At 43.2% G+C, this 72,089-nt stretch overlaps 1 protein-coding gene across 1 annotated transcript; it reads left to right on the top strand.

Annotated features, from left to right (window-relative positions):
• Positions 1-22,774: 22,774 nt before the first annotated feature.
• On the top strand, positions 22,775-43,800 carry mchr1a (melanin-concentrating hormone receptor 1a). The gene is made up of 2 exons (XM_039740353.1): positions 22,775-22,909; positions 41,812-43,800. The coding sequence occupies exons 1-2, from the start codon at positions 22,846-22,848 to the stop codon at positions 42,837-42,839; spliced, it is 1,092 nt and encodes a 363-aa protein (XP_039596287.1). The 5' UTR covers positions 22,775-22,845; the 3' UTR covers positions 42,840-43,800.
• The last annotated feature ends 28,289 nt before the right edge of the window (positions 43,801-72,089 follow it).

Raw genomic sequence — 72,089 nt, forward strand, 5'->3', positions numbered from 1 at the left:
CTCAAGTGAAGCAGAAATATTCTCAAAACACACTCAAATACCGTAAAAAAGAAAAGCATTTCTACTCCATTACTATACAACACCGGCCAGATGGCATGGCGTCTTCATCCTCATAATGTGGTGCATTCACCAGACATGGCCCTCCGCTCTTGAGCTCTGTAGAAACCCCCCTAACTCTTTGACTTTCACTGCTGAATTTACTGCAGGGTTTACTCCCCAGAGTGCAAGTTTTCCAGGTATCCATTATCAAACAGATACTGTTCTCCCTTCATTTTTATTTTAGTTCTCCACCATGCTGGGCACATCTGACCAGTCAGCAACGACTCGATTTCTGTCTCTGTGGGGGGACAATCAGGTGGTTTGACTTTAACGCCTTCTCCCATTACGAGCCACGTTCAGCTGTAATAAGTCACCTGGCATTCTGTACACTCAAATGTTCTCATTTAACTCACATGAATCTTCTACCACCAACTTTAAGAAATTCCTTATTCTCATTAACTGTTTATTGTACTTACCCCAAAACTGTCTGAGCTGGAGAAACAAATTAGATTGTGAAGTAAGATGCTCTTCTAATAATAAAATAATAATTCTTTGCACTTATATAGTGCTTTTCTCACTACTCAAAGCGCTCAGCAATTGCAGGTTAAGGGCCTTGCTCAAGGGCCCAACAGAGCAGAGTCCCTTTTGGCATTTACGGGATTCGAGCCGGCAACTTTCCCATTACCAGTGCAGATCCCTAGCCTCAGAGCCACCACTCCGCCTAAAAGTCTTCATCATACTTCATCATCCTCTGTTCTGCTGTGAGTTCTAGCATACTGCGTATTGATATTTGCATATCAGTAGTGTTCATACTCCCTCTGGGGACATATGAAAGTATTTTATATAAGACCGGTGCTTAGTGTTCTTAGACATCATGCGACAAGTGCCTTGTGCAGTAAGCCTGACCCTGCTGAAGACAACCAGTTGCTTTGCCCTCCTTGGTTTATTGCTTACCAGTCGCAGCAGAGCAGATACAGAGCTGTCATTGTGCCGCTGCCGTTTAACATGGCGAATTGCCTGGTCACAATTCTATACGTATTTTCCCCATATTCATTTTAATTAAATATTTTATGGTCCCATGAGTTTCGTTACACCTGTGTATATAATACTGTAGATTACAAACACATACCGTATATTGTGGTGAACGGCCGGCATTTCAGTCCGGTCAGAACGTCCCTCCATGGAAGAAAACAGCCTTTTCAAGACACTACATCCCCGGAACGCTAGATGGCAGCTCCCCTGGATGGAAATGGCTCCTCGGATTCCCGCAGGGCAGCGTGGGACATGGAGTCCGTATCCTCAGCCCTGTTGGGTGCCGTGGGTGCCGCCAGGGGGAGCTCACCAAGAACCAGGGGGATATTATGAGGACGTCAACCCGGAAGTGCTGCGGGGTCACGAGGAAGGAAGCCCGCAAGTACTTCCGGGACGCTTGATAAAGGAAGCTGTGATGGTGACCCGGAGAAGAAATACTTCCAGGTCACAAAGTATAAAAGGACTATGGGAAACCCCAGCAGACCGAGCCGGAGTTGGGAGGGTGTGTGACGGAGCTGCTGGGAGTGGAGAATTGGAATTATTGTGATTATTTTTGTATTGATTATTATTATTGAGAATTGTGGAAGGTGCGGTGCTTTGGGCACTATTATTGAAGAAAAGAATAATAAAATCTTCTTTGTGCTTTTACAAGTGTGTCTGGGACATCTGTATGACGGGTTCAATGGGGTAACAGCGACCCCTCACGTTCAGAATATAAAACACATTACTGAGGAGTCCAGAACTTCAAGCCTCTTCGTGAGCTGCAGATCACATAAGAAGGCAGGATGCAACTCTGAGTCCCAGAAAACCTGGAAGAATTGATCACAAAAGACAAAGCTAACCTGCTTGAGGGTCACGTGGTGCCAGAACCTCTCCTGACAACACTAAAAAACAAAGCAGGATGGATCCCTGCCTTCATGTTATCGATACCAAATGCTGACCCTACCATCCAAATGTCAGCAGAAATCGAGACTCTTCAGACCAGGCAGCGTTTTTCCAATCTCATGTTGTTCAATTTTAGTGAATTGTCGCCTCATTTGCCTGCATTTATAGATGACACAAGTGGCACCCGGTGTTTTCTCCTGCTGCTGTAGCCCACCTGCCTCAAAGGTTTGACGTGTTGTGTGTTCAGAGATGTTCTTCTGCATACCTCGGTTGTAACGAGTGCTTATTTGAGTTACTGTTGCCTCTCTATCAGCTCAAACCAGTCTGGCCATGCTCCTCTGACCTCAACAAGGCATTTTCACCCAGACAACTTGATATTTTCCCTTTTTCTGATCATATTCTGTAAACCCTAAAGATGGTTGTGCATGAAAATCCCAGTAGATCAGTAATTTGTGAAAAACTCAGAGCAGCCCGTCTGGGCCCAACAATCAGGCCTCATTCAAAGTCTCTTCTTGTACCTTTCATCCCCATTCTGATGCTCGGCTGGAACTTCAGCAGGTCGTCTCGTCGTGAGATACTGCCCTGTGATTGGCTGATGCGATATCTGTGTTAACAAGCAGATGAACAGGTGTATCTAATAAAGCGGCCAGCGAGTGTCTGTTTCACCCTTTAACACGCAATTTAAAAGACATAAAAGCAATTCCTGTTAAACAACTTGGGAGTATTTTGAAACAAGTTGCTATAAAGGGCTTTCTTTTTCCTTTGAGAATTTGTTTTTTTTTTAATACAATTATTACAAGTTTTCTTTCATTTGTATTGTCTATTAGCCGAGTACCCTACATACAGTAAGTCTAGGAAGAATCTGAGGAGGCATCTAAAGAAATCAGTAGACTGTAACTTTTATAGCCAAACATTTTCCGCGCTGGACCAGCAGGTTTGCTGCTCAGAAGCTTTAATTTGGGGGTTAAATTGCTTGTCAAATGCATAAAAGTCAGAGTACAAAACAGACGACGGCTCTATCATATTTGGCGAGGAGATAAGTTTGAAAAATGTTTCATAACTGCTGCTTATCTCCAGAGTTTTTCATCACTGAAGCTCGCTGCTGATAACAGCACAGTCCAAAAAAGAAAAAAAAAAACACGTTCACCCTAATTCATCGCGATAAGAGGATTTGGAAGATGAGAAGCAGTACAGAAAAAATGACTCGACTGTACTTGTGCAACGTACAGCAATAGCACAGCCTGCAATTTCATCCTCTGCGTTGATTGTAAGAGTATTGAAGATACAGAGGCCATTTATTTCTTCGTGGTTTTGTCCTATTTGCAAAATAAAACAGTAACCTACAGCAGAAAATCAACACCTCATAATGTTCCTGTCCAAAAACTAACGTTGGAATACAGTTAATCTGAGATTAGTGAGGACTCTTTTCAGAGGCCCTCAATTTGTGTGCTAAAGAAAAATACATAAAAGGACAAAATGAAGGAATCTGACATGCTGATGGCTGAAGAGACAGTGGACGGCGGAGAAAAACGATGACCTTTACCCCGACAGAACGGGGATTGGCTTCTCAATCTTAGAAGAAATGAGGTAGACTGGAAATGTTTATTAGTGCTTTATCGGGAACATTTCACCAACACACTTTTAATGGCAGAATGATAAAAAGTCAAGCCTAATGGAAAGGCAGTCTACTGCATTTCACGAGTCTGAAAACATACCTGTGATAAAGTGACGTGCGGTGAGGTTCATGGCTGGTGACTCCTTCAGAGTCAGAGTTACAAATATATAAACCCCAAAGAGTAGCTTATTCACTGTTCAGTTGGCACATAAACCAGTACTCTATGTCTCATATCTCATCAGTACTCTTTACACACACATAGGTAAGGCGCATATTTGGCTAAGAAAGAACGTTACATTTATAGCGGCGAGAGCGAATTTGCTCCTCACCCTCCATGTGTTCAGAATTTGCCATTGCAATTCCACAATTCATACTCATTCAATACAAAAGAAAGTATAGAGTGGTGTGCAAAAAAAAAAACAGATTTCAATTTTGACCTAAATTGAAATATTTAGTTGTTTTTAGGGGCGGCACGGTGGCGCAGTGGTAGCGCTGCTGCCTCGCAGTTAGGAGACCTGGGTTCACTTCCCAGGTCCTCCCTGCGTGGAGTTTGCATGTTCTCCCCGTGTCTGCGTGGGTTTCCTCCCACAATCCAAAGACATGTGGGTTAGGTGGATTGGCGATTCTACATTGGCCCTAGTGTGTGCTGGGTGTGTTTGTGTGTGTCCTGCGGTGGGTTGGCACCCTGCCCGGGTTTGGTTCCTGCCTTGTGCCCTGGGATTGGCTCCAGCAGACCCCTGTGACCCTATTTGGATTCAGCAGGTTAGGAAATGGGTGGGTGGGTAGTTGTTTTTAAAAGCTTTTAACTCTGATGCTTTAATCAATTTTAATATAGACTGTTCAACAAAAGGATAACAAGAAAAACAAAACAGTATTGTTTTAAGGTCAAAATTCAGTTTTAAATATTGGATTGTTTTTTTCTTAGTCTGATCCTAAGTTTTTATAAAACTAGGGGGCTTCGCTCGCCCACCCTCGGGTTTGGTTTACGGATATACAATTTAAAGAGATTGTTATTTTCTTGTGAATTGTTACATATGATTTATTTTCACTTTTACTTTAAAACTTTTGCAAAAACAATACTTGTCCTTTATTTCTGGCCCCGGGCGTGGTCACATGTCTTTCACGCAGGACGTTTAACGTGTGAGCGCTGAAGTCGGAAAACAACGGAAGAACTTAAACCCAATTAAAGTAAGAATAATTTCTTTATTCTTAATTTTTGGTGAGTAGAGAGAATGTGAGACTGCCTCTTTCCAACTCAGTCAACTGATTTGGGTTTTAGCAGAATATCTAAAGTAAACTCTTTTATATCCTAGAAAAGAAAAAAAAACCCTAGCAGTTCTTTCTGAGGTTATACATAGCTTAAGGTTAAATCTTAATTTATGACATACTGGAGTGTCCTAAAACATGAAACAAACAGCCATTTGCATTCCTAAGGAATACACCCTTCTAATTATGCACACTTAGAATCAATTTAAACATTCTTATAGTCCATAAAGATCTTACATTCTTCACAGGGTCTTCTGATAATATTAGAGGTCAGCCTTTCCTCATAAATGATAAAAGTTAGTCCCTTAATGCTGTGCACACAGCCCAACTCCTTTTCTGCATAAATCAGGAACAAATCATATAGCTCTCTTGCAGCATGATCCACTCAAAACACAGTCCTTGATATCTGTGAGTTAAATAATGTTTTCTCATCCTCAAACGCTACTCGCATTGTGAAGATGGGGTGGGCATATGAAAGCACGCTAAGGAGATGCCGTCTGATCATCTACTGTCTTTCTGCTGCTGGCGAGCTGCCTGTTCTGCTTGTCGCATGTCGTCGTTTTAAGAGCTGGGAGCACATGATGCGTGTCGGCCAAAAGCAATCCAACAACTGCTAGGTTAGATGTCTGTGGACTTGTTTTAAATGATGGCTCACTGCCTTGTCTTGCGTGACATTGTAAAAACAACACTTGTCCTTTATTTCCGTCCCCTGGTAGTGGTCACGTCTTTCACGCAGGACGTATAACCATGCTCGCGTTGTGAAGATGTGGCGGGCAGCTCAACGCACGCTAAAGAGATGCCGTCTGATCATCTGCTGTCTTTCTGCTGCCTGTTCTGCTTGTCGCATGTCGTTGTTTTAAGGGCTGGGAGCACATGATGCGTGTCTGCCAAAAGCAATCCAACAACTGCTAGGTTAGATGTCCGTGGACTTGTTTTACATGATGGCTCACTGCCTTGTCTTGCGTGACATTGTAAAAACAACACTTGTCCTTTATTTCCAGGCCCAGGCGTGGTTAAATCTCTTTCTCGCAGGACGTATAACACTGCTCGCGTTGTGAAGGGGGGGCAGCTGCTGTTGCGCTGCCCGTCGATCATTTTAAAGCCTGTAGAGCCGCTGTCCTTTTTGCCACTTCATGTCTCTGCTGCTCGCGTTGTGAAGAGTGGGGGTCAGGGTGGCTGAACGCACGCAAGGAGAAGTGGTCGGATTATCTGCTGCGAGCTGCATGTGTGGCTTGTCGCTTAAAATTGTCTTCTGAGAAGATCACGTCTCATCTCCCTAGTCTGCCTCCCCAAGATTTTTTTTTTATAGCAGATAGTTTATAATAGAGAGATATAAATTATATACCCATGTCCATCACATTCATCCATCCATTCTTATGATGTGATGAGTATCCTGGAGAAGTCTCGACCGGCGCTGATTGCCGAACACACGTCTGTCTGTGAAGTAAGCTCAACATGGAGTCCAGCGCAATCATGAAGAAAGAATAAGGGACAAAGGTGTTTAACCCTTCAAGATCAGTCTTTAATCGAGTGTCAGGAAGAGCTGAAAGCAGAGCTAACAGCAGGTCTGTGTAATGCTTACCCCGTCTGTCTTTTCATTTAACGCTTCCTTGAGTCAGATGTCAGTGTGTGACGAAGGACAATCAGACACAGTGGGATTCTCTTCAGAATGTTCTTTGGCCCTCCACTGTATCACTCCGACGACTGCCTCTTCCTTTGTACCCATGTTTCTCTTTTCACATTCTGCAATTATATTTCTCTTTTTTGATTGATGCCTCACTGCACCCAGTTTTGTACTCTGGTGTCTCGAGTTGTGAAGGGGGGAGGCTGAACACATGCTAAGGAGATGCTGTTGGATCATCTGCTGTCGTTCTGCTGCTGCTGGTCAGCTGCGTGTTCTGCTTGTCGTACTGCCCGTCGATCATTTCAAAGCCTGTACAGCAGCTGTCCTTTTGCCACTTCGCATCTCTGCTGCTCGCATTGTGAATTGGGATGCACGCGAAGGAGAAACAGTCGGATCATCTGCTGGCTTGCTGCTGCTGCTGGCAAGCTGCATGTTCTGCTTATTGCTTGTCGTTGTTTTAACAGCTGGGAGCACATGATGTCTGTCTGCTAAAAGCATTCCAACAACTGCTAGGTTAGATGTCCATCAACTTGTTTTAAATATTGTTTCACTGCCTTGTCTTGCGGAATGTTAAAGAGTCTCTCACAGGACATCAAATTGGCTTCCGAGAAGATCACATCTCGTCTCCCTCCCAAGATTTATTTTTATAATAGAGAGATTGAAAACCATTTCTGGTCTTACCTTTATTTGTAAATGAAGTCCACGCGCCTATCCTTCTCCACGGAAATCTCTGTCACTTTCTCGTAAAAGTCCTCCTCAGTTTCCTTTAGTTAATAATCTTTTTTTTAACCTTCATTTTTGGCAGTAAGTTGGAACAAAAAAATAAAAATAAACGGACCGCTGCAGTGCACTTGACTTTCTGATGTCGCTAACTTATCGGCACTTCTGTGTAGAAGAACAGCATCAACGAGCACCTGCTGGGCTCACATGCGCCCCCTTCAGGGCGGCACTGTACTATCTGCCTCACTTTGTGCCTTCTCTCTGCGGTTTTATGTCTGATCAGCAAGACTAAATATGTCACACGCATTCACACGCAAATTAAAGATATCAGCCAGACTGTGGAAAGTCAGGGTGTATAATAAACGTGTCTGCAGACATGATATTGGCGACATGCAGAGAGACAGCAACAGGCATCAACCCCATGTATGAGAAGAGCACAGCCTGTGGTAAGGTGAGGCTCATTGCTGCTGCACCTCATGTTTCTCCCATATTTGAACAGGAAATGCGGCAATTCAGTGATTTTGACTATAAAAATGATCAAAATTATTGGAATCATACAGAAAAGTAATTTATAGCACAGCCCAGTGGTCACATTTATTTTATTATTATTAGTTTGACCGCACGTCCCTGATTTGTCAAATTTCCATTTTGCTTTTCTCCCCCTCTGTGTTCCGATTGGCGCAGGTGTGGATATGAATGACAGATACACGATCTGCCGGCCGGGCCCAACCCTGCAGTAAAGTGCACTTTTGCGCACATCCGTGCCCATTCTGACATGCACGTTCCCCGGGTGCAATTATTTAAAATTTGCCCAAAGCCGAGGACCACTTACTGCCCTGCCACACCTGCCTCCCCTGACAGCTCGTCCCTGCTGTGTTGTTAAGTTGAGGAGCTGTCAGAGGTGGCTGGGATGGCGACCCGGCCGGGACGCCCAGGAGGAGGGCTTGCGCCTTCCCCAGACCATCTGGGGGGTGACCGCCCTGGTTCCTTTAGGGGCCACGGGTACAGAACTTTGAAGCTCCACCCTGTAGAGGCCCGTGGTCACCGCCAGGGGGTGCCCCTATGCCTTTGGAGCCCTGGACCTCAGCACTTCCGCCACACCAGGAAGTGCTGGGGGGAAGAAGAGCAGGGACACCCGGAGTGCTTCCGGGGATGCAGCGGGCACTTCCGCCACACAGGGGCGTGTCGGCGGGTGATTGCACATCTAGGTGATAATAAAAGGGGCCACCTCCCTTCATTCGAGGCGAGAGTCGGGAGTAGAGTGAAGAAGAGAAAGTAAGGCATTGTGTGGCCAGGACTTTGGAGGTTTTGTGGTGCACTTTAAGACTGTAAATATTGTAAATAAATGTGTTTGTGGGTGACATGAATGTGTCTGCCAGTCTCCACAGAGCGTTCGGGGACTTTGCTTCAACTTTTACAACAGTTAGCATTTTTCATTTTGGTTTATTTACTCGGTCACAGACAAAGATATCTCGTGTATGTTTGTTTAATATATTTGTAACATTCACAAAAGTCATTGAGCAGCCATCCTTTTCCCACCAACCTAGTATGTCAGATCTTTCAAGTTTTTGGCAAATTGAGAAAATGATGTCGTCCCTATAATTAACGATCTCCAGATTTAATTTTTCCTGAGCTTCTTGTACACAATATTGTTTTTTTTCATGAATCAACACAACCTGCCATTTAAATCACGTGATTGTAATCTGACATTTTCATTGGTAGGTGGTCTTCCATCATTGGTCAGTGATGTTGCCAGGTTTTTGTCCTGCAGTATGTTAAATACTGAGTACATACTCGCCTCTTCCATCGTGCTGTGACTGGGAATGAAGACATATTTGGCCATCACCACTACCTTATAACATCAGGAAAGACCTAATAACTCAATATGGAATAAAATGGCAGTTACTAGGTCTTTCCATTGCATGCAAGGTCTGCCCTCAAAACAGCCTCCGTTCTTCCTAGCATGGATTCCACAAGCCGTTGGAAACATGTCTTTCAAGATTTTGCTCTATATTGGCTTGATTGAATCAAATAATATCTGCAGATCTGGCAGCTGCACCTTCATGCTGCCCATCTCTTGTTCTATCACAAAGATGTTGAACTGGGGAGGCCATTGTTGAACACTAAACTCATTGTCATGGTCATGAATCCAGTTTGAGGTGACTTCTGCTTGAGACATGGTGCGTTAGCATGCTGGCATTAGTCATTAGAAGATGGATAAGTTGTGGGTGGCTAGGGTTTTTTGTGACCTAGGCCAAGCTCATTAGTGTGCCAACCGACTATTGGTAGCTAAGCTGTGTGGCTGGACCCCCCTTTATGATCTACACCATAGGAGAATGCCTACTTTGCCTTAATGGTGGTGCCAGCCCTGGATGCACCACTTGCAACAATACTCAAGCAGGCCGAGCCATTGATTGGTATTAACAGGCCTCAAGTGTGTGAAGGAAACTGTCCCCACACTACCACCCCACCACCAGCCTGGACTGTTGCCACAAAGCAGGTTGGGTGCATGGATTCATGCTGTTGGACCCTACCATCTGGGTGCCTCAGTAGAAACTAAGATTCATCACACCAGCGTTCAGCTGTCCAGTTTTGGCGAGCTTGTGCTCACTGCAGCCTGACAGACACCGATGGAACCCAACGAGATCTTCTGCTCTCAAAGCCATTCATCCACCTCAAGGTTCGCCATCTTGAGCATTCTGAGATGCTTTTCTGCTCACCACAGTTGGACGGACTGCTTCCCTGAGTTACTGTAGCCTATCAGCTTGGACCAGTCTGGCTAATCTCCTGTCACCCCTCTCGTCAACAAGGTGTTTCCTTTAGCAGAACTGCTGCTCACTGGATTTTTTTTTAGCCCTGTTTGGAGTAAAAACCCCGGAGACTGTTGAGCCTGTAGATCTCTGCAGTTACAGAAATACTCCAACCATCCCTAACAGTCATGCCATGGTTGAAATCACCGAGATCACATTCTCTCCTTATTCAGGTGTTTATCATTAACATTAACAGAAGCTCCTGACCTGCATCTACATGATGCTGTATGTCGTACTGCTGCCACGACTGGCTGATTAGATAGTTGTGTGGATAAACAGATGAGTGTGTATGGCGATAATAAAATATGATTACATGTATTAGGAGAGACCTAAGTTCAAGTCCAGGTTTTAATATAGCACTTGACAATATAATGGAGTCCATTGTGGCGGACAACCGGCAGCTTGTCCCGACTGGGACGCCCCTCGAGATGGAAGGATGGGGGAAGGCAGGTTTTCCAGGACACTGCCTCCCCCAAAACACTAGATGGCAGCTCCCATGGAGTGTAACGGTGCCCCAGATTCCCACAGGGCATTCTGGGACTTGGAGTGCGGTTTCTCAGCCCTGTTGGGTACCATGGGGGCTGCCAGGAGGAACTGTGATCCATAGCCCAGAAGTAAACCTGAGTCACGAGGACGGGAGCCCCAAAGTACTTCCTGGCTGAAGGAAAAGCCAACTCTCCATCTGACCCGATAGAAGCACTTCCGGGTCAAGGACCATTAGAAGGATTGCAGGCGAGCCGGAGTCGGGAGGAGCAGGACAGAGCTTGCTGGGAGGTGTGGAGGAGAGTATTGTTGGTTTAATTGTTTATGGTGGCCATAGTGCTACTTCCTCATGCTTTTACCCTGTGTCTGTGTATCTGTCTGTTGGGTTTAACGGGGAGACAGTGACCCCTAGCGTCTTACACCATTTAGTCTTCTTATGGCTGAAATTGCACTCAAGTGATGCAAAAATTGCATCATTTGAAGTAGCATAGTCAGTCCATGGCTGATTGTAATTCATATTTCATAAACGGACATTAAATTTTAAATCAGCATCTTTCTGAGAATTAAAAACCTTCGCCTTAGCCCTCCTGCATGTGCACAAGTACCTGAAGCCGTGACGCGTTCCCAACTGCATGCATAACTTGCTGGTGTAGCAATATGACTGACCTGGTGGGCTACAGGACGTGTAAAAGAGGAGAATATATAAGAAGATAGGAACTCTCTGCATGTAAATTCAAAAGCGTAAATTAACCCATAATTGGTGCGACACGGCCCGTTTCTGTTATGAGATGGATGATTTCAAAAATTCACCGATGAGGAGCTTTTGATTTATTTGAGCTACCTCAAAGAAAACTGAACTTCACCCACAAATTTCCTTGATGAACACGTTTATCAAACCTCAATAAAACCAGACCACTGGGAGCTGATCTGTTTCAGAAGGACGGGCAGAGACAGACAGACATTACAACGACAACAGGTGCTTCCCAAAATACAGTAATGAAAAATTATTAACATGGTGGGTAATGGCTCAGCCGCAGCACTGCTGCCTTCCGATAAGGACACCAGGGTTCACGTCCCACATTCTCCCCGTGTCTGTGCGAGTTTCTCCTGGTGCTCCGATTTCCTTCCACAGTCCAAAGACAAGCAGGTTAGGTGGCACAGTCATACAAAATTGACCTGTGTGTGTGTTCACCCTGCGATGGACGGGTGCCCAAGCCTTGAGCCTCCAGCTCCCTCCCGACCCTGCTCAGCATAAAGTGGGTTTATAAAATTGTCAGAGGGGGGACATTTTTGTTCACTGTGTCATTCCATTTCTCTCTTAGGAAAAGAAACATGCAAATATTACATTTAAAGCCCAGCAGATAAACAGGCAATAGGCACCCATTGGCAGTGGGGGTGAGAAGTTAAAAGGCTGTCTGCAGATTGTAGGTATTTGCTGGATTGCATAGGAGTCACCATTTTGAAGTTTATGGCTGGTTGAGATTTACAAACAATACCACGCGTACTAACAGAACTGCTGCTTCCTTGGAGGATCCTGGATAATCCAGTTACTGATTGTGTCAGGATTGTTTGTGTAAGTATTTGCTGTCTTGCAAAGGAGTCGCCATTTTGAAATCAGGCCTTGGAGGATGTCTGTATTTACCTGACTTGGAAATATTGGTTTCTAAACAGCAGATCTGTACTCATTAATGGTTGGTAACAATACATTTTGTTAACTTGTGTTTCCATTATTTGTTAAACTCAGGAAATTTAGATGTGCCATCGTTTAATCTGGTTGTTCAGAACTGATAATTGCAGGGACTGAAGGAGATTTAATCTCTGGCCAGGAGAAGGCAGGGGGAACAGTCCACAGAAAACGCTGCCAAGGCACTCGGACAGAGGCTCGCAGGCTGACAAGGGTACGTGGCTGGCAATACTTCCAGGGAGGAAGAGACAGCTCTACAAGGAGACGCCGGTTGTGGGTCCAGCGAGAGAGGGAAGCCGCATGAAAGGACCGAGCAAAGCTGGCAGACAAGAAATAAGGCGTGCCTAGGTCACAGCAATGCCAGGAGCCCAGGGTGGGAAAAAAAGGAACAACGAAGAGACGCCGACAGCGATTCCACGATTCTCTTGGAAACGAGTGTCCGGTGAACAGAGTGCATCCGTGGACAGTTGAACAATTAAGTGTTGGGGTAACACCGAGAACAAACTGGACTTTGCACCACTACAGGTTGTATCATCCAATTCTGTTTTTAATGGACTTTTAGAGTGTGGACTGTGTACTTTCTTTTCTAAAAAAGACATTTTCTTCATGATACTGTTAGATCTGGTTTACGTTCATTTATCTTTTTAATGTACTTATTATTGTCTGGTGTAATAGAAGTTACTGTTGCTTTTCCTGATATTACTGTTGTGTCTTTCATAGTGTGTTTACTCACCGCCCAATTTAAAGAAACCTGTGTGCTATTATTGGTAAATTTCAGGAGTTCCCAGTCTCTTGCTAAAACTGGGTGGCATAGTCAGATATTTAAATGGTGTCTAAGTTAGATTACCTGGAAGTGTGACCAGACACCTGTTACAAAATGGATGGGCAGAGCGCAAAAGAAATGGGTAAGGTTAGGGGTTGAAAAGAACGAGGAGGACAGAGTCTTGGGCAAACCCTAGGCCTGGGTTGGGCAAAGGTGGTTCCGGAGGGCAGTAGTGGCTGCAAGTTTTTGTTGCAACCCGATCGCCAATAACCGTTCCTACTTAACTCTTTGAGGGCTAAATACTTTTTCCAAAAAATGAAAAGGCTTCACACATAAAACATGAAACATCTGTTGCTGTGTGCTGTGGCTGCCAGTTCGCCATCTCTTGTGGCTCAAGCTGATCCCAGGTGGCATGACAGCTCTCAGACGGTCATTGCATGGTGCTTAGTGTTGGGAGAGGTCGCAGTGCAACACAATTGCGCTTGTACCTCCTGTCATAGGTGGCGATTCTCCCAGGTGAACATTGCCGTTGGAGCGTCACCGTACCCAAACACGCTCAGCACCATGATCAGCTGGGGACCTCATCAGCTGACGCCAGTGCCTCACTTTTATTTTCAACCTTGATCTTCAGATTACTTGCATCAAAATCGAAGTCCAAGAAGTCAGCATCAGATTCAACGATAACATGCAAAACGTCATCCACGGAGCCTTGTGCATGCACTTTGATCTCTCGCCAGATGTCGATCCCATTTTTGCCACGGTTTGTTCTTCACTACACAGCGCAGGGGATCTCAGTCTAATCAAAACAAACACAGTCGATCTAAAATGTAATGTCGGGTGTTGTCACCATTTTGCAGCCGATTCCCACCCTCAGGCCCTCCTGTTGACTAAAGTCGACATCTGCCCTGAAAGAGTTAATTCTACGGCTCATTAGTGTTTTAATTCTGCCATGTTAGGTCCTTCTCCTATTGGTGATTTTTACTTTGTAATATGTCATCCAAATGATTTGAAGCTGAAAGCAGATGAATGATTCTTAGTCATTCACATTTATTTCTCTTTCAGATACATTATTTGTTTTAAACCGGATGAATTCACACCAGTGTAAGTGGAAACCGGTAAGATGTCATTTGCATCTCAACAGAATAATATTACCAAAAAAACAATCAACAATGATGAAAAATGAACAAATAAAGACAGCAAACAGAGATTTAATCATAAGTGTCAACTTCACGGGTAGAAACAAACACAAATATGAAGGGTTGACGAGGAAAGTCATCCATGGTGGACATCTCACCGAGGCCCAGGGGCAGACTGGCCATTAGGGCAATGCCTGGTGGGCTGCGGACTCTGGTCTGGTCATGGGCCGGCCATTTCATGAAATAAATTTTATGCATTAGTTACTATTTAAATTTTCTAAACTACTAAACATTATCTGTCCGGTACTTCAATTTATATACAGGTAGTCCTATATAATATGCCGTATTACATCACCTAGGTGTTGTAGTTGTCAGAACACAACGTTGCAGCGAAAAATGTGGTCAAAATTGCCTTTTGCCGATTTCTGTTTCGATACCGCTACACTTCGGTTAACTTATACATTATAGCAATTTATTTTATCTCATATCTAGTATTTAAATTCTTCGGTACTAATAATTAGTTTAGATTATGGATTATGTGTTTTATTGTTCTCTGGTCATTGGCGTGAGTGATAATTAGTGTTTTTCAGCTGCGATTATTAGTATGATGAAATAAAGTTATAAAGCGCAGGATAGGAATTTTTATATTAGGACAGAACATTTATAGTTTATCGTTAAGTTAATGGAACATTTCAATCATGTGAGGTTTTCATTATGATTTATTCCATTGCAAATGAGCAGTTTGATTATCAAGTTGAAAATAATTGTTTCACACCTACTACTGGCACTTGGACATGACATTGACATTTGACATGTCCTCTAATATCGTGTAAGCCATGTACCTAAAGTTTTATTTTTCATAAAATTTTATTTCTAAGCATGTCGTCAAATTTGAAGTTGTGTCTAAACAACAGTGTTTGGCAGCAGTTTAGATAGAGTTCATATCATAGGCTCATAGCAAGTAGCAAGCCGCGTACTCATCACAAATTTTATGAAAATGGCAATGAACAAGGGGCTGAATTGGTTGACCTCGCTCGTTGAAGGTTTTGAGACCCACTCCGCTCCTGCCGAGGCCTTTCAAGTGAGAACTGCAGTAAAGCAAGGCTGCCCACCATCATCTGTTTCTGCTCGGATCGACTTTATGACGAAGTCGTCAATAACTCAGAAATGGAAAGGAATCCAGTGGGCTCCTTGGAAGCAGGTTGATGGTCTTGACTTTGCCGATTACCTGGCTCTTCCTGTCACACACGCATGAGCTGATGCATAATATGACCAGTAACTGGGCAGCCACCCACTTCCAAGTTAACTAAGCAAAGACAAAAGTCATCAAGGCCAACATGACTACTGGAGAGGTGGAAGCCTTCACCTACCTGAGCAGTGTTGTCAACAAGCAGTGCGACACAGATGCCGACGTTACGCCAGAACCAGTAAAGCTAGGGCAGCGTTTGTGCAGCTGACAAACATCTGAAGTTCCATGGGGCTGATGCTGCACACCAAGGTCAGAATATTCAATATCAACGTTAAGCAAGGCCTTTTTTATGGAACTTAGACCTGAAAGATGACAGTTATGACCAGTATGAAAGTTCACACCATCTTCAACACATGTGAACAAAAGATCCCTCAGATACAATGGCTCAACACCATCAGCAATAACGACCTTTGGCACTGAATAAACCAGATGCCTGCAGAACATAAGATTTTAAAGAAGAAATGGGGGCGGATTGGAGATCCCCTCAGAAAGCCTTCCAGCCACAGTCCCTGATGTGGAATCTTCAAGACAAAAGGAGGAGAGGAAGGCCAAGGAACGTGCGACCCCGGAATATGGAGGTAGACACCATCAGGATGGGCCTTACTTGGAGCCAGAAAAGAATTGCCAGGAGGACACTTTGTGTGGGCTGATGCCCCAGGCAATGTAGAAGGCACAAGTAAATAAGTAAGTAAATATAACACATTGATAGGAACAACATTGGGATTAGAGGTTTCTCAGTATAGTTTTGTAAACTTTCTGGTGAGTGGTCCAGCACCACCACCTACTGTTACTGGAGGTATTCATAAAGAGCTGGAACTTTATAAACGGACAAAGAAAGGGATTTGGGACATATGAGAGGGAGACACTGTTCCATCCATCTTCTCATTTTCAAAACTGCTTAATCCATCTTAGAATTATGGGAGCTAAGAGTAAACTGACAGCAATAGGTCAAGGGAAGAATCACCCGAGCAGAAGAAGGGGTTGGTGAGTGAAGTAAGCAGGTGGGCAGATCCCCCTAGTTATTAGAAAAATAATACATGCTGTCACACACGTGTGCATGGGAGGCAGCCAAAGACCTTGAATGAGAGTAATCCTGAGCCAGACCGGGAGGTGGCGGAGTGCATCGACTTTTCTTCTCGCGCTTTTGCAGACCGTTCACAGGAAATTCCGCCTGGCCTTGAAGACGTCAAGTCTGGTTCTGACCCCTTTGATGTCACTTCCGGGTCTGAGCCTATGGATGAAGACCCTTCCGGCTCCGGCCCCTTTGAGGTTACGTCCTATACTGGCCTTTAAAGCTGCCACCTTTGCTCTGACCCCCACCCCCCCAGTTCTGTTTTGGACTCCAATCTGTACACATCAGTACAAATCTTTAACCATATTTCAGCCAGGGAATTATATACATGTGGCTGCCCCAAACCTTTCTGCATGTCTTTTCAATTTTTGTGACAATGTATTTTATAGATTCATATGATCAATATTGTGACGTGTACGGACTGCAGTGAATTTCTTATTAGCATTTGCTAATCAGCACGCAGCATGTTGTTGCTGTCCGGTGCCATAATTAATGAGTATTACTGGCTGACCACAAAAAGTAAGTCTTCCTTATTTGAGATACGCAACCACAGGGAGAATCTAATGGACAGGAACCCCGAGTTACGATGGGTTACTCATGTAATAATGAAGCGATAGGAATGAAATAAATACAGTGCATATCTTGATTGATTTGTAAATGATCCAATCACATTCAATTTTGCAAATGGTCGCCACCTTCTTGCAAACACAGATCGACACAGTGCTCCACATTGACAGCACTGTAGAGGTGATGGCAGCAATTTCCTGTTCAATTGCTCCAGTTGTATGTATGAGGCTTGCTCTTGTACACTTTTCCTTTCAGCGTTCCCCAAAAGAACAAATCTGGAGGTGACAGGTCCAGGGACTGAGGTGACCGTTGTCCTTTTTGAAATGACACAAATGACAAAAAAATAATTCAATTTGTGCCATGCTGCGAGCGGACGTGTGACAGGTTGGCCCATCTTGCTGGAAATAACCTTCACTGCTCTCACGGTCATCCTGTTCATTCACAAATAAGTTTGTACATTTATCAAGGAAAACTGTGATCTTTGTTTCGTTTGGATTGCTTCATTATTCAGACAGTAATGCATCATAACTCAGGGCCCTGCACATTAGGTTCACCCTAAACCTTACCTCTTTACATGCCCTGTCTTTAGCTCTTCAGACAGCACAGTTCAGTGGAGGTCATTCCCAATCCACAGAAGAGACTTCACAGAATTTCCACAGACTCTTATTAATTACAGGTCTAATGTGCTGAAATTAAACAAGAAGAGAGATCTGAACAGAAGATTCAAGTTAATTGTGACAGTGCAGTCTGTCTGTTTTCTTTGGTTTGGCCTTGCAGACTTTTTGGCCTTTTTACAGCACCTATAGAAAATGTTCACCCCTCTGGAGTTTTCGCATTTTGTTGTTATAAACCATTGAATCAAAGTGGTCTTAATTTGGCTTTTTCGACACCGATTAACAGAAAAATACTCTTAAATGTAAAAACAGAGCTCTGCAAAGTGGTCTCAATTAATTACACATTTAAACATAAAATAATTGATCATACAAGTATTTATGACACATCTAAATCATCACTGGGCAGCCAATTGCTACTATATAAGTCACAGAAGTAGTTCAATGGAGATCACCTTTCTGAGGTTACAGTTGATTGTAATATAAATGCACCTAAATGTGGAAGAGCCAACTTGTGGTGAGTCAGTATGGTGGGCTAACTTACACAATAAAGACAAAACAGCACTCAGAGCAACTCCATGAAAAGAGGATTGAGAAAAAAAAAAAAAAAATCAGGGGATGGAGACAAGAAAATGTCAAATCAGTTAAGGAGAAATGGAGAGAAAATGACCCATCTGGAAATCAGCTTGAGCAGGCCATCCATACAAACTGAGTGATCATACAAGAAGATGACTAGTGGTGGAGGCCTCCAAGAGAGGAAAGGAGTTACAAGCTACAGTGACTAAGACATGAGAGATGGTGCAGACAGAAATAACTGCTGCCCAGGTGCTCCACCAGTCGTAGCTTTACAGGAGAGAGGCAAAGAGGGAAAACGCACAGGACACCTTAGCTAACGTTTTACCAGAAGGTACTATTCTTCTGATGAGACCAAAATTGTTTTTTTTGGACAGAACGCCTTGTTTGCCAACTGCACATTGTGACGATGACAATCCCCCACAGACTCCCTCTTCCCACATGTTAGTCTGCTGAACCAACACCGTCAATAGTTATGACCGAGATGAGTGAACAATTTGAGGGCAAATCTCTGATGATGCCAGAGGATGGTGGAAAAAGTGCTCAAGTGCTTTTATTAAAAAAACAGCCAAAACAAAAGTAAAACCAACAATTGTCAATTGCGCAGTATAAAAAAAAAAAAAGAAAAAAAAGAGTACTATACATAAATCCATAAAAATCCAATAAAAAGTGGGAATAAAAATAAATCTGTTAAAATCAGAGGTTAAAATGCAGACCAGCTCCTCCTGATCTCAGCTGCCTCCTTCTCATTCTCCCCGGCTCACCCATTGTTCGCGTAACCGGTGGAGACTCAGCAGCCACGAGCTCCATTTGGCCGACCTCCTTCTTGGCTGCTACCAGGCATCACGGCCAGACCATCTGAGGTCGGCTCTCCTCTCTTCTTCCTTCACGCTCACGTGGTCGCACCTCTGAAGCCTAGGGAGGGCACCTGCCTTGCTTGCCACACTTCACTCAAATGTTGAGAGGGGTGAACTAGCCCCTAGTGCGCCACAGCTAACGCTCTTTCGCAGGGCCCCAGCTCGCACTGCTTCCTTCTTTCAGGTGGTCCTTCTAAGACTGCCTTTCACATCTTTTAACTTCTTTCGATCTTTTTCTCAGATCTTTGATTTCTCTTCCACTTTCCTTGTGCTGACCCATATATATATATATATATATATATATATATATATATATATATATATATATATATATATATATATATATATATATATATATATATATATATATATATATATATATCCTCAAGTCTCCATGGGCGCAGCACCTTAATCAGACACTGCAGGAAGCCAATGAAGCAATTGAGAATGATCGCACCCGCACATGCAGGTACGACTTGCCCCAACTACCCCATTAACTCCCCGCGGTTGTGCAATCGCGCCCATGGAGAGTGACACAGCTTTATGGATTTAAAACTGGCCCTTTATTTTTTTTGAAGCCACGGACCTGCTATACCACATATCTCACCCCTTAAGCCCCAGCTGCAAGGGAAGGTTCCACACCACTACCAACCCATGCAACTGGTGGCCCAGGTCCGCAGCTCAGCCACACTACCACTGCACTAAAATCACCAATAAACAACAAAAGCACTATAACAATCCCCCACTAAAAACAACCCAAGCCCCCATTTGTAAAAACAGGATGTTAAAAGAAGAAGAACTTTTAAAAGACAATAAAATAAGCAATAAATAAATGTCTCTTTAAAAAGTTTAGTCTTTTAAAAATTTCCTCATCCGGCTTGGTCAGTGGGTTCTTTAGTTTCCAGTTCCTCTGCCACCAATCCAGCTGGCTCAATGGTCTCTTGCTCTTCAGTCCCCACTGCCAGCTCATCCCACCGCTGCCACCAAATTGTGACAATGCCGGTCCCCTACAGACTCCCATGTGGGAAGAGGGAGTCTGTAGGGGACTGGCATCGTCACACACATTATAACAAACAAGCCATTCTCAACATGAAGCATGGTGAAGGCAGCATCAGGCTCTGGAAGGCAGTAAATTACAAGGAAGTCCTGGAGGAAAACCTGATGCAGTCTGTAAGAAATCTGCACCCTGGGAGAAGGTTCGACTTCTATTAAGACATAATGACCCCAAGCAATAGAACAAAAGTTACGCAGGAATTGCATCAAAACAACAATGTTAATGTGCTGGAGTGGCCAAGTCAGAGTCCAGATCTCCATGCAACTGAGAATGTGTAGCCTAACCTGAAAAAATGCACTTCAATCACGACCACCAGGACACCCGATTGAGCTTGAGCAGTTTTAGAAAGAAGAATGAAGAAAAATGGCAATGTCCTATGAGGAAACGCCTCCCAATATGATCATTGTTCAGTTTTTATTTAATTCCTTACATGCACCATCCTTTTATTAAAAGGTGCTTGTTTACTTACCGGGTTGTTCTCCGGGTGCACACGTGGAGCGGCCGTGTGTTGTCGGACTTGGAGTGGACTGGGCAGGGCTGCCTGTGTTTCCATTCGAAGGGTCCTCAGGTGGAAGCGCGTGCCCCGTGCCTGCTACCTCTTGTGCTTCGTCCTGGTGTTCTCCTGGTGCAACCGTGATAGTCGAAGTGTTAAAAAGTAACGGACAGGAATGTGTCGGAGGCCGGTCGCGGGTGTGCGAGATGGACGTGACGTGGAAAGACGGCGGAGTTCTCGTTTTGTTGGCAGGCACGTGACCGGGGAGAGCGAGCGGGGTGTTCGAGTCGGGTCAGATGATGCTTGACCGGGGTTAAAAGCCTTAGACAGTGTTGGTTCAGTTCAGACCAGCGCAAGGTCAATACGCGAGGAGTTAAGGCGGCTGCAGAACGTTATTCCGAGTGGCCGGGGAAAGTCAACTTTCCCTCCGAGTTTTTGGATAGGGCGAGAAAGCCGGTGTTCTGACGAAACATCCTACCCATCGAAATGATCTACTCACTGATACTACGCGTGCGCAGACCTAACCTTTTACAGTTTTCTACATAGGAGAATTTACTGTCAACATTTTATAAGTCGTATATTTTGCATGTGTGACTTTTAATCTTGTACAGGCCATTGTATCCATGCACGGCTGTGTCTCTTTCGGGCATTAAATGATGCATATAGAATAAATTGAGAAATGTTAGCATTTCCATAAATTTGATAGGCGACATCTAAATACATGTTAAGTGATGATATGGTATAACGTTATAAGTTTAATGTTACGACTTACAATAAACGGATGGGTGTAACATATACGGTGTATATACCGTATCTGCCATTTAAATAAACTACGGTAAGATACTTCGACAAAGTAGGACAAATCGTCAGAACACCGGCTAAGCATTCTTTTTACTGAAAGGCTGATTCTTCAACGCTCGTTAAAACGGGGATAGATTTTTTTCTTTGGAAATTTTTTTTTAGTTGCGTGGTGAATAGATTTTTTTTTGTTGCTTTTCATCTCAATTCATGACTACAGTGTTTGTGTGCTTTTGTCATTTTTTTCTAGGGAGTTTTTTTTTTTTCCCTCAATAAATACACCGTTTTACTTGTTATATCAGCTGTCTCTGTCTCCCTTATTGTCCCACTAACTGTCAGTCGGGATCCTTTAAGGCCCCGAGTTCCTGCTAAAACCTGTAGGGACACTGCTGGGGTATGACATGTCCAGATGTAAAAAGCTGATTGAGTTCTGTGCACACGGACACAAGGCTACCACGGTCGTCGACGGTGCATCTACTGTAAATAACTGAATATTTATGAGGTCAATTAGTGTGCGTTTTATATGTGTTAATAATTGTGATGGTCAGTGTCGAGAGAAAAAAAAAAAACACATGAATTCGACGTTGCATAATAATACATTTGTGAAAACTTCCAAGGGGTGAATATTTTGTATACGTAATGTGATTATCACAGCAGCACTTGGGCGCGAGGCGTCATAAAATGAGTTCATCGAATCCGAGGGATTCTGAAAGGCTAACAATTGCAGGTGGCGGTTGCATTCGGGTGGTCGTTTTTTTTTCTTTCACATTTTCATTTTTTAGCTGGGGTGGGCTTCGTCGCCCAATGAGGTGGGTTTAATAATGGCATGCTATACCTTCGCATTAAAGATTAAAGCCTACGCCTTTTTTCATTGAGCAACTTTGTATGGTTTTATCACCGCAACTTTACAAGCTGGGGACGTTCCGTTCAAACAGGCACACAGAAATGAGGCAGCAGCAGCAGCTTCGCCAGCGATGACTACACACCGCGCAAATCGTCCACACATCCCAAAGAGAGGCGTCTTCAATGCCACCTCATTCGGCTCTCCTGGCCAACCACAGCTGGGGAGGTAAACTGCCGATCGAGAGAATGCAGTCTAGGCGCTCCCTGAGATTGCTCTTATTACTGATGATGAGAGGATTAAACTGCAACCCCATTGCCATATGAAAAAAGAAAACTCGTTACGACAAAAGAACCGGCAGATGCACTTGAATGTCAACTGGAGCTTTAGAGCCCAAAAGAAATAAAAACCCAACGCCTCACGCGCCGCCCGTGAGAGTCTGGAAGCTTGGCGGAGCTTATTAACAAAAGACAGCTTAGGACTAACGGGAGTTTAAAAAAAAAAATCAAATCAAACGCGCCTATAGGGAAGAGTGATAGACACCTCGCGCCTTTTGGTTCTCTTTTCTCCGTTTTGACACTATATTTAAACAAAATCCTTCCCGACTTCCTTTCTTTGCAGGTGAACTCAATTTAGAGGATCCGAATCTCGGATTGTCTGGCTGTGGAACACAATGACAGCTGCCAATGCTTCCCTTCATCTGTCTCCGCGAAACAACTCATCTGGCAACCAAACAGGTCAGTTTGCTCCGATGCCATTTAAAGTGAAATACGATGCATACACCGAGTTTATGGAGGGTGAATATTTTTGGCTTTTTTCAATGTATTTGTTCTATGAAGGCATTTGAACATCTCGTTATCAAAGGCGCTATACGAAATATATAGGTGTTCTCTCTCTCTCTTTAATTATTAGGATTGTGGTTTTCAATCCGCTTATCTTGATGAGGGTTGCTGTATAGCACCATGCCAAGCTGCTCTGGCCAGACCACCTTATCCTCGGTAACTTCATCCAACACCCCTTGAGGAGTTCCAGACGCTCCCATCACAGGTCATCTGAGGGATAATCTCACCCTCTATTCCTGGGTATGCCCTGGGTCTTCTCCCGTACCGGAGACCCTTATGGGGCCACACCTCTTTTTGACCCGGAGAAACTTCGGTTCGACACTCATAACATGCAGGGCTGTCGAGCTCCAGTCCTGGATTGCCGCAGTGACTGCAGGTTTTCATTCTCACCCTTTTCCTAATCGGTAAACCAGTTTTCACTGCTAATTAACTTTTTTTCCCTTCATTTTTAATAGCCCGGTTTTGAAGAATTCCGTCCTCTGAATTGATTCTTTTCTTCATTAAATGACAGCCAAACAGAAATGAGACGTGAAACGAGCCAACAGATGACCAGATAAACTGGGACTTCAAACTCCAGCCAATTTCACTCCAACCAGTTTCTTAATGAGAAGCCGACTCTTGTCGTTAATTAAGGCCGTTATTTAATTCCATGGCTTGTTGCTGCTCTCATCTTGCCACAGCAGACATTTACAAAACTGTGGATTTTTCTAAGAACAACTTCAAAATATTTTGGCGAGCTGAGAAATCAATCTTACTGAGACCTTCACCTTTCTTTATTTTCAGATGTGGTGATGGGCACGAGGTGAGCTGGTCATGTAGGGGGGCTCGCTTTGTCTCTCATTATTGTTTGACTGCTAATTCCGGAGTCAAGTTAATTATGCAAAAAGCAAAAGAAGTTAATTAGCAGTAAAAGCTGGTCACTAATGAAGAAGATGGTTAGAATGAAAACCTGCAGCCACTGCTGCCCTCCAGGACAGGAGTTTGACATCTGTGCATTATAGAAGCCATGTTCATTTCCCAAAAGAGTTATCTACGTGAGGGTTCCGGAAAGAATCTATATTTATTTAGATTACTCCTTTAACAAACATGAATAGCGGATGTTAGATTTATAAATGGTTTTGAAAGGACCAGCCTATTTAGCATCACAGTAAAATCCCACTCTAACGCTGGAGTGGGCAAAACTCAACTGCATCTTAACAAAGGCGTCTGTCTGTTAAAGCTGGTGAAAATTGTGTAATGACATTTAACACTTTACAGTGCCCATTAACCATCACAGGAAATGACAATTATATATAAAAGATAGTGTGCCAACTTTGCCAGTCAACTTCACCCAAGTATCCGCGTCAGACCGCGCAAAAGTTAACTGCAAATTTAGGAAAGACATTCTCAAAACCTGCGGTGGGCTGGCACCCTGCCCGTGGTTTGTTTCCTGCCTTGCGCCCTGTGCTGGCTGTGATTGGCTCCAGCAGACCCCCGTGACCCTGTAGTTAGGATATGGCGGGTTGGAAAATGGATGGATGGATGGATAAATAACGGAACTGCGAAAAGAGATCGAAAACTGGCCCAACGTGATGCAACTCATTTGAACTCGTGTAGGTAAACATGGGTAGTATCTGTTTTTCAACTAATCAATTTTAATGATGCAAATTAATATTTACTTTGCAGATTTTTTTCTTTCTGTTGACACTGAGTAAGTAATTGGTTTGCACAAGCTATCTGAATAGCTAACCAAATAAAGAGCTGCGAATAAGTATAATATCCATCCATCCATTTTCTAACCCGCTGAATCCGAATACAGGGTCACGGGGGTCTGCTGGAGCCAATCCCAGCCAACACAGGGCACAAGGCAGGAACGAATCCTGGGCAGGGTGCCAACCCACCGCAGGACACACACAAACACACCCACACACCAAGCACACACTAGGGCCAATTTAGAATCGCCAATCCACCTAACCTGCATGTCTTTGGACTGTGGGAGGAAACCGGAGCGCCCGGAGACGCAGACACGGGGAGAACATGCAAACTCCACGCAGGGAGGACCCAGGAAGCAAACCCGGGTCTCCTAACTGCGAGGCAGCAGTGCTACCACTGCGCCACCGTGCCGCCCAAGTATAATATTATTATTATATATTATATTATTATTATTATATTAATCGGTCAGAGCCGCCAATCAACCCAGCACAACGCGAATGGAGAAGTCAGAGCTGCAGCCGTCAAATTTAACAATAAGGGGGCTATGAAAAAAAAAATATTGTGAATTCATATCTAAGGAGATGTTCCGCATCAAAAAGACGTCCGTATGATACTGACATGTTTCTTTTGAAATAAATTTCAAGTTAACGATCGTGTGTTTTTATTTAGGGTACTTTCCAATCTCTGTCAATTTTCAGATTATTTATTCGTTTTATGGCTTAAATGGTGTAGCGCCCTGAGAGGGTCGCAGATTGAGAAGCCGGCCATGAAAGAAGCGCTTCAGATTCAGACGCGTGTGCCTTCTGATTAAGCCCAGCGATTAGAGGGCGAATTTCGTACGTGGACCCTCGGCTCACGGTTCACGGACATTGTGGTAGCAGTAACGGTGCTAGGGTTATTTTGCGCCCTAGGCCAGGGGCTAACCCGTGTGGTGAGGCCGGCGGCTTCTATGCGCTGTCAAGCCGGGTGCGCCTGCTGGAGTCATAGAAGAACTGAACGGCCGGGACGTGGAGCAGAACAGGACGGGTGAGAAACTAAAAGCCTTACCACCCGATTTCCGCAGACTACTAAATCCATTCCTCTGTCCGTCGCATCATCGGTTCGTTACTATAAATATTTTTGTTTTTATACCTTAATTTTTTACAGCAGTTTTTGAAAGAGCATATCAATCTACCGTTAACGGTACCGAAGGCAGCTTCGAGAGACGGACTAGGTTTCCTTTAATTTGTCAGCTTTGTTAAAGTCACTCCACCAGGACGTTTGGCAGCTTAATAATCTTCCACCAGAAGAGTAACAGAGGCACAGCTTTCTTTTCGGGGTGTTGCGATACGCAACTGCACACCAGCAGCTGTCCGCTTCTTCACTTTAAACGGCCCGCCAAATCCCTCGGATACTCCACGTGTCGTCACAGTGGCCTTTAGCCTGGACCTCTAATTTATATATGCAGCGTGTACATTTTTTTTAATAACATCTTGCATTAATGACCTTGTTGTGTCCATCCATCCGTTCATTATCTACTTCACAGTCCCGTTCAAGGACGTGGCATTCCTAAAATGCTGGGTCATTAAATGACATTTTACGGGTCTTTACTGGGTTGCATGTTTCCTTTTAGAACCCTCGCACGACAAAAACACCATTTCATTCTGTTGGTTCTTTGTGCTTTGAAAAACTTCAATATAGGTGGGGGATACGGGAAATGAAACCTTTAATGTACGGTAAGCTACCTGGCAGGACACTAACACTAACCATGAGGAACTGGTATTACAAATCTGTTCCCAGCTAGTCACGGCAATTTACTGTATGAGCCCATCATGGATGTGAAGAAATAAAAGTTCTTTGTGGAACCTTCATGTGAATGGATCTTATAGGAACCAAAACAGGTCCACCTATGGCATCACTCTGTAGAACCACACTGGTACTTTATTTAAAAAAAAAGGGGTAGCATTATCGGAAGCAAGACTGTCAAAATTATTATAGCATTGCAGACAAAATTATTAATATTAATTTGCAAATCAAATGCATTGGGAAATGTGACATTAACTGAATGATATTGAGCATGGGTGGCACGGTGGCGCAGTGGGTAGCGCTGCTGCCTCACAGTTAGGAGACCGGTCCTCTCTGCGTGGAGTTTGCATGTTCTCCCCTTGTCTCTCCTCCTCCCACAGTGCATTGGCAATCCTAAATTGTCCCATGTGCCCTGTGGTGAGCTGGCGCCCTGCCTGGGGTTTGTTTCCTGCCTTACGCCCTGTGTTGGCTGGGATTGGCTCCGGCAGACCCCCGTGACTCTGTGGTTGGGATGTAGCGGGTTGGATAGTGGATGGATAATTAAATGTGTCATGAAATGTGTTTGGTGCTAATTTGTTATGTACTTTGTAAGTTATCCATCCATCCATCAATCATCCAACCCACTATATCCTAACTACAGGGGTCTGCCGAAGCCGATCCCGGCCAACACAGGGCGCAAGGCAGACAGTGACATTGCACACGTGAATTAAGCCTTAAAATCAAAAACGGTCACTTTCACTCATCAGAGATGGGCTCTAGCTAGTACTCTTTTTGAGTTGGTGAACTGTCAGTAGATCAGATATAAATCTTTGGTCATCAAAGGCCACATCAACAGCAGATACCCCAGATGAATGAATTCTGGGTGTTTTTGCTCCATGTAGTAATTCTGGGCAACTGTCTCTTGCGCTCAGATACGCCCCGGACACATGCAATCACAGCTCAGAGCGTGAACTTCACCGCCGATTCACCAATCAAAACAGAGTATTCGCTAGAGCCCGCCTTCTCAGAGTTTACATTTCAAGGTGTGTGTCATGTTGTCTGCAGTGTCACTGAAATAAGTAAATGAATACGTTTACGTGCATAAATAAATAAGCGATCAACACTTTTTATGACAGTTATTTACACTGTAAAAAATGTCAGTAAATTTAACGGTACAAATACTGGAAATGGTGAAGGTAAAAGACCTTTTCTGAAAAAAGGAAAGTTACCTTATGTTCTACTGAAAATTACCCGTATATCTTAAACAATAAATTTCATTATTTTTTACAGCCAAGTTCTGTAAAATCAATATTTTTCTACCTTCAAAATATGGTAAATACCGTTTATTGATGCATTACAGTTATACTGAAAAAAATCTGTAAATTTTATAGTGTAAAACTGTTAAATAACGAAGGTAAACAACCGTAAAATGTAAAACGGTAAAGCTACGATATTTGCATAAGGACACGCCCCTTTTTACAATGTTCCTGGTGAATCGCATACCTTTGAATAGTAGGGAAAAAAACTTCACCTAAGTTAGCAGACTTATTTTTCCCCACGTGCTGAAGGTTTTTTGAGGTTATGGAAGCTGATTTATGGTAGGTTGTATTTGATAAGTAGGACACCATACACCACAAAAGAGAAAACTTTACTTCCCTACCAGGCAAGCGCTGCATCCTGTAACTTCTTTGAACATTGGATTGTTTTCATTGTGTCTAATTAAACGGCATGTGTTTGTTATTGGTTGTTGTTAATTAACTGATGCAAACTATGTACTGGGATTTGACCCTAACAGTGCATATTGTTTATTGATTGTCATATTTATTACACAACATGAACTTCTGGTTATGGTTAAACATTCCATTCTGTTGGAGTTTGTTGCAAAAGACCAAATAGTTTTTACTACAAAGTTATACTGCAGACCTAAAAATATTGCCACCTTACAGTAAAATTTTGGCAACCCAGCTACCAGTATTTTACCGTAAATTTAACATTTTTTGAAGTGTACCGTAGACCAAAAAATATTGCTACCTTCTTTTTTTTACGGTAAAATCCTGGCGACCCCAGCTGCCAGTTTTTTACCGTAAAGTTAACATTTTTTTTTTTACAGTGTACGCTCACCTTTTGATTTTATTATTATTATTTGTGATTTGCAGGGGATAGGGGCACAGGACTCCCACGAATGCGAAAATCCATGAATACATTGATGCCCATGTTTATTGCATATTCTGAATTTGCTGAACTAAATAAATGCAAAAAAAGTTTTCCGAAATGCGAGGGAGAACGATCAGCACGCAAGCAAGTCATATGCGAGAGGGGCTGGCTGCTGAGACAAAGTGCACAGGGCAGGTGTTCTTTGGTAAACTGCAACTTTTTATAAACATTTACTAAATATAACAAAATTGCGACACAATTTATGGTAGTAAATAACAAAAATGATTAAAATTACAGAAACAAAAGAAATCCAGTGAAGCACAAAACGTTAAACACTCACGATCACAGATGATGGTAGTGTGGTTATGAAAGGAAATCCCCTGTAAACGGCCTCATGAAAGTCATGTCAAGTTCTGTCCTACCGCAGTACCGATGTAAGTGAAGAAGTTGGGGGTGCTCCCCAGACGGAGACGTTTTCCATCCCAGTCACAATCACACAAAGAAGCGGGCACCGGACACGAACACAAATCCGGAGAAAACTGTATCCTGATGGGTGTCGCTGTAATCCAATTATGCAGTGAAGCGTTGAAACAAAAACCCAAACCCTGCCTTACATTTATTTGCTTAGCAGATGCTTTTATCCAAAGCGACTTACAAAAGAGGTAAACAAGCGAGTAACATTGGGCCAGGGCCTGTATGTTCAGGAAGTGTAACAGGACGGGTAACAAACGTTAAAATAACTGAAATTTACAATCTATATATATAAGATTCTTTTCACGTTTGAAACGGAAATCATGTATGACCACAGAACATATTATAATACAGGAACTAATCACTTCGTTTGTGGACGCCATTTTTATATCGTCTTTACGAATTGTTATTATTTGTGCGAGTGTTATTTTACTAATATCGAAAAGAAGTGAACACAAACACGCCGATCTATCCCATAGACGTGCGCCCCACGTCGCCCTCTCCCAGCCCTCCTCTCTGGACTCCAGCGCTGAGCCGCTGGCCGCCAGGCGCGTTCTGACAGAGAAGTTTTATTTATTTGTCCACGTGACTGTCGCGGAAACTGCCAGATTATAACTTTTTTTTTTTTAATTGGCAGTACTTGATAGTAGAAGAGATGAGGGAAAACAGCTTTGCGTCTTTCTACTTTTTAACTGCGCCGAGCTGTAGACAATGTGAAGACGAGACCGCCTTCCGTGGTGAGGGGTCGTGAGAACAAAGTGGACGTTCAGAGGTGCGGAATGTCGGGCTGCTCCGCCGGGTCGAGAGCTTCGCAGTTTCGGGCGCCGTCCTCTCTTCTTGCACCGTTTGTGACACTTCGAGTCCCCCTCGGCTCCTGGGAGACTGGAAACCTTTGCGAAGGAGTGTGATCTGCGCCATCGAAGCAAAACTCTCTTTGTAAATTGCGCTGCACAACTACTTACTGTCCTTTAAGGCGAGTTCAGGTCACTAAAACCCCGCAACATTCAAGGTTGCTTTTGTGATGAATTCTTTTAAGACGATGGAAGGTTTACATCTAAGAAGATGTACCGACCTCTTCATGTTAAGTTTTGGACTTGGGAATTGTTTGGACCTTCTGCCCGTTAAGCACCGAATGGCAGCGTCCACATTTCTCAGAATAATTTTTCTCTTAAATCACAGGCATGTAAGTGCAGGTTGTCGGGAAGAAATTTGCAGGATCGCATAGAAAATGTAATTTGTATACCACAACGGTCGTGTAGCGCCTTTCACAAGGGATCTGCTATCGAGAGATGATCCAAATACGGTACATTTAAACTGCTGTTAGTGCTACTTACCTGTTGTGTTATAGCACCTTTAAAATTTACTTTACCCAAAAACACTCCAGTACTGCTCAATGGATCTTTTACTTCTTACATATTAATGTTTTACTGTTTAATAATTTCTGTACTACATTTTATTTTTTTCCCTTGCACTCAGTGAGTGAAGCTAGTCAGCTAGTCAGCTTATATATAAAAGTCTACGTGTAGAAGTGTGTGTGTGTGTGTGTGTCTGTCCCGGAAGTGAGAGGTGGAGTCAAAATAAAGGCTCCGCCTCCAATTAAACAGAAAACTCGCTTAGCTGCGAACAACACAAGCGAGGGGAGCACATCAGCAAATGAAAGAAGAAAGACAAAGTCGCTTAGCCGCTAACATCGGCAAAACGGTATCCCTTTAACTTTTCCTCCTGCTGCTAATACACAAGCGAGGCGAGCACGTTGGCAAAACAAAACCCCCTAGGAGAGAGACGCCCAGAGTAGATCCTTTCAATTACCTGACATCTCTACATTTCAATTATTTTCTGACGATTGCAATAGTTTCTAGGACCCCGGGCTTTTTAATAGTGCGGACTTATACAGCTAGTTGATTATAATCACTAAAGCAATTAAGTAAATTAACCAAAGAGTACAAAAATAGTTTATTTTTTTTACTCACTTTTAAAGCTACCACTCACATCTTTTTTTTTTTTTACCCAGTAGCCCTCACAGCAACTGCAGAAGCTGCCCAATGATAATGCTCCTGGGGCTGCTGGGAGTTGCAGTCCATTTAAGTAGCATTGTAACATCATCGTCTGTAGTTTTCAGCAATAGGTCACAACTCTCTCAAAATAATTTCCATTTAATTATTGAAGACAAACCTGCAAACAGTTGGATCTGCGAATCATAAACCCACACATCGCTGGGGCTCACCTGTATTTATTTATTGTCACATTTCCAAATGCATTCATTTGCGTATGTATTTCATTTTGAACAAACTATTTCTCCATACTTGCGCAGCGGCAGACTTGTGGTGAATTCCTCCCCAGCATGCCCTCTTCTCGATGTCTTCAAAGCACACAGGATCTCTTAAGTTTCCTTGAATTGGATGCATTCTCAATGATTAGCCAGCTTCTTCCGTTCTCCGAGGGACCTCCTCAAGCAGGCGCTCATCACTCACTTTATACTGCCGAAACGGCACGCTGCCTGGTAATCCCTGCATTGCTATTTCAATCCCCTGTGCTGTGGGGTTCAACACCCCTGAAAAGTGTTTGAGTTCGCGGTCAAAGTGATGGGGACAGTTCACTTTCACTCACAGGTAACAGCCCCACCTGATCCGTACCATCCTCAGACCTTGAACTCATACAATGAAATAATTTAGGGGACTCCTAAATAATAATGTCCTTTTAAAATGTTTTCATTTTAGATCTTCCTCAGTGTGTTTCAAATTCACCACCCATCTCTGAAGAACAGGGTCTGCAGTCCAACAGTTCATTTCTCAGTCTACTTGTCCATATATCCTCAAGGCCATGTCACATTTTAGTCACAGACTTCACTTACATAATCCCTGGGAGTCGGAGGCGGTCGTGTGGTCTGACATTCCCTGGGTATCAACCCAACCAGAGTGCGACTCGCCTTGACAAAATCTAACAGGTCTGACTTTGACTGAAGTCACAGGGGACAACCGATGAATGGACACCTGGAAGTACAAGTTATATAATGCCACGATGAGGAATAAGGGACCTTGGAAAACAAAAGAGAGACTTATCTATGTGATGTCTCGTGTTTAACATACCACGATAAAATGGGAAAAGGTAGAGAGATTGCAGAAGATAAAAATATGTTTTATTTATAAAGCGCCTTTAGATGAAATTGCCGTGCCTGTAAACTCTTTGCATGGGCGTTCGCTCTGTCAGGCAGCGCATTATTGGCTGTTAGAAAAAAGAAGTGAGCACTCCATACTTTGGAAATGTGAAACTGTGCTGAGAGAGAGTCGTGTAACTTTTCGATATCTTGTCATGTAAATTGATATACTCGGGCGATGAGATCAGCAACTGCAGTTGTCCAGTTTTGACATCCGCTCTGAATTGAGATTGTTGTGTAATATGAAGCCGGTATCTAATTCTAAGGCCAGGTTAATACTTTACGCTTGCTATGCAAGCGTTTTACTGCGCGCGTACTTTATGTAAATCTGGATGAATCCAGATATTATCATGGTGAGAACAGGTTTGTCTTCGTGGTGTTGTGAATTGCCTGAAAGAGCCATTAAATTCCGATGACACCTTACCGCAATATCTGCGAAAAGGATGTTTAATGATTAAATCCAGGGATGTGTCCATTCCAGCAAGCATTCGGCACGAGGCAGAAACAATCCCTAGACGGGGCATCAGCTCATCGCAATGTGAATACAAGCACTCGCATACACTGGCGTTATTTTAGCGTCACCAAATCTGAATATCGTTGGAAGGGAAACCGGAGCACACGGTGGAAACCCAGCAGGAAAACACGTCAACTCCAGGCAGGAAATATCAGTGACGTGACTCCCTGCAAGACAGCAGCCACCATGTCACCCCCAAGTGTGTAATTATTAACAGTATTCATTATTTAAACAAAATGAACGATGTATCTGCAAAATGTAAAATACATACGTTATATCAAGTATAAATCGAAGGATTCTAAATGTGCAGAGAGTTAGAATATCATACATTTAATGTGTTCTGTGTGGTGATCTATTGCGGTTTGCCGCTGCTGTCAGGTCAGGAGGAAGAGCCAGGAAAAAAAAAAAAGACAGCACAAAAGATGGTATGTGTAAGACTTTTAAAATGTATCGTGCCATTACGATCGGGAATATGCGACTCTTGAATATAAAAGCACCACGAATGCATCTCTATGTCAGCATTTTGCTTCACTAAATCGAACCATTCAAACGTCGAATTGCGCAGATTAATCCTGTAGGATCTGCAGAGAGTCTTTCTGTCACATGTAGATAGTAAACAGAGCCTCGGACGTCACATTCCAACTTTTAGCACACTGTGCCCCCCGACTTTTTGCTGGTACTGCAACTCACTCATGCATCGTGTTAATTTCTAAGGACCTGCTCAGAGAACGCGTCAAATGAATGCTGGGAACGTATGGCAGCCATGATGTGTGTGCATATGCATTCTGAGCGTGAAGTATAAACGAGCCCTAATTGTGAGAAAAGAAATCTTAATTCCATCAGTGTTCAGTCAGTTGTAAAATATTTCGTGGGGGTGTGGGGTTATGGTTAAAACCCAAAATCCCAAACCTCACACTCTGGCTATGCCTATGCTACTCCAAGATAATTGTTAAAATTAACAGGGGGTGGCACAGTGGTGCACAGAAAGGAGACCAGGCTTCTTGTTCCTAGGTCTTCCCATGTATAATAATTCACATTACCCGGTCATTTTTATTACGTGTGTTGACATGACAAACACACTAGACCTCATAAGTACAGGTAGTCCCCAGGTTACGGACATTTGACCTACGACATATGAACGGGGCCACAGTTGCCGCTCTGTCATCTTCGGCCTGGGGGCGCTGAAGGCGGTGGGTGGATGGAGGCTGGAGGATGGGGCGATTTTGCTGCCCGCACAGGGTAGTGTTCCCCGTTGGCAAGCGGTTTCACTGCCTGCCCACCACACACGGCTGCCCTATTTGTTCTCAGTTGGCGGCTGGTAATGCAGCAAGCGCTGACCCGGCTGTGGCTGAACGGGGCGGCGGGGGTAGCATTGTAATGTGCATCGGATGGCTGCCTATTGAATGGGGGCGATTCAGTGCTCGCCTTTGGTCGCACCGTGTTCGTTCTCAGTGGGCGGACGCTGATGAACGGCCCGTCGCTGACCCCATTTACTCTCAATAGTAAGGCTGCTTGCACTGTTACGCACATAGCAGGAAGTTGTCTCTTGTCAGTACATCAGACGTGTTGACGACGGGTGCCTTCCTGCTGTGATAACGTGGACAGTGCTGTGCAGAAGAGCTCATCTTAACCTTTTGTTTTCACCCTTCAAGAATGATACAATAAAGAAGAGAAAAACCATCACCATAGAAAATAAAGTAGAAATAATAAAGAGGTCAGAGAGAGGTGAAACGCCATCATTCATTGGCAGAGCACTTGGTTACAGTCGGTCAACAATAGCATTTATTAAAATAATGTACCTGTTCCGACTTGAAAACAAATTCAACTTAAGTACAAACCTACAGTCCCCGTCTCGTACGTAACCCGGGGACTGCCTGAATGGAATATGGTGTACAGACTGAATTTTAATTCCCTTTTAAGAGGGCCAATGCTGTGTATTTTCACTGCAGAACTTTTTTTTTTTGGCTTTTCGTCAGTTTAGATCGACTGCCTGTTGTCACTTCTCAGGGCACTGGCTAACAGGTCAGGAATATCTCAACCAAGCTTTAGTCCATCATGCCTGGCTGTGCTGGAAGCCATTAACTGTCCGGCGAGGATCTACATCTAGGGTTTTGTACAGCGTGGGTGTACATATGTAAAAAAGATTTTGTCATGTAAAGGCACTTTGCAGCAGCGTCCAGTAAGAATTTAATCCGAGTGAGTGACTGCACTTATATTGCAGTCTAGGGCATCTAACGACAATGAACCTACTTGAATGAAGCTACCCATTTAACATTGTCGTTTTGACGCCATTCCTGTGTAACTTTGGCTTTATGCTTGGGCTTGTTGTCTTTCTGGAAAACAAGTCTTCTCCCAAGGTGCAGGCCTCTTGCAGACTCCATCAGGATTTCTTTGTATTTTGCTGCATTCATTGTACCCTCACAAGCCTTCCAGTGCCTGCTGCAGAGAAGCATCCTCACAGCTTAATGCTGCCACCACCATGCTTCACGGTGGCGATGGCAAATTTTTCATAATGTGCAGTGTTCAAGCATGACATTTAATCTACTGGCCAAGTAGCTCAATTTTGCTCTCATCAGGCCATAAAACCTTCTCCCGGATGACTTTGCTGACTGTGTCTTCCAACAAAGCGGCGATGTCCTGTGTGTTTCCCTGGCTGGTGAAGCACCAGGGCAAAAGATGTTACCTGCACAAATCTCTCCAGTGTCCGGCGCTGTAGATTTATGACTATTTCATTTCTCATTGATCTTCTGCTTGCATGATCACTCAAGTTTGTGTGGATGGCCTGCTCATGCGCTTCAGAACAAGTCACCCACCTGGAGCTAAGCATATTCGAGCCTGGCCAGCAGTTGGATGGGAAACCATCTTGGAAAAAAACTTGGGTTGCTGCTGGAAGAGATGTTAGTGAGGCCATCACAGGGTGCTTATCCTGTGGTCTTTGTGCAGAGCCCAATGCGGCGGGTGCAGTGACAAGGAACACCTTGCTGTAAAAATTGTCAGACTCTCTGTGGTCATTAAAGATCTCTGCATCTTTCAGGGTGTTTCCCAATGTCCTGCCTAAATTGCTCAGCACAACCTGGTCACTCAGGACCCCTAATGATCCCGTTCCTTATTGGTTACCTACCTATCTCACATGTGTGGTGAGATTACTAGTGCAAAAATAGCTGCTGTTCCATCGTCCATCCATCCATCCATCGTCCAACCTGTTGAATGGAGCCAATCCCAGCCAACACAGGGTGCAAGGCAGGAACCAATCCTGGGCAGGGCGCCAACCCACCACAGGTCCATCGTCCAGGTAGATGTTTATCAAGTGATTCCCTACTGCCTATCTAAAGAGCATTGGGGGTCTAGAAAAGTGCTATATAAATGTAACGATCTTCTCAAAGTTATTTAAACAGACGATTATGGAGTTCAGGGGCAGTGGACACGAAGCAGAATCCAGTTCTGGATGATACGAGACAGCACTGTACAGCACAATCAATCACTCATCCACGCCCATTTATACATGACTTCTGTGGAAGCAACAAACAGCCTAACCAACAAATCGATTTGGAGGATTATTGGAAACCAGAACACCCCACAAAACACCCATGGACAAAGAGACACCATGCATACTTCACATTGATAGTGCCAGCCTCTGTAGTTGAGGGTCAGGGTCCCTGGTGCTTAGAAGTAGCATTACTAACCAGAGACGCCATTGTGCTGCCCCCGTCTAATGAATGAATGAATGAATCCATCAGATAGATCAACTTTTATAGCTTTCACAATTACGAGGCATTTCACAAACAGCCAACACGACACTGAAAAATGCAGCAAACAATGAACGTAGCTGATGCAAAAAGAGAGGAAGGTGAAAAAATTCAAGCTGAGCCGCCACATATTATTTTGTTAAGAGGAAGTCGATATTGTGGGAAAGCACTTCAGGGCCAGCATACAATAGAAAACAATCTGAAGAAAGATTGAAAAAGAGACGTTTTCATTTAGCTAGAAGAAAAGGTTACAATAATGACCTCTAATTTCAGTACAAGCAATTTTGTCTGACGTTGTCCTTTGGCCCCCGAGAGAACATTGCCACTCTGCTCTGTCAAATCACAGCTCTCAGGGATTAAAACGGCGAGATGTGGCAAACGGATTCTCCAGCCAAAAGGCTGCTAATCCGCCCCCTTTGTAGTTCAGCGGAGGGGCTTCACTCTAGTTTTTATATTAAACAGGTTAACATTTTTGAGATGAAGCCATTTCCTTTGACATATCTGGAGAATAACGAAAGCGGTGGAGTTGTTCCTTGTGGGAAGCCTCAACAGGTAGGCAGCTTGCACATCTGCCTCATGTGTGACTGACCGGAGTGATAGATGAATGTCACAGAGGGCCATCGACTGTCTTCACACACAAGGGATTCAACCTTGACGTTAAAGGGTCCCAATTGTTTACAGCTTTATTTATTTATTTTATTCAAGAAAGAAAAAAGGGAAGAAGAGCAATGCTAAACCAGAGAGAGGGAGACGGCAAATCTAGTTTAATTCATGTATGGTATTTCAGAATGACTTGAATTAAATTGTAAATTACAATAACTGTCATCAATCCATCCATTATCCGACCCACTATATCCTAACTACAGGGTCATGGGGGTCTGCTGAAGCCAATCCCAGCCAACACAGGGCACAAGGCAGGAAACAAACCCTGGGCAGGGCGCCAGCCCACCACAGGGCACACACACACACACACCAAGCACACACTAGGGACAATTTAGAATCACCAATCCACCAAACAAGCATGTCTTTGGACTGTGAGAGGAAACCGGAGAACATTGCAAGAGTTCACGCTACAGCCTTATGAACAGTTCTCTGTAAAACACTTTTTTTTTTTTAATGAGTTTTAAGCGCAGGGGAAAAAAATGAACATTTGAAAAATCCGTAATTTATACAAAAACTAACCATAAACAACCAAGAAAACTAACCTTGCACGAGTTGAGTTCTGGCATGAAGAAAGTGAGGAGGAACTGGGTGGAGAGTTTTGAGGTAAAGTCTGTGACGATGCGGGTCCGCTGCAAGCTCCCATCTCGCTCCCGGGAGCCCTTAAAGCCGTCAGCATCGGTAATGTTACCGATGAGCACGAAATGGAGCATTTGGATAGTGCAAAAAGTGCCAAGCACTTTAATTAAAATCAACAACACAACAATCAAAAACAAAGTCCAAATTAAATAAAGTGCAGTGCTTTCAGAATACTTCAATAAATAAATGATCCCATAAAAACAGAAGTGAAGTGGAGGTTAAAATCCAATAGAAAAAAGTCTTCATTAAATACAGCGAGATAAAACAATGCTCAAAGCAGTCTCTTTAAAAACAAGCCCGGTGCATTCTTTAACTGCCTTCTGTCTCTCTCTCGCTGCACAGGGAATGCAAAATGGAGAGACTGAACACGTGCGGAAATCATCAAGGGAAACTGGCTTGTTCGTCACTCGAGTCTGTGGTCGTGAACAGATGCAAAAGATCGGCGAACTTTTTGGTCGTAGCCTGATTTGTACGTGGTCTGAGACGTTCGTGACCCGAGGTTCCACTGTATTGTTATAGTCTTAGTCACACAGTTTATTCACTTAAAAGCTACATCTTATCTAAATTATCTATACTAATAAAAGGCAAAGCCCTCACTGACTCATCACTAATTCTCCAACTTCCCGTGTAGGTGGAAGGCTGAAATTTGGCAGGCTCATTCCTTACAGCTTACTTACAAAAGTTGGGCAGGTTTTATATCGAAATTCTAGGCGTAATGGTCATAACTGGAACCTATTTTTCTCCATATACTGTAATGGACGTTAGCCCGATGGCCGTGGGGGGCGGAGCTGCGTGTGACATCATCACGCCTCCCACGTAATCACGTGAACTGACTGTCAACGCAGTACGTAGAAAAGAAGGAAGAGCCCCCAAAGAGCGCTGAAGAAAAACGCTGAATACTTTATTCGCGAGATACAAGTTTATGAGAAGACACGAGGTATAAACGAGACTTTGGATCACTTTGTAACAGAGTTAAAATTGCTGTAGCGAGAAACTTTTAAGTGCCGAGTCTGAGCTAACATTAAATAAAGCTGTGGACATCGCAACATTACACAAGAGAGCAGCTCACGTGAACTGACTGAACGCAGTACGAGTGATCACTTCATGCATCAAACCTGTTCAAAAACGTATTACACAATTGACAAGGTAGGAAAAGAATATGCTCTGAGCTGAGCTCCACAGCTAACGCGTCTTCGTCACGCTGCCACCAAATACTCACAGAAAAATCCACAAGTTAATACACACGCTGTCTCTAGAGTTTCTCCACACTCAATGTATTCCTCGCATCCCCTTTATACCCTCTGATCTCCCATTTCAATTCAGATGCCTCCAATTTCCAGTAAGGCTCTGCTGCGCGATGACAAGTAATAAGTCTCAGGGACAGACCCTACAAAACGATGCCATTGATTTCAGGCAAGATTGCTTTTCTCCTGGACAAAACTATACGTTGCATTCTCAAAAGTAATCTCAGCGCACAGCTTCGTCATATTACAACCGGACTGCTGAACTGACAACGTGGTATACAAAGAGATCCTTAACAGATAGTTATTGGTATATTTTCCCTCAGTTTAAAAAGGTTTTCTTTTCTTAACATAATTTTAAAAGCAGTTCTTCGTCACTGCGAATATATATATATATATATATATATATATATATATATATAGATATATATATATATGTAGATGTGTGTATATATATATATATATATATATATATATATATATATATATATATATGTGGTGTAAAAGGCACTATATAGCGCCCGACCCGGCACAGACTACACAGAGGCACGTGTAAAATAAGCAGGCTTTTCATTTCTCTTCACCCGTGGGCATACGTCTTCCCTGTGACCCACAGGCAATACACAGTCCCAAAACACAAGCAGAAAACCGCAACACACTTTTCTTCCACTACCACCACTCCTCCACAAGCACAGTCCTCCTCCTCCCGACTCTGGCTCCTCGAGTGGTGGTGGCTGGCCCTTTTTATAACCCACCCGGAAGTGTTCCAGATGCTTGACCAACCTGGTCCTAATTGCACCTACGGGTGGGGCTGAAGATTCATCCAGCCAGGCTGCTGAGTCCATGCAGCTCCCCCTAGCGGCCACCTGAACCCCCCAACCAGGCTGTGGAGGACTCCATCTCCCATGGAGCCCTGCGGGTGGTTGGGGAAAACCCGTAAGCCATGGAGGCTGCCACCAAGCGTCCCGGGGGAGGTACTGGAGTGCCCATGGTGGCTCCCCCGGAACATAAGCAGCAGGGGTGTCCCTGCCGGGCATGGGACCCAGCTGTCCTTCACAGTGGATATATATGTAGATATGTATATTTATGTAGATCTGACTATATATGTGTATGTATGTATATATAGATATGTGTATATATATATATATATATATATATGTGTATATGTAGATATGTATATATGTTTATATGTGTGTATATACATATATATATATACACATATATATATACACACACATATACATATACATATATATATATATATATATGAGAATGACAGCAACACTCATAACAGTGACAAAACAATTACATTGACAATCATGTTACGTTATTTTTAAAATGTTTCCTTTTCTTTTTCATAACTTCTTTAACACACTACTTCTCCGCTGCGAAGCGCGGGTATTCTGCTAGTCCTAAAATAAAAACATACTGAATATTACAAGTCTTATGTGATAAACTGAAAAAAAACAAATTGGTATCCCCTATTACGGCTCATTAACCATTGGACACAAGAGCCCATTCTTATGACTCGTAGCCCACTTATGGGAAAATCAAATCAGGTTTATTTTGTCACAGGGAGTTGAAGAGCATTCTGAACGAGTCACTTGGCGGTATTCACACTACACAACCAACAGTAACGAGTGTGCACTGCAGAAATTAGCTCTGCTGTCTGGCGAGGACACCATGCAATGGATAATGGTAGATAATCAGGATTCAGCTACTGTAAAGCTTTACGAAAGGACTTGGGCAGAATACAGGCTTGTGCGAATTTGTAGAAATGATAGATCTGAATACACAATGGAAGCTACGAAACCTGAAGATACCCCTTATGAGTAGGGCCTGGAAGTCAGAACAGACTTGTTACTATCTATGTCCAGAAAACGTACAGAAGCCATGAAGAAGGCTAACAAGATGTTAGGTTTATACATCACAGTGTGCAGAGTACAAGATTTATGGCAGATGACATTTATTGTAAGCATATCTCAAGTAGGAAGTAGAAATGTTAGATTTGAATACACAATGGGGGTCTGTAGCTTAAACAGTACCCCTTATGAGAAGGATCTAGAAGTGACAGTCACTATCACTACCTGTCACTATCAACATCTGATATGCAGAAGCCAACAGGAAGGCTAATAGAAGGTTGGGTTATACATCATGGTGTGTGGAGTACAAGTCAAGGACGGTTATGTTGAAGCTTTATAACACTTTAATAAAGCCTCATCTGGAGTACTCTGTGCAGTTTTGGTCTCCATATTACAAAAATGACATAGCAGCACTAGGAAAACGTCCAGAGAAGAGCGAATCGGCCAATTCCAGGACTACAGAATAATGAGTTATGGGAAAAAGACAAAAGGAGATGACCATTTTCAGTGCATGCAAGTGGAAATTGAGACATAATGATTTTAAAATATTGAAATGAAATAGGAACCAGGGTGTTACTTTAAAAGGAGTTCAGCAAGAAGAAGAGGCACACAGTTAAATTGTTCGGAGTTCATTTCACAGAAGTGAAATGTGACCAAGCAGTGTGGTGAACAGAAGAAACTTTAAATTCCAACATGATGTTATTTTGGTGAAATAGAACTGGAGAACTTTATTGAGCTAAATGGTTCATTCTTGGCAAATATTTTTCTAACGTTGTAATGATTCAAAAGTCTAAGTCAGTAAAGACGAAAGGATCCAATTTGTCACTATATGAGTATTTTTATATTTTCACAGCGCATAAAATAATGACCCGTTTTTTTTATGCTTTCTCTCCCCAACAGAGAAGTATGTTTCCTACAGCACCGTCATCATGCCCAGCATTTTTGGCACCATCTGCTTCTTGGGTATTGTGGGCAACTGCATTGTCATTTACACCATTGTAAAGAAGACAAAGTTTCGTGCCAAGCAGACAGTGCCGGACATCTTCATTTTCAACCTTGCTATTGTGGACCTGCTGTTTCTCCTGGGCATGCCTTTCCTCATCCACCAACTCCTGGGAAATGGTTCCTGGCGCTTTGGTGCTATCATGTGTACGATGATCACTGCCCTAGACACCAACAGCCAGATGGTCAGCACCTATATTCTAACCGTGATGACCGTCGATCGCTACCTAGCTACCGTCTACCCTATCCGATCCTCGTATGTACGCACGACATCTGTGGCGACGATCGTCATCTGCTTGGTGTGGCTGCTCTCGTTGCTGACAATCATTCCAGTCTGGATGTATGCAGGTCTAATGCCCCTTAAAGACGGGTCAGTAGGCTGTGCCCTCATCTTGCCCAATCCTGCCATAGATATCTACTGGTTCACTCTCTACCAGTTTGCACTGGCTTTCGCGCTGCCTCTCATCATCATCTGCGTGGCCTATTTCAAGATCATGCAGCACATGTCCACCACAGTGGCACCGCTTCCTCAACGAAGCCTCAGGGTACGCAACAGAAAGGTGACCCGAATGGCTGTGGCCATCTGCTTAGCTTTCTTTATCTGCTGGGCTCCCTACTATACTCTGCAACTTGTCCACCTCGGCATTCAGAGGCCCTCCATCGCCTTCTTTTATGCCTATAACATTGCCATCAGCTTGGGCTACGTCAACAGCTGCATCAACCCCTTCCTGTACATTGCGCTCAGCGAGACCTTCAAGCGTCAGTTCATTGTGGCGATCCAACCAGCTCACGAGCCCTTCCGGGTCAATAACAGTACGACGGAAGCCAGCGTGAGCCTGAGGCTCGCACCCGAGTCCACACAACACTCGCAGGTCTCCAAGGAGGTCTCTCCGAACCTGCTGCCTCTGAGTGTAGCCGTTCCTTAAAAGAGATGCCAAGCAGAAAACATGATAAGGCTTAATGGACTGGAGAGATGTGTATCCAGCCATCCTAGTCATGAACTGGCTGCACAGCAGTGCCAGTCTAACCTGATCACTCCTAGAAGAGGAGAGAAGTGAGCCTACATCATAATAAAAAGGACGAGTGTGTCTCCAGAGATGTGCCACCTGCCCCCAAGTATCATACCGAGAGAATGAGAGGATCAGCTCCATCTCCACGAACATGGTGGAGTGCTTCTCCAACAAGCTCCTAGGCCGACAAACCTTAGACATGGGCACCCCTACCTGTCAAACACTGGGGTGGTCCACAGGCTGTGTTAGCATCCATCAACGGACATTTCTTCTGTCAAACAGCATCCTATACTTGGTATTTCTGCATCCCATGACCTCAATTTCTTTTGCATTTCTTTGAAAGGTTTTGCTTTTTTTTATTTATATGGGACTCCTGAGAGAGAAGAAAAAAGAAAAAGAAAAAAAGTTATAGCTCAAAGACTTTGAGATTCTCTTGGTAACCAATAATGGCGACACTTATGCTCTCCTCTAGTCATTTCAGTTTCTTTCAAAGGCTGACTAATTAGTTCAAGCAATTTATGTAATCCCTTTGTAGCGTTCAATTACGAAGAGAGGAAACAGATTTAATGAAAATTTAGATTTTTTTTTTTTCCCCCTTCTCCACTTCGTCCCTCAATCCGTACATTTCTATAATGACAATGCTTCACTTTGATCAAAAGCATCCCGCTGTTTCATGTAAGAGAACACCGTCCGCTATTGAAAGAATATCATAATATCGTGTGCTCTTTGCCGTGAAAGACTCCGGGCAGGAGTGACTCATTATTCTGCTTGTCAGGGCTGCAATACGAGCAGAAGTATAAAAGGTAAATAAAGATGAAGCCAAGAAAGGAAAGGGGGGGAGGCGGCAGGTTATGGGGTTGTTTTAAGATTTCAGAACAGAGCCCATAATTTTATCATCAAGTGCGGCTGAAGAGCAAGACCGGTCTGCTATGGCGCGGGAAATATTCCTGTGCCAAACCCAATTTATTCCAACAGAAGTCATTGGGGGGGCTTAACTGAAGTCTACTGTTGCAGCATCACGAAGTAGGCAAGAAGAGGAGGAGAAACCAACCTGACACTAAAGCCAATGTCTCATTACACGCCTTCTAGTCAGAGGAGATGTCAAACTTGCCGAAAGCAGTTGCTGATCTCGTGGCATGCGAGTGTCAAATTTCACAACATGAAAATAGACGACTGGATAAGAATTTAATTTATACAGTGATTTTCATAGTGATTGGAGAGCCACCACTATTGTGTAGCATCCACCGGGATGATGGGATGGCAGCCATTTTTGCACACAGTTAGGTCCATAAATATTTGGACAGAGACACCTTTTTTCTCATTTTGGTTCTGTAAATTGCCACAATGAATTTTAAATGAAACAACTCCGATGCAGTTGAAGTGCAGACTTTCAGCTTTAATTCAGCAGGTTGAACAAAAAAATAACATAAAAATGTGAGGCAACTAAAGTATTTTTTTATAAGAATCCCTTCATTTCAGGTGCTCAAAAGTAATTGGAGAAATTAAAATAACTGGAAATCAAATGTTAATTTCTAATACTTGGTTGAAAACCCTTTGCTGGCAATGACAGCCTGAAGTCTTGAACTCGTGGACATCACCAGATGCTGGGTTTCCTCCTTTTTAATGCTCTGCCAGGCCTTTACTGCAGCGGCTATCAGTTGTGGCCTTTCTGACCGAAGTTTAGTCTTCAACAAGTGAAATGCCTGCTCAATTGAGTTAAGATCAGGTGACTGACTTGGCCATTCAATAATTTTCCACTTCTTTGCTTTAATAAACTCCTGAGTTGCTTTGGCTGTATGTTTTGGGTCATTGTCCATCTGTATCATGAAACGCCGCCCAATCATTTAGCTGGATTTGAGCAGACAGTATGTCTCTGAACACCTCAGAATTCATTCGGCTGCTTCTGTCCTGTGTCACATCATCAATAAACACTAGTGTCCCAGTGCCACTGGCAGCCATGCACGCCCAAGCCATCACACTGCCTGACTCCACCGTGTTTTACAGATGATGTGCTATGCTTTGGATAATGAGCTGTTCCACGTCTTCTCCATACTTTTTTTCTTGCCATCATTCTGGTAGAAGTTGATCTTGGTTTCATCTGTCCAATGAATGTTTTTCCAGAACTGTGCTGGCTTTTTTAGATGTTCTTTAGCAAAGTCCAATCTAGCCTTTCTGTTCTTGAGGCTTACGAGTGGCTTGCACCTTGCAGTGCACCCTCTGAATTTACTTTCATGCAGTCTTCTCTTTATGGTAGACTTGGATATCGATACGCCGACCAAGCCCTGGAGAGTGTTGTTCTCTTGGTGGGCTGTTGTGAAGGGGTTTCTCTTCACCATGGAAATGATTCTGCGGTCATCCACCACTGTTGTCTTCCGTGGACGCCCAGGTCTTTTTGCGTTGCTGAGTTCACCAGTGCTTGCTTTCTTTCTCAGGATGTACCAAACTGTAGATTTTGCCACTCGTAATATTGTAGCAATTTCTCCGATGGGTTTTTTCTGTTTTCGCAGCTTAAGGACGGCTTCTTTCACCTGCATGGAGAGCTCCTTTGACCGCATGTTGTCTGTTCACAGCAAAATCTTCCACATGCAAGCACCACACCTCAGATCAACTCCAGGCCTTTTATCTGCTTAATGATTAAGCCGTGGTGGGCAGTTTAGCCAGGGCATCGGGATACCCCTTACTCTTCACCCTGCATGTCCAGAGATCTTTTACAACCACAAAGTGTCAGGACCTCAATTTTAGGTCTCATCCAAAAGATGGTGCCATTTTTACAGCACAGTGCCCCTTCACTGCACTGGGGCATTGGGATCCACACCCACACACACCCCACAGGGTAAGAGCCCCCTCTGCTCTCCAACATCACTCCCAGCAGCTACCCAAGTACCGGCCGGGTCCAAACATAGTGGTGGATGACCTGTTCTGAAACACAGTCTCACATTTCCAAACGTATCTCCATCTCGACCCTTTTCCTGATAGCCAATAATGTGCCCCTGATGGAGCCGATGCCCATGCAAAGGGTTTGCAAGTAAAACGAGTTCAACTGCAATCTCGGCCCTTTTTTAAATTTTCCCCCATTCAGTTGTGGTATATAAAACACCAGACAGACAAGCCTCTGTTCTGATCATGAGGTCCAAAACATCAATGGTTCTTGAGCATTCATTGGTTGTTCTTGCGAGTGACCATTCATTGGGTGTCAGCAGTCACATGAACACAAACCCAGCCTGTTTGATTTTGTCAGGGCTGCTGGGCATGTCACCCAACACGACTGTTTCAGCTCCCAAAGATTACGTAAATGAAGTCTGTCACAGTAAAGTGCTGGAAAAGTCGTGTAATGTGACATGGCCTTTACTCACACCGGGTCAGCCTGAGAGTTGCCAATCAACCCGTTCACCTAAAGGCCATGAAACATTACACAACTTTTCTGGCAATTTTCAACCGAAGACTTTACAATAATCTCAGAGAGTCTGTGGCAGTCGGGCACAAACGCCTGTGACTGGCACTGACAAAACCAGACAGGTCTGAAGGCACAGGGCTGGGCTTTGTGTATGCGAGTGTTGACAAGTAATGAATTTTCACCTACGAAGTACGATGCCATACAGATTACCTTATACTCGTTGAGTAAATCATTAGACACACTCTACTAATACTGGGTAGGGAATCCTGCAGTCCATAAAACAGCCTCAGTTCTTCAAGGCATGGCATCCACGAGATGTCAGAAACATTCCTTTGTGACGCTGGTCACACAATTTCTGCTGCACCGTCACGCTACCACTCTCTCGCTCTACCAAGTCCCAAAATTGTTCTGTTGAATTCAGATCCAGTGACTGGGAAGCTCAGTGAACTCATTGTCATGTTTGTGAAACCATTTTGAGGTGGCTCTTGCTCAGTGGCATAGTGTATTATCATGCTGACAGTAGCCATTAGAAGATGAGTAAACCGTGGCCATGATGGGATGCATATGGTCAGCAGCAATAATCGGCAGTAGCATCAATGTGATTCATCCATCCTTCCATCCATTATCCAACCCGCTATATCCTAACTACAGGGTCACGGGGGTGTGCTGGAGCCAATCCCAGCCAACACAGGGTGCAAGGCAGGAAACAAACTCAGGCAGGGTGCCAGCCCACCGCAGAGCATCAATGTGATGATTTATTGATATCAATGGGCCTGGGCCCAAAGTGTGCCCAGAAAACATTCCCCGCACCATTACACCACCACAACCAGTTGGGACTGTTGATACAATATGGGTCGAGAGAATGGATTTGTGTTCTTAGCACCAAATTCTGACCCAGCAGAAATGGATTCATCAGGCCAGGCTACGTTTTACTAGTCTTTAACTGTCCAGTTTTGGCGAGTTTGGGCCCATTGCAGCCTCAACTTTGTGTTCTTGGTTGACAGGAGTGGAGCCCAATGTGGTCTTGTGCCACTGCGGCCCAACCTTTGACGAGTTATACATTCCGAGATGCTTTTCTGCTCACCACGGTTGTTCAGCGTTTGGTCATAGCCAAGTCTATGGTAACTTAGATAGTCTGGCCATTTTTCTCTGACCCCTCGTCAACAAAGTCCATAAAACAGCCACTCTTTGCATGTTTTTCGTTTTTCACACCAAACTCTACAGACTGTCGTGCGTGAAAATTGCAGATCAGCAGCTCCAGAAGTACTCAAACCAGCCCCAGCCATCATGGACTTCATGTCTTTTCTCTAATCTGGTGAACTTTAACTGAAGCTCCTGACTTGTAGCTGCATGAATTTATGCATTTTGCTGCTGCCTCATGATTGGCTGATTAGATATTCCATCCATTATCCAACCCACGATATCCTAACTACAGGGTCACCGGGGTGTGTCGGAGCCAATCCCAGCCAACACAGGGTGCAAGGCAGGAAACAAACCCCGGGCAGGGTGCCAGCCCATCACAGGGCGCACACACACACACACCCAGCACAATTTAGAATCACCAATGCACCTAACCTGCATGTCTTTGGGTTGTAGGAGGAAACCGGAGTAGCCTGCGGAAACTCACGCGGACATGGGGAGAACATGCAAACTCCACGCAGGGAGGATTCAGGAAGCGAACCCGAGTCTCCTAACTGTGAGGCAGCAGTGCTACCCACCGTGCCGCCCTGATTAGATATTTGCATGGATAATCAGGTGTTCCTAATAATTTGCTCAAGGTGTTTATACATTTTAGCTGACCTAGTATTTGCCCACCCCCAGCTAGATGAGTTATCTCAATAGCGGCTGGTGCAATTTCACTGCACTTAGTACACATGTTGCTGTTACTTCTGGTTGCAGACTTTTTTGTGAGAACAATACTTGTCCTTTATTTCTGGCCCCGGGCGTGGTCACATCTCTTTCACGCAGGACGCAGAACGCTGCTCGCGTTGTGAATCTGAACGCATGCTAAGGAGATGCCGTCTGATCATCTGCTGTCTTTCTGCTGCTGGCGAGCTGCCTGTTCTGCTTGTCGCATGTCGTCGTTTTAAGAGCTGGGAGCACATGATGCGTGTCGGCCAAAAGCAATCCAACAACTGCTAGGTTAGAGGTCTGTGGACTTGTTGTAAATGATGGCTCACTGCCTTGTCTTGCATGACATTGTAAAAACAACACTTGTCTTATATTTCCGGCCCTGAGCGTGGTTAAATCTCTTTCTCACAGGATGTATAACGCTGCTTACATTGTGAAGGGGGGGGGGCAGCTGCTGTCACGCTGCCTGTCGATCATTTTGAAGCCTGTACAGCTGCTGTCCTTTTTGCCACTTCGTGTCTGTGCTGCTCGCGTTGTGAAGAGTGGGGGGTCAGGGTGGCTGAACGCACACAAGTAGAAGTGGTCGGATCATCTGCTGCGAGCTGCGTGTGTTGCTTGTCGTTGTTTTAAGAGCTGGGAGCAAATTAAAGTGTCTCTCGCGGGACTTCAAATTGTCTTCTGAGAAGATCACGTCTTGTCTCCCTAGTCTGCCTCCCCAAGATTTTGTTTTATAATAGAGAGATATAAATTATATACCCATGTCCATCACATTCATCCATCCATTCTTATGATGCGATGAGTATCCTGGAGATGTCTCGACTGGCGCTGATTGCCGAACACACGTCTGTCTGTGAAGTAAGCTCAACATGGAGTCCAGCGCAATCATGAAGAAAGAATAAGGGACAAAGGTGTTTAACCCTTCAAGATCAGTCTTTAATCGAGTGTCAGGAAGAGCTGAAAGCAGAGCTATCAGCAGGTTTGTGTAATGCTTACCCCGTCTGTCTTTTCATTTAACGCTTCCTTGAGTCAGATGTCAGTGTGTGACGAAGGACAATCAGACACAGTGGGATTCTCTTCCGAATGTTCTTTGGCCCTCCACTGTATCACTCTGACGACTGCCTCTTCCTTTGTACCCATGTTTCTCTTTTCACATTCTGCAATTATATTTCTCTTTTTTGATTGATGCCTCACTGCACCCAGTTTTGTACTCAGGTGTCTCGAGTTGTGCAAGGTGCGATTTCTTTTTTTTTTTTAAATGCTTTTGTCGGTTGTTTTTGTGACCTTCTTCTTGGCCTTCTGTGTAAGTTTGTTTGAAACGTGTACACAATTATCTGTTTTATAACAGGCTTAAGGATTTTTGATGTTTTAGGCTACTGCCTTTTCTTTTTGAAGATTAAAGCATACTTTTTCCTCTTTTCTTGCTTTATTTTTTTTTTTAGTTTGATTATGAAGTCATTTATTGTAGAAGTTTAATTGTATGCAATGTTATTTTTTTTGAAGAAAAAAGGATTTTGCACCCCCCCTCCCCTCCCTTTTTTATGAAATGTCTGCATGATACAAACACTTGGTTCCATTTATTGTTCCTTTTTTTTCCTCTCATATACAGTGGAACCTCTGGTCACGAATGTCACGTACAAATCGGGTTACGACCAAAAAGTTCATCAAACATTTGAGTCTGGTCACGACAACACACTCGGGTGACAATCAAGCCAGTTTTCCCTTCCGGTTTGTACGCGCCGCTGATTTCCGCACGTGTCCAGTCCCTCCCTGTGCAGTACGTCGTTCTCGGTCAGACGTGCATCGCGCGGAGGGACTTTACCTCAAAACTGTCATCTCCTCTCCACCCAGTTCCTCCTCACTTCCTTCTTGCCAGAACTCGAATCATGCAAGGTTAGTTTTTGTAAAAATTATGGATTTTAATTTTTTTCCCCTGTGCTTAAAACTCATTAAAAAAAAAAAAGTGTTTACAGCGAGCGGTTTGTTAGGCTGTAGCGTGAACTCTTGCAATGTTAGTCTCCTCTGTTGTTCAAGGTTTTCTCAGTGTAATTCAATGTTTTTACATTTAGTTTACTATTACACTGTGCATTCTATGGTATAATTAACTATTTTTGTGCTTAAAAATCTTTAAAAAAAATATATTTACATACAGTTCGGATTAATTGTATTTACATACAATCCTATGGGGGAAACAAATTCAGGTCACGACCAAATTGGGTTGCAACCTGAGTTTTGGAACGAATTACAGTTGTAGAGGTTCCACTGTATTTGGAGGAATATCACAGACAAAATTAAATAAGCAAAAAAATATATTTCACGACACATTTATTTATGCTCGCATTTCACGGTAATGTTACTCATTTAATTTTGCTCAGAATATTCCTCCATATGTAACACCATAGACAAAAATTGTACATAACATAATCGAAGGCATTTGAAACATTGCAAATTAATATAAAGAATAAAGAGATGGGTGAATGAAGAAGTGGAAAATGCTGGAAAGAGCAGTGGTAGTTTTGAGGGTCTGTCCTGGTTTAAAATCCACATACTGAGGGGTACACACCGTATATTATTATAAATGTACATGTGTATATAAATTAGAACTGCGTGTCCGTGCACATATCGGTCTGATTAACACCACCAGATCAAAGCAATAGGAGACGACTGCTGTACCTCACCTCATTCTTGAAGGAACACCAAGGAGAGATGCAGTCAGCCAGGGTTACACGGCCTGAAAGGGGCAGCTGAGGCTTGGCCTGAAAAAAATATGGTGACTGGTGCTAAAAAAAATCCCCAAATGAGTCCGCCGCTTTAATGTCCTCTCATTAGTAAATGTATACATGCTGATTTGTGCTGATGAGCTAACAGCGTTTAATGAGCTGATTGGGAATCTAGAACTTGATCTCTGCATCTGTGACAAATTCCCAACAGCCAGCTGGCAAGGAAGAGAAGCTCTCATGAAAATTCATCATTCCTAATAACTCTGCTGCTCGGATCAAATGACCTTGTTACCCAAATGGAAACCCTCCCGCTGACTTACGTGAACGAGTCCCATGCGTGGGCGAAAAATTCTACTTCACCTTTTCATATACTTACGGCACTTTAATTTATTAAATTGAGAGGTTTGAAAAGGCCAAAGGCATGTTCAGCCACATAGTGTAATTGACCAAGAACAACAGCAGCTTATGACGTGCTTCTGTCGCCAGGAAGATGAACACAGAGTGCCTCGTGAACTCTTAAGATGTACCGGATGACTCTCTTTTGTTAAGTATTAGGAGTGCAGAGGTGGGTTGCAGGTCGGGTGACTCAGTTAGCAGGTTTTCAATTTGGAGAAGGGGAATTGGTGTGTGACATCACTGTTGCAAGATGGACACATTTCATTTATTTATATATTAATACAGGTAGTCCAACCAACCTACGACATACGAACGGGGGCGCAGCTACGACGCATTTGCCTCAGTAACTGCCGCTCCATCATCTTCAGCCTGGGGTGGCTGCAAGCGATGGCTGGATGGAGGCGGGGGTGGTGGGTCTGGGGTGGGTGTGATGGGGGCATTTTGCTGCTCACGCAGTGTAGTGTCCCTCGGGCGGCTCCTGGCGGCAAGCAACATCCCTGCCCGCCCACCACACACGGTTGACCCCTTCAATCTCGGTGTGCGGCTGCAAGCGGTGACCCAGTTGTGGCTGAACGGAGGCCATTGAGGGTGAACGGGGCGGCGGGGGGTAGCATTGTAGTGTGCCTCGGATGGCTGCCTATTGAACAGGGGCGATTCACTACCCGCCTTTGGCGCACTGTGTTCGTTCTCGGTGGGCGGACGCTGCAGGCAGCATGTTGTAGTGGAGGTGACTGTGAGGTTGACGAGTGATAAACCGCCCGTCGATGCCCCCATTCACAGCCTGCTTGTACTGTTACGCACATAACAGGAAGTTGTCTCTTGTCAGTACGTCAGACGTGTTGACGACGGGTGCCTTCCTGCTGTGATAGCGTGTATAGTGCTGTGCAGAAGAGCTCATCTTAACCTTTTGTCTTCACCCTTCAAGAATGTCTCTGAAACATAAATCTGATGCAAGTGCTGGTGATATAGTAACGAAGAGACAAAACATCACCATTGAAAATAAAGTAGAAATAATAAAAAGGTCAGAGAGAGGTGAAACTCCATCATTCATTGGCAGAGCACTTGGTTACAGTCAGTCAACAATAGCATTTATTAAAATAATGTACCTGTACAAATTCAAATTCAACTTAAGTACAAACTTACAGTCCCCCCCGTATCGTACGTAACCCGGGGACTGCCTGTATACAGAACTGTGAAGAAGTCTTAGGCACATGTAAAAGAACGCTGTAAAGGCTCCTTCAAAAAAGAATTACGTTTCTAAATATCAGTTTCTTATGAAGTGTAGTAAACAGTAAAAAAAATTAACTCATTACTTGGTGTGATCACTCTAAGCCTTTAAAAAGATGTCGGGAACATTATTATGAAACTACATGACAGTCCACCTAAACATCGGCTGATGGTTGGTTACAAACTTCTTGGAGAACTTCCCTCAGCTCTTCTGCAGACTTGGGCTGTCCCACCAGGTAATCCCAGGCAGCCTCAAGCCCCTTCTATCTCGTACAGCGGTTCTTTATCAGCTTGGTCGTGTGCTTGGGGTCATTGTCCAACTGCAGATTGAAATTGTGACTGATCAGCCACCTCCCTGATGGCACTCTGTGATGCACGAGAATCCGCTCAGACGGTTCCATTAATTCTGAGCAGAGTACCAGCCTAACAGAAGCACGTCCCTAAACTTGCAGAGGAACACTCTTCTTGTATTCACTGTTGGCCGCAGACACATCCAGCCCTTTTATGAACTAATCACCTCCTCAGTTCAAAGCTAGTGCTGCCATTGTCGAGCAGCTCCCAACTTTTTAGTTTGGCATGGGTGAGTATTTTGGCTTTATTTCCAGTTTGTGAAGACCACTCTGTCTCAGTGTGTACTGTAGAAGGATGTACTCTGGTTCCAGTGGTTTCTATGAGGAGTGCTGGACTTGTTCCAGTTTCAAATGTTTCATCCGTTGTCAACCATCCTCAAAATTGGCCATTCCTTGTGCCTCTTCAGACGAGTTGCAGCAGCACATCTTGTATCTCCTGTCTACTGCTTGGCAGCGGCCTTGCTGCTGCAGGAGGACTACATCGAGTCTCGTTGGTGGCTGACGCTGTAAAGGGTCAACGGCCACATTTGCCACACCCTCACCTTTTAGGTGAGTTGTCCTGTGTCCGTTTGGATTCCTTCTACACTTGAACCAAACTGATCAACTGAAACAGGAGCAAGCATCTCACTATGTCACTGATTTATGACCTTCGTGGTACTCAAGTACAAAGTTATCAATCTTTTACAAGATCTATTACTTAGTAAGTTGCTTTCTTTAAGGAGGAGGAGAAGGTTAGGAGCATTGGTGGATACAGCACGTTGCCACACCCACCACATGACAAACCACCTCAGGATCCCAGATTAGGGCCGGAGTGCAGCCATGCAACAGGTGACACCTTGTGGTGTAGCGGGTCCACAGCTCATTGTGCAAAGGCCATTCGTTTTAAATAAATGATCGCGGCTTAGTGAGGGGACGTTGGGCCATAGTGAGCCGCGGGGCGATCCGTAGGGTGTGGGCGTTTCTCACCTAGTGCACAGGTGAGGAACTGCCCACATTCATGATTGTCCCGCGGCTAATGCTGCAGCTGCTGTGGCCCTCGTCATTTTAAAAAGAAGCGCGAGTCGGTTTTAAAGGGGGGGTGAAAAAAAACGATCGGAGAGAAAGGAAAGAGAGGACAGAGGTTACCGGGAGCAGGAGAGGAAGCAGACGGTGCGTGAGTGTGGTGAGCGCGCGATCGAGCGCTCGTGGACAGCTGCATGGAAGCTGGGTGTTAGGCCGACATCCACGTGTTGGTGTTGATGTCGCTCCCGCTGAGCGATCAGGTAGCGGGAGTGACCAGGGAAGGCGACTGGCCGCGGAGAGGCCATTGAAAGGCAGCGGAAGTCGGGAGGCTTGGTGGTGGAATCCCCAACGTGAGCGACCTGGCCGTTGTGGGAAACCAAGTTCTCCGGGACTGGGATGAGTGCCATACCGAAGCCAGGGATCGGGAGGTCTCCAGTCTCGTGCGTGTGTTTCAGGAAGGCAGCTGCAGAGAGCGTCTTGCCTGCTGCGATGCCCAAACGGGATTAGCAGGTGAGACGCTAACAAAAGAACACCGGATTTGTTTGTTGTTGTTTTTAAAGACTGCTTCCACAAGAAGATTTTAACCTCTCGTTTTTAAAGGATTGTTTTTTCCAATGGTTTTAACCTCCACGTGTTCTTTTTATGGATTATTTATTTAATGAATCTTGGAGTACTGCACTATTTATGAACACTGTTTTTGTTTTGTTGACTGCTTTTAATAAAAGCACTATTGCACCTTTTGTATACCACCCCTTGCTCAATTGTTTATTTGCCTCCATTGACTAGCTCACTCGGTTACATTATCGACGGTGTTGGGTTCGAGTGCTTCCAATAGCAAAGGGAGTGTGGAGCCAGAACCCACATCGTCACACACCTCAGCACCACACCAGTTCAGATGGAGTTTTTCTTTTTAAGGTGGCTGGAGCGCCAATTCTGTCACCAACCCCCATGCTTTTTCTTGTTATTGACGCCTGGGGATGTTGCCCCACCGAGACGCTGGAAGAAGCAAGAGACCGGAAATGGGACAATACTTTCTCTGGAGCGCAGGAGGGTGGCCTCTTTGGACTGCATGGTGTCAACCCTGGGCGAAGATGGAGTCAACGCCAGGGGGCGCCCGGACGTTGTTGGAACCCTGGATGGCAGCACTTACGCCACACCAGGAAGTGCTACCGGAAGAAATTCAGGGTGTGCAAAGCACACCCCCGGACACAGACAGACACCAGAATGTCCAAAATGCACACAATGCCAACAGTCTCGGTCTCTTCCTCTCAATGACCTCCACTTCCCTCTTCACAAGCTTCGTCTCCTTCCTCCCAACTCCGGCTCCACTTCTGGAGGGAGGCGGCCCCTTTTATAATGACCTGGAGTGCTTCTGGGTGCTCTCCTGACACTTCCGCCACACCAGGAAGTGTCGTCAGACGGAGCACCTGGAGCCCCTCCGGGTCATTATAAAAGGGGCCGACCTCCCTCCAGAAGAGGAGCCGGAGTTGGGAGGAAGGAGACGAAGCTTGTGAGGAGGGAAGTGGAGGTCATTGAGAGGAAGAGACTGAGACTGTTGGCATTGTGTGCATTTTGGACATTCTGGTGTGTCTGTCTGGCTGTCTGTGTCCAGGGGGGCGTGCTTTTCACACCCTGTAAATTAGAGGACCCACTTGCACGGCTGGATGCAGATTAACGTCATACCCAGGACGAAGCAATTGCAGTTTAAGGGCCTTTCTTTAAGGAATTACTAAAATTTCTCTGTAATATATAACATTTTGGAAAACAAATCTAACCTCAATTCCGAAAAAGTTGAGACAGTATGGAGAAAAGCTAATAAAAACAGTAATTTGTAAATTTACTTTGACGTGTGTATTCATACCATTTCGGTTTGGATACTTTGTTTCATGTTTTTACCAAATTAACTGCTTTGCTTTTTGAAGATACGCATTTATTCTAAAATTGATGCCTGCAACACATTCCCAAAACGTTAGGACAGGAGAAGTTTAGGACTAATAATGTGACAAGTTGAAATACCAAGGTGACGTGAAACAGGTGGGGCCATCATGTTGTGGTATATAAGCCGCTGTAAAAGGCTTAGTCCTTCAAGAGCAAGGAAGGGTCGAGGCTCACCAGTTAGCCAGCAGATACAACTGTATATAATGCAGCACTTTGACAACAAGGAGGATTTCACACTCCACAGTGTTACAATATAATTAAAAGGTTCAAAGAATCTGATGTGTAAAGAACAAGATTGAAAAACATTTGTGAATGTGCCATGATTTCCAATACCTCAGATGTCAGTCTCAAATACTGTCACGCGTCTGTAACACACTGTTTCCTGAAGAGGCATTAGCTCTCTTGGAAATGTGTTGTTTTGAAATTGTGGCAAATTAAATAACTAAACAATATCATAATATACCAGAAAAGGCGATATCCCTCCCATCGTGATTACGGCGGTACAAGAATCACATGAGAAAAAATATCTTTTAGCTTACATTTACTGACGGTTAACACGGTTACAGACGGGGAGGCACATGGACAGACTTTATCCAGGTGGGAAATCTGGATCAACAGTGTCAGCCATTTTCTCGTCCCCACGCTGGGTGGTTTTTCGAACTTTGTCGACACCGCCTCCAAGGGTCTGGCTGTTGTCCAAGCCTTTATAATGTCTTGCTTCACTTGCTGGTCTTCTCTGTCTCCAAACAAGGGCTGAATTCCTCCTCCACAAAATACAGAAATATCACAGTGCTTACATGCTGGTTCTCATTCTCCCAATAAGGAAAGATGATTTTGTGCTGACAGAGGACAGAACTACACTATCCTGTGTTTAAGCTGACTAATACAAGCCTCCAGTTGTCTTTGGCTATCTAATCCAATGCTTGGCTAGCAATTCTAACTGCTGCGCCCCTGTGTGCCAAATTTAACATGCACATGTGAATAAAACTCATAACTATTGTCCAGATATAGTGACAAAGAAAAATGCAATATAACACAGACATCATGACATGGGCTCTGAAATACGTCGGTAAACCTTCATCAGTCAAGACAATTTGCCGCCGTATCCACAGATGCAAGTTAAGGCTTCACTACGCAAAACAAAAGCCATACATCAAGGCTGTCCAGAAACACCAGGGACTTCTCCTGTTTGGTGTCCTCCAAGATGGAAAGTAGAACAATGGAATTGTACTTTGTGATCCAACGAGTCAAAATTTCAAAATGTTTTTGGCAAAAACCACCAGAGTATTCTCCAGGCCATCCAAGGTGTTGTCAGCGTCAGGCCCAAAAGCCAGCGACTATCACAGTACGAGGGGGTGTTGGCATTCATATTGCATAATGGGTAGCTGGCACATCTGTGAAGGCACCATTAATGCAGAAAGATACAGCAGGTACAATATTTGGAGCAACTTATGCTGCCATTCAGACGCCATCTTTTCCAGGGACACCAAGCTACAATCTGCCCATCTTCCAAATGCATGGCTGTGTAAGCAGAGTGTGCCGGTACAAGCCTGGCCTGCCTGCAGTCCTGCCCCATCTGACTGAAAACGAGTAGCGCATTATGAAGCACAAAATATCACAATGAAGACCCACGCAATTGTGCAGCTGAAGACTTGCTTAATGGATGAATAAGAGAAAATTCGGCTTGCTAAACTGCCCAAACATGGAGACCATCACTGAACAGCTATTTTCATTTTTCTCAAGATATGTTTGATTGGATTCAGGACCGGGCTCTGGCTGAGGCAACTCTGAGAAGGTCCTTGGAGGGTTGCCCTAAGCCACTCAATTGCTGTCTTTGCCTTGTGCTTAGCATCATTGTCCTGTTGGAAGGTGAACCTGAGGTCCAGAGCACAATGGAGCAGGTCTTAATTAAAGAGAACTCTGTACTGTGTCCCATCCTTCCTTCCTTCAACCATGAGTGGTCTTGTCAAGTCTCTGCCACCACCATGCTCCAATGTCAAAATGGTATGATGATGATGAACGATGCCTGTTTTCCTCCAGACATGATGCTGATCTTGGTTTCATCACGCTACAGAATCTTTATCATCTCACAGTCAGAGTACTTTAGGTGCCTTTTTGCCAACTTCCAGGGGTTCTCCAGCCATTCTGTCAAAAACCGAGAAAGGTGGAGAGCAGTAAAATGGTGGTTCTTTTTCTGTCGGTTTCTCAAATCTTCACACAGGTTTTATGGAGCTCAGGTAGAGTGACCATTTAGTTTTTGGTCACTTCTACTACCAGGGGGCTTGGGCTTCCCACCCATTTCCTCAGTTTGGCCAAGCAGACAACTCTAAGAAGAGCTGTGGTTGTTCCAAATTTATTCCTTTAAGAATTATGGTGGCAAGTTGGGCTTAGGAGCCTTCAGTGCTACAGATGTCTTGTTGAGCCCCCATTTCTGTTCCTGTCTCTGAGCTCTGCATGGGATCCCTTTGACCTCATAGCTTTGGCTTTTGCTCAGCTGTGGGACTTCATATAGACAAGACGTGCCTTTCCTCATCATGTACATTCAACTTAACTGACCACAGATGGACTCCAAACAAGGTGTAGAAACATCTCAGTGGGATGCACCTGAGCCAAATTTCAAGTGTCTTAATACCTGCTTCATTATGAAATTTAGGTTTTGAATCTTTAATAAGTTTACAAAAAATTCTAAAATTCTGTTCTGCCCTTTCCATTGTGGGGTACAGAGTATTTAATAAGGAACACAATGAATGTAATTTTAGCACTAGGTTCCAACATAACAAAATGTAAAAAAGTTATAACACATATAAAATAAATCCATTACAACAGGACAGATACCACTAGGGTTTAACCAACAAGTTAAACACAAATGGCAAAGGCATAGCTGGAGGGTTTCCATATTTCAACAATCGGTGCCTGGTAGGTAAACCTCCATGGGGACTGAAGTGGGACTTTGTGGTCTACAGTGAAATAACGGAACCTTTTAGACATACGGCTCAGAACAGCGTGTGTGTCAAGTACTGCCATACGACCATACAGTAAGAGAAGCAAACAGAAATAAGACAAGAGCCTCGGGAGAATAAGATAAAAATACAATTTACCAGCGAGACAAGATAAGATAGACGTGAAAGGCACTATATGATAGATACACAACGCCTCTCACATCTGATAGAATGAATCAGACATGTTTCAATCTATCCATCCCATCCGTCAACCAGATGTGAAAGGCGTTATATAACTGTCTGTCTGTCTGTGTCTGTCTGAAGTGACATTTCATATGCATTCTGCATCATGTAAAGCTGAAGGTCTTGATTGTGTAATTACTAAGGTACCAGCAGCTCCAACTGAATTCATTAGGTCTCTTTTTCATTTTATATTCTTAGAGAAGATACTGAGTGAGTTATATATTAAAAGAGATGTCATTTCTTAAGAGTACACTACTAATAATAAAACAGGGATGAATAGAAATGGAATATTAGCTTTATTCTTTAATTTACCATCTCCAGTAAAACTGTTTCCTCTCATCTCAGTATCGAATCATTAACATGCCAGTCATGGCAGTGTGCTTTAGTTTGTTTTTTTCTTCTTCAAAGTCGGCATAATTTGCAAGGGAGGCTCTAATTAAACAATGACTTTTCTGATTATTTGTAGCTTGTTAGACAAACAAACACTAATAACAAAACGAATTACCTTGCGGTTGAAGGTTCAATTAGCATTCGGGTTGCAGCACACAGTCACTGCTCGATCTTGAAAGGATAGGTGGAGTGAACGGTCTAAAAACAAACATTTATCAATATGGAGGACAACTTTAAACAACCTGGTGTATAAATCAGCGTAGCGAACATTGTTTTCTTTTTCTGTTTTCAGAAAAGCAAATCAATGTGATTTATATCTATATATAAAACACATTTAGAAATATACATATATTATTGCTATAGCTTTAGATGCTTAAGTGTTTTTCTTACTAATTCATCCTACTCTTTGTTCATTCTATCCTAATGATGACAATTAGCAACAAGCACGGCAGACATCCAAGCAAACTACTCTACGCTGAAAGGCTGAAAGTACTTCAGGAAGAGACCTACAGTACCTAGGAGCTCATCAGTAAATAATGAAGTAATTAACATTACTTAAAGCAGAATGCAAATCATAAGGATGAAGATAAAGGATAAGGATGAAAATAAATAAAAAAACAAAATACACTCTAAATGATTAGCGAGTAAGTGATCTCACAGAGCCAGATGTATAATACTGTACATGTGTCAGGGTGGGTCAACTATGTGATTCGTTCAGTTTGACATTTCTAAACCAATCCAAAACCTGATGAAGGCGGGGCCACACACACACATATATCTCTATATATATATATATATATATATATATATATATATATATATATATATATATATATATATATATATATATATATATATATATATATATATATATATATATATATATATCTCTCTCTCTCTCTCTATATCTCTATATCTCTATATCTCTATATATATATATCTATATATCTATCTCTCTATCTCTATATACACACACACTCACCTAAAGGATTATTAGGAACACCTGTTCAATTTCTCATTAATGCAATTATCTAATCAACCAATCACATGACAGTTGCTTCAATGCATTTAGGGGTGTGGTCCTGGTCAAGACAATCTCCTGGACTCCAAACAATGTCAGAATGGGAAAGAAAGGTGATTTAAGCAATTTTGAGCGTGGCATGGTTGTTGGTGCCAGACGGGCTGGTCTGAGTATTTCACAATCTGCTCAGTTACTGGGATTTTCACGCACAACCATTTCTAGGGTTTACAAAGAATGGTGTGAAAAGGGAAAAACATCCAGTATGCGGCAGTCCTGTGGGCGAAAATGCCTTGTTGATGCTAGAGGTCAGAGGAGAATGGGCCGACTGATTCAAGCTGATAGAAGAGCAACTTTGACTGAAATCACCACTCGTTACAACCGAGGTATGCAGCAAAGCATTTGTGAAGCCACAACACGCACAACCTTGAGGCGGATGGGCTACAACAGCAGAAGACCCCACCGGGTACCACTCATCTCCACTACAAATAGGAAAAAGAGGCTACAATTTGCACGAGCTTACCAAAATTGGACAGTTGAAGACTGGAAAAATGTTGCCTGGTCTGATGAGTCTCGATTTCTGTTGAGACATTCAAATGGTAGAGTCAGAATTTGGCGTAAACAGAATGAGAACATGGATCCATCATGCCTTGTTACCACTGTGCAGGCTGGTGGTGGTGGTGTAATGGTGTGGGGAATGTTTTCTTGGCACACTTTAGGCCCCTTAGTGCCAATTGGGCATCGTTTAAATGCCACGGGCTACCTGAGCTTTGTTTCTGACCATGTCCATCCCTTCATGACCACCATGTACCCATCCTCTGATGGCTACTTCCAGCAGGATAATGCACCATGTCACAAAGCTCGAATCATTTCAAATTGGTTTCTTGAACATGACAATGAGTTCACTGTACTAAAATGGCCCCACAGTCACCAGATCTCAACCCAATAGAGCATCTTTGGGATGTGGTGGAACAGGAGCTTGTGCCCTGGATGTGCATCCCACAAATCTCCATCAACTGCAAGATGCTATCCTATCAATATGGGCCAACGTTTCTAAAGAATGCTTTCAGCACCTTGTTGAATCAATGCCACGTAGAATTAAGGCAGTTCTGAAGGCGAAAGGGGTCAAACACCGTATTAGTATGGTGGTCCTAATAATACTTTAGGTGAGTGTATATACTGTATATATATATATATATATATATATATATATATATATATATATACACATACATATATATATATATATATATACATACATATATATATACATACACATATATATATATATACATACACATATACATATATATACATACACACACACACACTGAATTGTAGAGCAGCCTGGTGTAAACACATTAATATTAATAACAGTTGTGTCCAGCAGGGGGCACTCGCAACCTGGGAATGCATTTTTTTTTTTTTTTTAGAATTGCAGGGCATACTTGAACCTGAACAGAAATGGTACAAAAGGATATAAATATATATTTCACTCCATATACAGTAATCCCTCGCTATATCGTGCTTCGACTTTCGTGGCTTCACTCCATCGCAGATTTTAAATGTAAGCATATCTAAATATATATCATGGATTTTTCGCTGGTTCGCAGATTTCTGCGGACAATGGGTCTTTTAATTTATGTTACATGCTTCCTGAGTTTGCCCTGTTGATTTCATACAAGGGATGCTATTGGCGGATGGCTTAGAAGCTACCCAATCAGAGCATGTATTACGTATTAACTAAAACTCCTCAATGATATACGATATGCTTACCACGCAGTGCTTGACTGTTTGCTTCTCTCTCTCTCTCTGCCGGACGAGGAGATGTGAGCAGAGGAGCTGTTTATACGGACGCTCCTCTAAAAAATGCCACTTTATCGCGGTGCTTCTCAAACTTAAAAGCCCACCAGCCCTATTGATTTTTTGATTGTTTGCTTTTCTCTCTCTCTCTCTGACATTCTCTGCTCCTGACACGCATTCTTTGAAGAGGAAGATATGTTTGCATTCTTTTAATTGTGAGAAAGAACTGTCATCTCTGTCTTGTCATGGAGCACAGTTTAAACGTTTGGCTAAAGGGTGTTATTTCATGTCTAGAAGACTGGGAGAGTGTGGGAGAGTTTATAAGGGCTTATAATATATAAAAATAGCCATACAAACATATGGTTTCTCCTTCGTGGATTTTCACCTATCGCAGGGGGTTCTGGAACTTTTGCATATCACCTCACACCTTTTAAAGAAAAGCCTCTCCTTTTCTGTAAATCCCTATACCCGACATGTCTATTAATGCGGTTTTGATTCAGGCTTCTGTAATGGAGTAAGGCAGCAACAGGACTTCTGCATTTTACTGTAGTTCATTTGGCTGATGGCTTTATTGAATGACACACAAGTCTATATGTCAAATGCTCAGTACAAATAATGATGTGACCCCTTATCCATTCTGATGACATGCCACGCACAGAATTACAAATGGCGAGGCCAAATATCCGGGGAGTCAGGTTTGAACAGGCAAAGCATCCATTCAAAGAGTCAACATAGCAAGCCTTCTGCTGCAGATATTTGGACATGAAAGTACACAAGGTCTACCTTCATGTAGATGCAACCAGGGCCGGATTAAGACGAAATTGGGCCTGATGCTGCAGCAGAAAAAAGGCCTATTTTTTCTCGGCATTGGTGCACTCGAAATTCACCGTACATGCGCACTCTGACCGACCAAGGAGCCTTAATTGCTTGCGACGCAACCGGCCAGCCTTTATTGAACATGAATAATAATAACGACGTGGTATCGTAACAACTTGAGAAGAACATCAAACTACGCAACATCAACATTCAGTAGCAATTGTCTGAAAAGTGCACTTAATGCAGAAAACCTAACAATGAAATACACAAAATTTTGCAATTCTCTTACAAAACAGAGTAAGAAAAAATGAATTTTTCAGAGACAAAGTGACTTATTTCAGGATCTTGAGGGTAAAAATTTGTCCACGATTTAAATTTCATAATAGAGCAGAATCCTGTCGAGGATTTAAAAAATTCTAAACATCCATGCGGCCTTGGGCGGCTTTTAGTTTTACCTTTACAGATAACCGTTTAAATAGCCATCAATTTTTACTGCACAACTAACTTTCAAGGTGACAAAATTTACTACGTGACACTTACCGGACAATAATAAAGTGGCAAGAATCCCCACGATATTGCAAAAAACGCAGCTAAATTACTAAGTAAACTGTTTAACGTAAAACTGATTGCATTAACTTGAAATCTTCGTTTAACAATAAACACAACGACGTTACAGTTACATCACAGCGCAAAGAACAATAGTAACTGTGTAATAAGTTAAGCTGTGTCTAGGCGTCCGAAAGTCGAACTCCAAATTTCATTCTAAGAATTATTTTGAGGTTAATATAGCAAAAGAAATCTGTTCAGCTTCCGGAAAATTCTCGTCTGTTTTCATCTGGGCCCAAAAAGCGCAACTAAATTACTAAGTAAACTTTTTAACGTAAAACTGATAACATTAACTTGAAATCTTCGGTTAACAATAAACACAACGACGTTATAGTTACATCACAGCACAAAGAACAATAGTAACTGTGTAATAAGTTAAGCTGTGTCTAGGTGTCCGAAAGTCGGACTCCAAATTTCATTCTAAGAATTATTTTGAGGTTAATATAGCAAAGGAAATCTGTTCAGCTTCCGGAACATTCTCGTCTGTTTTCATCTGGGCCTATTTCAGGAATGGGCCTAATGCTGCAGCATCAATAGCACCCACCTTAATCCGGCCGTGGATGCAATCAATGGGCAGTACAGGGTTGAGCACAGGCAGGGGAATGTCACACAGAAACAAATCCAACAATTCTACTGTATGTTTGCAGGACACTTCTCTCCATAGGTCTTAGACTTCGTCTGAGGATATCATGTTTGGATGCAACGTTTCAATTAACTCTTTAAGGGCTGAATATTTTTTCCAAAAAACAGTTTTTTGAAAAGTAATGGCTTCACACAGAAATCGAAATAAAACATCTGTTGCTGCATGCTGTGGCTGACAGTTTGCTAAGAATGTGCGGGGCAGGCTTGCTGTGGAAGACCAAGATATTCACCACCTTTACCTACCAATGGAGATGTTCAATTTGATTCTATCCAAAAAACTCAAAAACTCACCCTCTACAAAACAGACAGACTAAACAACAACAACATTTATTTCTAGAGCACATTTTCAAATACAAATAATGGACCTCAAAGTGCTACATGATGAAGAAAGAAAAAAAAAAAAGACAAAATATATAAGAATTAAAATTAGGGAACACTAATTAACATAGAATAAAAGTGAGGTCCGATGGCCAGGGAGGACAGAAAAAAACAAACACAAAAAAAACTCCAGACAGCTGAAGAAAAAAATAAAATCTGCAGGGATTCCAGGCCACAAGACCACCCAGCCCCCTAAAGGTATTCTACCTAACATAAGTGACCTCAATCAGTCCTCATTGTATTCAGGGTTCTCATGGAAGGACTTGATGATGATGGTCACGTGGGCTTCTTCTCTTTAATCCATCAATGTAGGGACATCACGGTGCTTTGATTAGGTGGTGATGGCGTAGGTCGCCACCACAGAAAACCAGAAAAAGAACAGAAGAGAGAGTAGGGGCGAGTACGGATTGAGGAGCAAACACCATGAATAGTAATGATAGTTAATTGAATATACAGAGCATCAGGATTAAATTAAAATGAGGTTATGAGAAAGCCATGTTAAAGTAATGTGTTTTTAGCAGTTTTTTTTAAAAGTGCTCTACTGTATCAGCCTGGTGAATTCCTATTGGCAGGCTATTCCAGGTTTTAGGTGCATAACAGCAGAAGGCCGCCTGCCCGCCTCACCACTTCTTTTAAGTTTTGCTCTTGGAATTCTAAGCAGACACTCATTTGAAGATCTAAGGTTACGATTTGGAATATAAAGTGTCAGACACTCCGATATATAAGATGGAGCGAGATTATTTAAGGCTTTTAAAGTCAATTCTGAATGACACAAGTAACCAGTGTAGTGACATCAAAACTGGAGAGATGTGCTCCGATTTTCTTTTCCTAGTTAGGATTCTAGCAGCTCCATTCTGCACTCATTGCAGTCGATTGATGTTTTTTGAGTAGTCCTGAGAGGAGTGCGTTACAGTAATCTAGTCGACAGAAAACAAACGCGTGAACTTATTTCTCAGCATCTTGCAATGTTATAAGAGGTCTAACTTTTGCTATATTTCTTAAGTGAAAAAAATGCTGTCCTAGCGGTCTGATTAATATGCGATTTAAAATTCAGGTCACAGTTAACAGTTGCCCCTAAATTCTTTACCACCGTCTTGACTTTCAATCCTAATGCATCAAGTTTATTTCTAATAACCTCATTATATCCATTATTGCCACTCACTAAAAATTTCAGTTTTGTCTTTATTTAGCTTGAGAAAAATACTACTCATCCACTCAGACACACTAGTAAGACATTGTGTTAGTGAAACAACAGAGTCGGGGTCATCAGGTGCTATTGATAAATACAGCTGCGTGTCATCAGCATAGCTGTGGTAGCTCACGTTATGCCCCAAGATAATCTGACCTGGCGGAAGCATGTAAATTGAAAAGAGCAGTGGACCCAGGATAGAGCCTTGTGGAACACCATATAGAATATCACGTGTCTTTGAGCTATAATTACCATAAGTAACAAAGAATGTTCTACCTGCCAGGTAGGAATTAAACCAATTTAAGATAAAGCATAAGTGTAACATATCTATACTAATAAAAGGCAAAGCCCTCACTGACTCACTCATCAACTCACTCACTCATCACTAATTCTCCAACTTCCTGTGTAGGTAGAAGGCTGAAATTTGGCAGGCTTATTCCTTACAGCTTACTTACAAAAGTTAAGCAGGTTTCATTTCGAAATTCTACACGTAACGGTCATAACAGTCGGTAACGGTCAACAACGTCCGCCATGTTGAACTTTCTTATTTATGGCCCCATCTTCACGAAATTTGGTAGGCGGCTTCCCTGCGCTAACCAAAACCAATGTACGTACTTATTTCGGTGGCATGATGCCACTGTCGGCCGCCATATTGAACTTTCCAACGGTCTGTGTTACTTATGGGCCCATCTGCAAGACATTTGGTACGCGGGTTCCCAACGCTAACTGAATCCTACTTACGTACATATATACATCCATAGCCTGCAGCTCGGTCACCGTGTGAGGCAGCGTTGGGTCCCCCATCCCAACGCCTCCCACGGTGTTGGCTGCCTGCCTATATAAGGCCGTCCGTCGCTCTAATCTCTTCATTCCCTTCCTTGCTTCGCCATGGGATTCACGTCTCCCTGCTGATAACCTTATTTAATCCATGGTGTCTCCGCTGTTTTATTGTTTGTTTATTACAATGATAGTTATTGTGTAGGTATTTTACACTTACTTTACATTGTTCAGGTACACATTTCCTTTATCATTCCAACCGTACCCCCATTAACATGTCTATCGAGGTAATCACCATCGATCAAAGAACTGTCACTTACCGAGTGGTTTCCATGCCCGGAGATGGCACCTACCTTTTCCGTTCTCTTTGTTACATATTGCACGGCCATATCAGGCTCACTCTTGATATCCGGAGGAACATTGTGTCTTATGTATTGAATGACTGGGACAGGTTCAAGGTGTGGACTGATGACGGTACAGGAGATAATTATACTACACAGGAGCACTAGAAGAGTGAAATGCTTAAGCCCTTCACCTATGGTTCTGCATGTGAGTTGATGGCTGCCGCTGAATTGTTCGGTTGTCACTTTCAAGTGTACCAAAATGGCCAAATATTTTACACCTTTTGACAACCGCCAATGCTTCTTAAACATCTTAGATTCACAGGCGACGATTTCAGTAGTGGACACTTTGATGTTTATGAATGTTTAAACTCTCAAAAGCTGGATGTGAAGTTATCGATGAAACTGGTTGTGTGATTACAACGCTTGACAGATGCCGAATGTCACTTCAACACAAGTCTTACAAATACTGTCGTAATTGAAACAAACCATGAAACTCAAACCGATTATGACAGCAGCAATCCAAGCTGTGAGATTTGAGACAAGATTACTGTTCACATGGCCAACTGTACATTACATGCTCAAGAGTAAGCTCAGCGCACAGCTTGGTCATATTACAACCGGAGGGCCGAACTGACAATGTGGTATACAAAGAGATCTTTAACAAATAATTATTGGTATATTTTCTCTCAGTTTAAAAAGGTTTAATTTTCTTCTTAATAAAAATTTTAAGGCAGTACTTCACGGGGTATTTTGCTAGTTAGTAATAAATGCTACTACATAACATAAAATAACTATATGGGAGCAAACATATAATCATAAGGTTCTTTTATTTGCTTCACACAAGAGTCTCTGTCTGGCTGCGGTGGAGCTTGATTTGCATGCACCTATTTATTTGCATCAGATAAGACAGACAGACAGACACACACACACAGAGACAAAGTGGCCTTTTATATTCTGGACATAAATGACATTCCCCTTGGCAAATTTGGTTGAAAAGTTCCTTTGATTTTCTAAGGTATGAACAAAGGGCTTGTTTAGCTCAGTATTATTTCTTCCCTATTTATCATGTTTGGCTTTTGTTCCTTCAATAATTCAAAAAACAAAACAAAACGCTCTTTTGTAAGTAGACTATAGTACAAATGAGCTTATCAGATGGAATATTAAATAAAATAATCTCAAAATTAATAACTAAGGAAAAAAAATCATTTAAAAATCACACAAATACAGTAATCCCTCCTCGATCACGAGGGTTGCGTTCCAGACCCCCCTGTGATAGGTGAAAATCCGCGAAGTAGAAACCATATGTTTCTATGGTTATTTTTATATATTTTAAGCCCTTATAAACTCTCCCACAATGTTTATAAATATTTCCCGCAGAGTTATACTGCATAATCCCTTTGTATTCTCTTAGATATTAGGTAAGATTCATTGAAATTATGTATATAAACACACTGTTTATATACAGTGAAACCTAAATATTATTTTAAAGATATTGAGTGTCTCTGATATCACAAATGTTACAGCCATTATGATAGACATGCCACCAGCAATAAATACATACAACGCAAGAAAAATAGTATACAGTAAATGTGTGTACAGTGACACTAAACGTACGTACATGTACTAAGTACTGTAAGTAGAAAATTAATTATGGTTACTCACCAACAATGACACGATGACTTGTCCGATAACATTGAGTTTTATTTTACTGCACAACAAAGGAGAGCGTTACAGCTCTTCTAAAAGAGCCTCTTCAGGCGACTGTGTAGCACCGCCGTTGTTCTTCTTCAATCCAAATCCCTAAAGCAGATTCCATCCAGACTACTGCCTTATTACATCCACTTACAACTCGTTTTGCACCCTGGTTAAAAGGACGCTGCGGCCGTAGATCTTATATTCCTTTCCTACTTTTTAAATAAAAAGAATCGTAGCCTTCAACAAATCCAAAACGTTTACCTTTTCGGCAATCGTTAACATCATCCGTTTGCGCTTGGGCACGGCCCCTGAAGCAGTAGCAGATCGTTTTGGAGCCATAATGAAGGGCTTGACTATACACAAAGATAAACACAAAAGAGCACAACTCTTTACACAGCGAAACACGTTGATGCTGAATGAGCGAGACGAGACTTCCTGGTTAACACTGCATTCAGCACGCAGGAACTTAACTGTGTCCTCTGATTGGTTAACTTCTAAGTCAGGAGAACTTAACTGCGTGCTCTGATTGGTTAGCTTCTCAGTCATCCGCCAATAGCGTCCCTTGTATGAAATCAACTGGGCAAACCAACTGAGGAAGCATGTACAGGAAGTAAAAAGACACATTGTCCAGAACCCGAAGCAGCGAAAAATCTGCGTTATATATTTAGTTATGCTTTCATATAAAATCCGCGATAGAGCGAAACCGCGAAAGTCAAAGAGCCATATAACGAGGGATTACTGTACAGACTCAGATTTGTGAGACAGGACCAGGAAAACAAGATGTAGTTAAAAACATGTGAACTTCATAGCGAAAAATCAAATCTCCATCAAAACTCATCGTCAACAAATGTTTGTCTGAGGAAAGCAGATGAAAAAAAAAAAAACAAAAATCACCTGTCATTCTTTTAGAGCTTTATCTGTAAACTTGGATAATTACAAGCATACACGGGCTGACCTTTACGTGGTCGCATCTCTGACATCACAAACGGTGCGTTTCCATCGGCAATGCAAGTAACGGTTAGGGAAGCATAAGAGAGCCAACGTGGCACTGTGGAAAAACAAAGAAATTTTATTTGTTTAAAAAAAAACTCAAATGATTTCAAAATATGTACGTGGAGGGGAACAAAAATAAAAGACTAATTACAGCGATATACCTGTTGGTGTGTGGTAGGGTGGATTAGGGTCTCTGCACGCGATGCCATGGTGTCCATTTCAGAGCTCATTCTTCTTGCATGAACAGCCCACAAATGAAGGTTTGACTTGAGCTTGTTTTCTTGAATTTCCTTCTTGACCTCTCCTAAGTACCACCATTAAGCGAACGTATCCTGCAATGGCCTTGAATCCAGTGTAGCACACAGACAGACAGACAGACAGACACTTTATTATTCCCAAGGGGAAATTCACATACTTCAGCAGCAGCAGCATACATAAAGAACAATATTAAAGAGTGATAAAAATGAAGGTATAACAGACACAATAATTTTGTATAACAACATTTACCCCCCACCCCGGTGGAATTGAAGACTCGCATAGTGTGGTGGAGTAACGATCTCCTCAGTCTGTCAGTGGAGCAGGACGGTGACAGCAGTCTGTCGTTGAAGCTGCTCCTCTGTCTGGAGATGATCCTGTTCAGTGGATGCAGTGGATTCTCCATGACTGACAGGAGTCTGTTCAGCGCCCGTCGCTCTGCCACGGATCTCAAACTGTCCAGCTCCGTGCCTACAGTAGAGCCTGCCTTCAGCTCCTCTGTCTGGAGATGATCCTGTTTAGTGGATGCAGTGGATTCTTGTAGTGCAACAGAAGGTGAAAGATGTCACCTTTATTTTCTCTTTGAGTCTCATTTTTAGTTCCTATTGCATCTTGTTTTTGAGGACATAACCTGAAAGACGTATCAGTTTTGTTGCAACCTTCCAATTTTCATGATGCTGACTGACATGAAAATAACTAACTGTTAATTCAAGATGACATGCAAACACCGAAGGACCATTTAATATGGAGGACATTGTCTTATTGATCTGTTGGTGAACAGCATAAACATCCAGCTCTGCTACAGCAGAAATCTTGGGTGACATGGCCTGGTAGAAGCTTACTGTATGTACAAAGGCACGGTTGGCTGTACAATTTCCCAAGTAAGGTGAGAATTTGGCCACATCCAGTACATTTTATAAATCCTGCAGTTCTATTATATGAGAGCAGAAAAAGATGAGACTTGGTAGCAAACAGAAAGCAGATTAGATTAGGGCAACAGATGAGGAATTTGGGCAAAATACAGATGAGCTTTAGTACATAAAAGAGCAGAAATCAAAATACTGGAAAATTCAATATGGATGAAGGATAAAACCTAAAACGGGGCTGGCTAAATTATTATTAGTATATTATTATTACAATTATTATAAATTAGGGAACATTCAAAATTATGAGTCTAAGTGTTCAAAGGCTAAACTAAAATCAAAAATTTGGAGCTGCAGGCATGAAGGGAAATGCCAAACTAACTAGCGGAAGACCCACCTTTGATCAAAATATAGGAGGCGAGTAAGATGGGTGCCGCCATCCTTTATAGTTGCGGTAAGACGTCAAAAAACAAGAAACCAAAAATAATTAATGCAACAAACTAAAAAATACCAACATTTTGGATTATTAATAAATAAGATTTGCTACAACAGCAGCCTGTTCTGTCGCTTTGCAGAGGGAGAACTCGGTCAACTCAATGGCCAATTGGGTTTGAAGAAGCAAACGGGCCTCTCAACCTCCACCACACTCGTCCATCTTTCCCTTTTAGCTACTGACCCTAACCGGACTTGGCAACAGTGTGAAGTGAACGTGGTACCTACGCATTACATGGCAGACATCTCTAGCACTGTGCTGGTAGCAATTCTCCTTTAGTGATGCAGCTACTGAATTTGGCAGCATGAGTTTGAATCCTGCCGCTGACGCCATTTCAGAGAGAAAGTGGCTGGGGGTGGTGGTTGCCCCGAGTGGATACAATCAATCATTCTCCCTTACTAACATGTACTTAATCTTTGGCACTTCCATCAGTTGGTCTTCTTCTTCTTTCAGAACATCCACTGATGGTACTCCTTATATGGGACTGAGGGAAGAACGAGAAAAAATAACCTGGCGAACGTTCAAACTTTGTTCAAGTGGTATCTAGACTTCATGTTCCACCGCTGCCCTTAGTTTCTTTTGATTTGGATATGTTCTCTGCAGTGCTGTGTTGAACGTGCCAGTTATGGTCACCATGTGACAGAAGTTTACGCAGGGGAGGTTGGGGAGAGTCTCACAGGCTACAGTGAAGGGAAACGCAGGGGAAGATTGAGGAGAATGCAAGAGTCTCTAAAAGTTTCATCACTTCTGCCCACAGAATGGAGATCACCACCTCAGATGAACAACGATGCTACTTCTGCCATACCACAACAAAACCTTCCCTCTTCTGGGGCTGTTCCCATTGAAA

The sequence above is a fragment of the Polypterus senegalus genome, chromosome 17, assembly GCF_016835505.1.
Source record: "Polypterus senegalus isolate Bchr_013 chromosome 17, ASM1683550v1, whole genome shotgun sequence".
Taxonomy (NCBI): domain Eukaryota; kingdom Metazoa; phylum Chordata; class Cladistia; order Polypteriformes; family Polypteridae; genus Polypterus; species Polypterus senegalus.

What these genes read in the sequence shown, in the direction of transcription:
- mchr1a (XM_039740353.1), top strand. Translation starts at nt 22,846, where the DNA reads ATGACAGCTGCCAATGCTTCCCTTCATCTGTCTCCGCGAAACAACTCA. An exon ending in CTCATCTGGCAACCAAACAG is followed by an intron (nt 22,910 to 41,811) that starts GTCAGTTTGCTC and finishes TCTCCCCAACAG; the next exon opens with AGAAGTATGTTTCCTACAGC.